The sequence below is a fragment of the Phragmites australis genome, chromosome 19 (assembly GCF_958298935.1).
Source record: "Phragmites australis chromosome 19, lpPhrAust1.1, whole genome shotgun sequence".
Taxonomy (NCBI): Eukaryota; Viridiplantae; Streptophyta; class Magnoliopsida; order Poales; family Poaceae; genus Phragmites; species Phragmites australis.
The window spans coordinates 11,806,137-11,878,225 of record NC_084939.1 but is presented as its reverse complement, the minus strand read 5'-3'; the positions used below and the strand labels follow the sequence as shown (position 1 = coordinate 11,878,225).

Here is a 72,089-nt window from a genome sequence, read left to right as displayed (position 1 = left end):
AGAAAGATCTGTCAGAAGAGGAACGTCGGTCATCCTTTGCCTGCAAAGAAGTGATCGGCATTAAATACCTAGGCTAGTGGGTGTCGTCCTGACACCCTAGTACAATGGAGGTTATCCTAACACCCCTGACAGCGCGACGCCAGGCTACAATTGGCTACTGGCTCACCCCTCTGGATACAGGCACTACAATAGTTACCATGGTAGATATTTATCATCTATGCAGGGTAAAAAATAGTTATCCAAGATAAGTCCATGTAACTCGGCCAAATCCTAGATATTTTGCACATAGCAGTAACTTGTATGCTAAGCTACGCACAACTCTATAAATAAGGGGTCATGGTCATCTAAGAAAAGAGGGCACGCTCAACACAACATGGAGGAGCACAATCACAAAGTATTCCTGTGATACTTCCCCTAGCTCGGTCCCTATTTTTACTATCAATATATTTGTTGTGTTCCTTCCTCTCAAACTTCATCTCCAAGCTTGAGTCTCCTCCTTAGAAGAAACTCTCGCCGTACTTGCTGGGGCAAGACGATCTCTTGCTCCAACAATGGTCATCTGTTGATTAGGTACATCACTTTAGCCCAGAATGTAGGCGACATCGAGGCATGGAAGAGGAGAGAGCGCACGATGTCGTTAAGAGTACACAAGATGCACTCGGACTTCCTATTTTGAGGTGAAATATACGGACAAGACAAATGAAGAGCAGTGTCGTGAGAAGAAAGGATCGAAATACATGATTATCAAACTCTCTACCATTGTCTGTTTGAAAACTAAGAACATGGCATTGGAATTGAGTATGAACATATGGGACAAAGGATACCAATGTAGGAAGGACCTCAGATTTAAAGCGTAATGGAGAAGTCCACACATAGTGAGAGTAGTCATCTAGAATCACCAAATAATATTGAAATCCATAATTGCTTACAACCGCAGAGGTCCAAACATTGGAATGCAAAAGTTGAAGGGAAAGTAACTAACTGATAGTGAATCAGAAAAAGGTAATCTAACATGCTTTCCTAATTGATATGCACTGCAAATATGAGGGGAACTTTTATTGCATGAGAAATAAAAATATTCCAAAGTGTGTGCAAGAGAATCTCGCCACGGGTGCCTTAGCTTTTGATGCCACAAGTCGATGGAGACAGTGCTGGCATGAAGATAGTGTGGTGACGGAATTCGCAGGGGTTAGAGTTTGTCGGTGCTATCACATTGGAGGATCACTGCCCTGGTTCAAAAATCCTTTATTTGGAAGCCAAAAGGATCAAATTCGACGAACACCAAATTATCACAGGTTAGGGCACGAACTGAAACAAGATTTTTTTTATGATAGATGAAGAAAGCAAGAAATTATTTAAATGGAGAGAACAAGAGGATGTAGTAGGAATGGATGCACTACTAGTATGAGTAATTGGAAGAGAAGTTCCATTGCCAACAATTATTTTAGAAGAGAGAGGATAGGGATGGATAGAATGTAATGTACCAGGCACTGAGTTCATGTGGGATGACACAACAGTGTTGAAGTACCAATCTAAGGTGCCATCGGAGCTTATCGTGGCGGAGTTGAGGGCGAAGATCAAGGAACTTTGATCCCAGGCGTTTAGCACGCCCTACTATTGTGACACGTAGACAGCAGCGGGATTTCAACCCGCCGCTTGGGGCGTTAGTGCCTGCTGGGCGGGAAGCCTAGGCCAAGGCCCAAGAAGTCCCTGTCTTGAGGCCTAGAACAGCATGGGCCATGCCTGGACCATGCCGGTCCACAGGTTGTAGCCCGCGGTCCAGGTGCCCTGCGGTGTAGGAGGGAGAGGTTGAGAACCGGAGGCACCACTCCCGTTGCAGCTGCCACTAGTAGCAGAGGAAGTCGTCGAGGCTCTCTTGCTCTTCTTCTTCTTGGACTTGGGGTGAGGATTGGAGGAGGAAGACCCACCGTCGGGTGCAACGAAGGAGGATGACGAGCGACTAGCATAGAAGGCCTCCACGATGTGCATCTTGGTCACCTGCTCCAGTTGCAGTTCCTCGAGGAGAAGGTGGGAACGAATCTCCATGAAGGTGGACAATGGTTTCTTGCTAGTGATGGAGGTGATGCAATGCTAGAATTTGGGGTTAAGCCCACAGAGAAGGTTGATCACCTAATTTTCTTCGTGGACAGGTTGGCCGACGTCATATCACCTTGACAGAGATTCTGGAACTCAGCCTCCATGTACACAATGTGTGTGAGGCGATTGTCATGGAAGACACCCTCAATGGCGCACCAGACATCGTAGGCTTTATCCTTCGGATCCATGACGATGTCGAGCATCCCCTTGGATATGGTGGTGTAGAGCCAGTTGCATATGGCTTCATTGTTCATCGCCCACTCGAAGTCATCGGGGTCATCGGCCGGCGCAGTTTTGATGTGAGTGTGCAGGCCAAATTTCCCAAAGACGGTGTCGAAGAACCACCGTCATTGAGTGTAGTTGGACTCAGCCATGTCAAGGACGATGGGAACATGAGAACGAATATTGACCATCTAAATTTGAGACACAGGGGCGGTGGTGGGAGACTTGGTGGCATGGTGAAGCATTTTAGAGAGTGCAACGCTAGAGGAAGAAGAAGCATACGGAGATGAGGCCTGGGAAGCAGTGGAGCTGGCATCCATTACAGCGGAAGGAGGAGAGGATCGGCTTGCGAACAAGTTGATGAAATGAAATCACCCTGGTCGGTCATTGATACCATGAATGAGGGGAGAATGAGAGAGATAGAGCTCGTAGGAGAATTGTGAGAGCCAACTCGGATTCATTCTGTATTGTAGTGGTGATCTTATACATGTACATCACGTGAGAATGTGGGATAACAGAAAAGAGCAAACAATCACCTATACTATGGGATCAGGCCAAAGGAATCGTTGGTCATGACCATTGTGATTGTGGACATGGTCAGATAGGTGTTATCGCCAACAACATGGATCGCATGTTACTCCTTCAAAGGCGAGATAAGGTAGGACGCTGTCGGAGGGTGAACTCCTATCGCAGGAATCCTGAGGGACCCCTTTTTGAGATTCGGTCGGGGGGATGATTCTGAATATGTTTGCGGGAGAAATAAATGGGTGTAAGTGCGATGGCAGGTGGGGTGGAATGATCTAATGCAAAAAGAAGTAAATGCACTGGAATGATCTAATGCAGAAAGATGTTCTTTAGCCTCTGAGAATGTGTATCTGAGTTCACTAAAAGTTTGAGAGTTGTCCCCGAGTCATTTTTGTCTGTGCCTGCCGGCTCTCTTAAATACTCGCCGGCGGTAGCGTGCCCCGAAAGGGAGGGCACGAGTTCCAAGACGCCATAAATTGAAAGGCAGTCATCATGGGCTCGCCAGCGCGAAGTGACGGGGGGTTGAAAACACGCCCCCCGCCCTGTCTTCGGTCGTCATGATGGCGCTGGCAACGGGCGCCGTGGAGAGAGCCCATCGGGCAGTCGCAGAGCAGCCCGGCGTGCCCGCCCGGTCTCGTTCGTCTGACATAGCAGGGCGGCAGGAGGGGCGCCTCGGGCCTTGTGATGCTATCCCGAGGCGCACCGGATGACGCGGGATGGGACCCGTGCATTAAATGTCCCCACGCCCTTCTGCCAGAATGTGGCAGGGACTGACACCGAGCGTGGCAGGAGCAGTTGGAGGTGATAGGCCACGTGCCCTCTTAAATGCCGCATCGGGCCTTTCACAGGCTGACACCTCACCGCTGGACCCCTGTGGGGGCCACCGACGAAGGACTTCTGGGGTCGTCAGGGAACCGGATGCTTAGGGGTCACTGTTCACCTCCCCGAGCACTCTCTCCCGGAAACGCCCTCTCTTGGTCCTCGAGGAACCGAATGCTCGGGGGCCACTGTTCACGGCCCCAAGCACTCTCTCCCGGAATCGACTGTTTGGATCCTCAGGGAACCGAGTGCTCAGGAGCCACTGTTTGCAGCCCCGAGAACACCCTTCCCGGTACTCGGCTTCTCTGGTCGTCGGGGAACTTGGGTGCTCGGGGACCACTGTTCATGACCCCGAGCACTCTCTTCCTGGTCACTTGGTCTTCGCAGATCATCGGGGAACCCGGGTGCTCGGGACCGCTGTGATAACGAGGCGGGCGACGTGTGATAACGAGGCGAGCGGCACGTGATTACGAGGCGGGCGGCGCGTGATAACGAGGCAGGCGGCGCGCGTGGCAACCGCGCAGATCGAGGGTAGTGTGCCTGACGACTGCTTTTATTCTTGGTTGTTGATCTGTAACTTAAGAAAATAGGAAAAGATTCTTTGTTTGGTGCACTCTGTTAGTGCGGTACTCACTATAGATTGCTCTCATTTTCGACTCGAGACCTCTCGAATACCCAGACCGGCGAAGTATGCAGACAGAGGCATAACCCAGAGGTCCTATGGCTTGGTGGCGCCCGGGAAGGACTGACCAGGCCGAGCACCGACAGCCCGCCCCTGGGGTCTAGGCTCCCGACCACTCTTTGCTCGAGTGGTAGGATTATCCAAGAACCCTAGAGGCTTGGTGATGCTCGGGGTACTGCCATGACACCGAACGCCACAACCTACCACAACAGACTTAGGTCAGGCGGCAACTGCCTACGCGCATACCGACCGGGATTCTTTTATCAATGGGGAAAATGAGAGAGCAAGTTTTTCTCGCACAGTCGAGCACCTCACCAGACAGATTGAATATATGGATTCCAGGAAAAATAAAATTTGAAATAAGAACTGGAGAATGGTAATATATATATTGACAATTTTGTATAAGAATGGGTGACTTACATGGTTAGTGGTAGCCCCCGGCCAACTTGGGCGGGGGGGGGGGGGGGAGCCCCCGGCCTGGTTGACCCGAGCACATACATGCCACCTACGGATAGAACTTGCGCAGATGCTTGATGTTCCACGCATTGGGGGGCGGCTGCCCGTCCTCTATAGCCAGCCGAAAGAGCCTTCTCGCGGGACGCCGATCATGATAAAGGGGCCTTCCCACATAGGGGACAGTTTATTCCTTCCTTCGCGCGATTGGACGCGTCGAAGAACTAGATCTCCCACCTCGAGAGAGCAGGCCCGGATGTGACGCTGATGATAGCGCCGCAGGCTTTGCTGGTAGCGGGCTGCTCGGACGGCGGCACGCCGCTGGCGCTCTTCCAAGTAGTTGACGTCGTCGCGCCTTCGCTGTTCCCGTTCTCCTTCGGAGTAGGCATGCACCCGAGGGGAGCCAAGAGTGAGCTCGGAGGGGAGGACCACCTCAGCGGCGTACACAAGGAAGAAAGGAGTCTCCCCGGTGGCGCGACTTGGCGTGGTTCGATTGGCCCATAGCACAGCAGGCAGCTCGTCGATCCACCCTTTCCCGTGCTTTGCGAGCACGTCGTAGGTCCAGGTTTTGAGCCCCTTCAGTATCTCAGCATTGGCGCACTCGACCTACCCATTGCTCCGAGGATGAGTGACAGAGGCGAAGCAGAGCTTGATGCCGAGGTCCTTGCAGTAGTCCCCGAACAGGGGACTTGTGAACTGAGTGCCATTATCGATGATGATCATGTTCGGGACGCCGAAGCGACTTGTGATACCGCGGATGAACTGAAGCACCGTGTTCTTGGTAACCTTGACAACTGGAACCACCTCCGGCCACTTGGTAAACTTGTCGATGGCGACGTAGAGGTACTCAAAGCCCTCGATTGCTCGAGGGAATGGACCCAGGATGTCCAGCCCCCAGACTGCGAAGGGCCACGACATGGGGATGGTATGGAGAGCCTGAGCTGGCTGGTGAATCTGCTTTGCGTGGAACTGGCACGCCCTATAGCGCCGAACCAACTCAAAAGCATCCTGGAGAGCTGTAGGCCAGTAGAAACCTTGCCGGAAGGCCTTCCCGACCAGCGTGCGGAACGATGCATGGCCACCGCACTCGCCCTCGTTGATCTCAGCGAGAAGCTCGCCGCCTTCTGCCCGGGTGATGCATTTTAGGAGGACACCATCCGTGCCACACCGGTAGAGACCCCCGTCTACTATGGCATAGTGTTTGGACTGCCACGCAATTCTTTCGGCAGAGGTATCATCCCCGGGGAGGAACTTTTCTTTCAAGTACCCTCGGATCTCGTCCATCCACGAGGCATCTTGAGAACTACTAGCAAGCGCAGCGCACTCGCCGGGCGGCGGCACCCTGACGGGGCTTCCCACTGAGGGCACCGCCGGGTTCCCCTTCGTCTTGGTCGGTAGGCAAGACAGAAGGCCATGTGAGCCTTTCTTCAAAGACTCCGGTAGGGACACACGCACGGGAAGAGGCCAGGCGAGAAAGGTCATCGGCCAAAGCGTTGTCGCGGCAAGATATATACTGCAGCTCTAGGCCGTCGAAGTGCCTCTCCAGCTTCCTGACTTCCGCCACGTACGCCGCCATTTGAGGATCCGTGCACTGGTATTCTTTCGACACCTGGTTGACCACCAGCTGGGAGTCTCCCTTGACTAGGAGGCGACGAATCCCGAGGCCCACTGCGGCCCGGAGGCCAGCGATGAGGTCCTCATATTCCGCCATGTTGTTGGTTGCTCAGAACTGCAGCTGCACGACATACCGGAGTTCTTCACCCGTTGGGGAGGTGAGAACCACTCCAGCCCCCGCGCCTTTCCGCGTGAGGGAACCGTCAAAGTGCATAATCCAGTACCCGGGTGCATCGTGCCCGGGATAGGCGGAAATTTCTTCTTGGTCGATCTCGGGGACGGGCGTCCACTCTGCCACAAAGTCAGAGAATGCCTGGCTTTTGATCGCCTGGCGGCTGACAAAGTGCATATCGAACTCCGCCAGCTCCACCGCCCACTTGACGATGCGCCCAGTGCCCTCTCGGTTCTGGAGGATGGGCCCCAGTGGATACGTGGTAACCACCGAGACCTTGTAAGCCTGGAAGTAATGGCGCAGCTTCTGGGAAGCAACGAGCACGGCATAGAGCAGCTTCTGGGCTTGGGAGTACCTTGTCTTGGCGTCTCGGAGGACTTCACTGACGAAGTACACCGGTCATTGTACACGGCGGGCCCGGACAGCCGCTTCACCCGAGGGCCTGTCACAACCCCCAAGCTCGGTGGCGTGGTCGGGGCTGACCGAGTGCTCAAGTTTGACTCCCTGGTCGGGAGGAGCCAAGTGCTCAGGCTCGACCCACTACTCGGGGAGAGCCGCAAGGACTGGGGAGTGCTCGGGGGCAGCTGAGAGTTGGGACCCAACACCCAGCCCCGAGCACTCATCACGCTCCACCACCAGTACTATGCTCACGACCTGAGGAGTGGCCGAGACGTAGAGCAGTAGTGGCTCGCCCTCGGAGGGGGTCGCCAGTACGGGCGGTGAGGTGAGATATTTCTTCAAGTCACGGAAGGCCTGCTCAGCCTCCGACGTCCAGTCGAAGTGACCGGTCTTCTTCAGTAGTTTGAAGAGGGGGAGTCCTCGCTCCCCGAGCTGGAGATGAAGCGCCCGAGGGCCGCCATGCAGCCGGTGAGGCGCTGAACTTCCTTGAGTCGAGCCGGGGGTCGCATCTGCTTGATGGCCCGGATCTTCTCTGGGTTGGCCTCGATTCCTCGGCTAGAGACCAAGAAACCGAGGAGCTTGCCCGCGGGCACCCCGAAAACACACTTCTCGGGGTTGAGCTTCAAGCGGGTAGTGCGGAGACTGTTGAAAGTCTCGGCTAGATCTTCAAGCAGGGTGGCGCAGTCTCGGGATTTGACCACGAGATCGTCGATGTAAGCCTCAACGTTGCGGCCGACTTGCGAATCAAGGGTACTGCGCACAGCGCGCTGGAAGGATGACCCAGCGTTGCGCAAACCAAATAGCATCGATACATAGCAATAAGTCCCCACCGGAGTGGTAAAAGAAGTTTTTTCTTCATCCTCTATGGCCATGCGAATTTGGTGATAACCAGAGTTTGCATTAAAAAACATAAAAGATCGCACCCCGCGGTTGCATCTACAATCTGATCTATGCAGGGTAAAGGAAAAGGATCTTTTGGGCAAGCCTTGTTTAGGTCGGTGTAGTCGACGCACATGCGGAGCTTGCCGTTGGCCTTCGGGACGATGACGGGTTCGCCAGCCACTCGGGGTGGAGGACCTCTCGGATGAAGCCGGCATCAAGGAGCTTACTTACTTGCTCCCGGATGAACTCCTAGCGCTTGGGCGCCTGCCGCCGGACATCTGCTTCACCGGCCATGCATCCGGGCGCACAGCCAGGTGGTGCTCGATCACCTCCCTAGGGATCCTGGGCATATCGAACGGCTGCCATGCAAACACGTCGATGTTAGCCCGGAGGAAGGCGACGAGCGCACTTTCCTATTTGCCATCCAGGTCACCGCCGATTCGGACGACCTGGGAAGCGTCTTCGCCCACCACGACCTCCTTCATAGGAACCAAGGCGTCGGCAGCGAGTCGGGGTTTGGATGGAGAGGGTCCCGGGCCCCCTGGACGACCTTCGACCTTGGCTCGAGCTAAGACCAAGGCCAAGTATAACTGCTCAGCGCAGGAGACGGCGCTGTCGATCTCGGCGGACATGGAGATGGGGCCCGTTGGGCCCGGCATCTTGACCGTGAGGTACGCGTAGTGGGTGACCACCATGAACCGAGCGAGCGTCGGGCACCCGAGGATGGCGTTGTAGGGGAGGGGGAGCTCCACGACGTCAAAGATGACGTTCTCCATCCGGAAGTTATCCCGGCTACCGAATCTCACGGGCAGCTCGACCTGCCCGAGGGGTAGGGAGTGCCCGGGTGTCACCCCGTAAAAGGGGAGCGACGGCTTTAGGTGCCTGAAGGGCACCTGCAGCTTCTCGAATGCCTCCTGAGAAAGGAGGTTCAGACCTGCGCCCCCGTCGATCAGCACCCTGCTGACCTTTATGTTGCAGATGGTGGGGGACACTACCAGGGGTAGTCGCCCCACGCGTGCAGTACTGGCGGGGTGGTCAGCCAGGCTGAACATGATCGGGGTGTCCGACCACTTCAGGGGCCTTGCGGCCTCTTCGCTCGGGGTCTCCAAGCACACCTCGCGCCGCATGGTCTTGACGCTGCGGCGGGAGGAGGGCGTGTACGCGCCTCTGTCGATGAAGGCGATGGTGTGCTCGGGCTCCTGGAAGCCGAGCTCTTGGTTGTCAGGGGCGGCTCTGTCATCGCCGCCCCTGCGGGGCTCCTCGCGGTCCCTCTGGCGCTGCTCGATGAGACCTTTAACCGTGCGGCACTCCGTGAGATCATGCCACTTGGTCTGGTGGATTTGGCACCACTTCCCCGGCTCGGGCCGCGCGAGAGCGGGGGCCCTTGCAGGAGCCGGAGCCCTAGGAGGGGTTTGGGCTCGAGCCCTTGTGGGCGCGGGCCTTCTGTCGGCGGCCGCCCAGCGAGCTGGCCGGCGGTCGGGTTCCTGGGCCGGTCCATTGGCAGGGCCCTGGGCCAGCTCGACGGGGACAGCCTCGTGCCTCCTTCTCTTTTTCTTTTCCCGCCTGTCGGAGTGGGAAGGACCTGGTTGATCGGCGGCGGGATGCTCAGGGCGCGGAACATGCCATGCTCGAACCTCCGCTGCCTTGGCGCACTTGTCGGCTAGCACGAAGAGTTCCGCGGTGGTTTCGACTTTGTGCGTGCCCAGCTTCTTGAGCATCCGCTCATCGTGGACACCCTGCCGGAACGCGACAATGATAGTGTGGGGGGTTATCCGCGGGATGGTGTTGCGGACCTAGTTGAAGCGCTGTATGAAGCACCGCAGGGTCTCCCCTTCCTGTTGTTTGACGGTGTGGAGGTTACACTCCAGGCTGAGGCGCGTTAACGTGCCCTGAAAGTTTGCCACAAACTGGTGGCAGAGGTCGTCCCAGGAGCCGATGGATCTTGGGGGTAAGTTCATAAGCCAAGAGCGGGCAGAGCCCCTCAAGGCAACATGAAAATAGTTGGCTATCACCTTTTCACTACCGCCAGCCGCTTGGACAGCAATTATGTAGATTTGGAGGAACTCGACGGGGTCGATGGACCCGTCGTACTTCTCCGGCAGTTCTGGCCGAAACTTGGTGGGCCATTTGACCAGGCAGAGCTCGCTGGTGAAGGCACGGCAGCCTGTGCCGTACCCTGCGGTGCGGGCAGCGCCCTTGGGCGGTGAACGCCGACGAGCTGGGGAGCCCTAGCGGTCATGGGCCGGCAAGGAGGAGGCCTGGTCCTCGGCTTCGACCTCATGCCGGGTCTCCCGTTGGTGCTCGAGGGTAACGCGTGCGTCTTCGACGGGCCTCCGCTCGTTGAGGTGCAAGCGGAGGTCTTGAACTCCGGTAGTGGCCAGGGGGGCGGCACTCCGCTTGGAGGTCCCCCGACCGGTTCGACCGCCACCTGACGATGGGCCGGTCTTAGCTGCGTCGCGGTGGGAGGTAGCGCGAGAACTCTCGGCCAGCACCTGAAGGTGAGCCGTGCCGACCAAGGCGGCCACCTCCTGAAGCCAGTGGCCTTCTGGGGTTTCCCCCGCCGCCTGGACAGGCGGATGCCTGAGGAGAGCTTGCGCCGCAAGCAGCGCACTCCCAGGACTGGCCTCGCCAAAGGCGAGCCTATGCCGCAACGGCGCCCGGCGCTGTCCAGACGTGGATCTGGCGGTAGGAGTTTCTGCCACCTGCTGAGGGTTGGGCGGTGCGCTAGCGACGGCGGCAACGGCCCTGCTGGGCCCAGCGCCATGGTCCCCCTGAGAGGGGAGCGCCGTGCATGTGGACCGTGGCTGCTGCTGAGGAGCAGCAGCGACTGGTGCCTCCTGCGCGAGGGGCTCCATTTCCTCACTGGAGCTGGAGCCGGTGCGCCGGAGACGATGGCCACCTGCCTTTTTTCTGCAGGGAAAAACAAACAAACAAATTCAGGGATGCAACCCCCCTACCTGATGCGCCAGCTGTCAGAGGGTGAACTCCTATCGCAGGGATCTTGAGGGATCCCTTTTTGAGATTCGGCCAGGGGGATGATTTTGAATATGTTTGCGAGAGAAATAAATGGGTGTAAATGCGATGCCAGGTGGGGTGGAATGATCTAATGCAGAAAAAAGTAAATGCACTGGAGGGATTTTTAGACAGGTTCGGGCCGCACTGAGCGTAATACTCTACTCATGTGTGGATGCTATAAATACCCTGACAATGTCTCTCAGGAATGTTGCTGGTTACAAGAATATTTGTCTATCCTAGAGCTTCGGGTTCCTTGTTCTTCGGTGGTCTCAGCTTCTGTGCTTGTACAAAGATGTTCTTCAGCCTCTGAGAATGTGTATCCGAGTTCACTAAAAGTTTGAGAGTTGTCCCCGAGTCGTTTTTGTCCGTGCCCGTCGGCTCTCTTAAATACTCGCCGGCGGGTAGCGTGCCCTGAAAGGGAGGGCACGAGTTCCAAGACACCATAAATGAAAAGGCAGTCATCATGGGCTCGCCAGCGCGAAGTGATGGGGGGTTGAAAACGCGCCCCCGCCCTGTCTTCGGTCGTCATGATGGCACTGGCAATGGGCGCTGTGGAGAGGGCCCACCGGGCAGTCGCAGAGCAGCCCGGCGTGCCCGCCAGGTCTTGTTCGTCTGACACAGCAGGGCGGCAAGCGGGGCACCTCGGGCCTTGCGATGCTATCCCGAGGAGCACAGGATGACGCGGCATGGGACCCGTGCATTAAATATCCCCACACCCTTCTGCCAGAATGTGACAGGGACTGACACCGAGCGTGGCAGGAGCAGTTGGAGGTGACAGGCCACGCACCCTCTTAAATGCAGCATCGGGCCTTTCACAGGCTGACATCTCACCGCTGGACCCCTGTGGGGGCCACCGACGAAGGACTTCTGGGGCCGTCGGGGAACCGGCTGCTTGGGAGGTCACTGTTCACCTCCCTAAGTACTCTCTCCCGGAAACGCCATCTCTTGGTCCCTAGGGAACCGAGTGCTCGGGGGCCACTGTTCACGGCCCCGAGCACTCTCTCCCGGAATCAACTGTTCGGATCCTCGGGGAACCGAGTGCTCAGGGGCCGCTGTTCGCAGCTCCGAGCACACCCTTCCCGGTACTCGGCTTCTCTGGTCGTCGGGGGACTTGGGTGCTCGGGGGCCACTGTTCATGACCCCGAGCACTCTCTTCCCGGTCACTTGGTCTTCGCAGATCATCAGGGAACCCGGGTGCTCGGGGACCGCTGTTCGTGGCTCCGAGCGCCCTCTCCCGGGACTTAGTCTTTTCGTACCTCGCGGAGATGATCCCCACGGGAGGGCGCCATGTGGCGGATTGCTGGCCTGGCCTCGGGATTCGGAGACCCCTAGTTCCTGATTCACCGACAGACGCCCCTGTCGAGAACGTGACGAACCACTCACCTAGATGTGAGGAGCAAAAAAAAAGGACCAAACCGATTGGATCAAAACAGAAGTCAACGCTACCATCCCATTGATTGAACCCGCAAAAAACCAAACACAAATAACAATTTTATTGCAACAACTACATACAAAAAATCAATTCTTTCGCTTTAGTGCTTCTCTCCCCTACCTTCGGTCGAGCACCACTGGCTGTGGCGTGTAGTAGTGCACGTCGGTGCTGCCACGTGTACTCATCCCTAGGGCGCACATGGGCCTAGATCCCCGAGCGGATGGATCCTTCATCATGCGTGTGTGCAAGAGAGAACGGGGAAGGATCGAGGAAGAGGGGAAGAAGGGTGACAGCATGGGGTGAAGAAGGAGTAGGGAAGGGCGTCTTCGAGAAAGTAGATGGAGCGGCGCTATGTGATGAAGGTGGTTGTGCAAGAGAGGCAGGCATAGGCGAAGGCGATGCACTCAGCAGGAGGTAATTGGCAACAAGACTGGGTACGTTTCGAAGAGATAGTTGGCAGCGAGATGGCAGGGGTCTTGATCGTGGTTGATGGCAAGATGGGGTCTTAGGTACGAAATCCATTGACACAGGGCTCTGCAACATGATGGTGAGGGGGCGTCGAATGATGGGAGATGGGGTGGGCTAGTGGAATTAGCAAGGGTGGAATCTTTGTTTCCGTAATAAGCACGGTTGAAATTAAATGTAATTTGGGAAAGAAAGAGAAAGACTTAGATTAGACTAGACAAACAATTAAATAAACATGCGGCGTTGAATGGTATTTTTGTGAACTACAATATCAAACGTATTCATTCGCTTGTTGAATGGTATTTTCGTGGGATACGACATCAAACGTATTGATTCGTTTATAGCTTAGATTCAGATCGACTGCCCTCCGAACGCAGACTATTTAATCTGAACATGCAATCGAGCCCTTCATTTATCATCTATTCCAAACACAGCTCTCCACTGTAACTGCCTGCCTGAAGCACAGAACCCAGCCCCAGCACTCAATCGTTGATTCCCTTCCTCGTTAGGGCCCCACCGCATCCTCCTTCCCTTTGCCGTCTGGGCAACGCAAATAAGCCCCATTCGACTCGACGCGGCGACGCCGGACGCCCCCTCCCACCATGGCGACCATTCGCCGCGCGCGCCTCCCGATCGCCGCCGCCCTCCTCGTCGTGGCGCTCCTCGCTGGGGGCGCCGCGGCGGACGATGCCTCCAGCGACGACGACGCCGGAGCCCCAAGCTCTCCCGGCTGCTCCAACAAGTTCCAGCTGGTAACGACTCGCCACCACCCGTGCTTGCTCGATTCGCCCATCCTAATTAGGTCGGTATTCTTTGGTTAGTTGTGGGGTGCTTGAGTTGCTGAAGGTGCGTGAGTGGTGGTAGCTTGGTGGGATGAGGTACTGAGATCTTGCTGATGGTTTGGTTGTGTGGAGCGGATTTGTGGATCCCCCTACGTAAGTGCTGGCTAGTAGTTACCTGAGGATTTAGTGGACTAGATTGAATTGAACTGTGCTCAGATGGATGGTGTCGCAGCGTAAAATTGCGATGGTAGGATGTAGGAATTCAGTGGAGAAAAGTGAAATGGACCATGTTGGATGGTTAACGCAGTGACTATTTGGTTAATTCTCGTGGCTTAAACTGGAACGAATGCTTAACTCCATTGGTACTTTTCCCCTCATTTTTCTGCCATGTTTCGGCTGTTCATATTTCATAATGAGAAGCTTAGTTATATAACATAGGAGGATCTTTGGTTTTGACATATACAATACAATTATACCCTTTTGGTTCACTTTAAGACCATCAAAAGTTCGCCCCGCTCTCAAATCTACCATTAGGTCCATCAATGTCTTTTTTGGTGATAATACCTCTGATCTTTTTCTCAAATACTCAAATACCCATAGTTTCTTCCACAATGCCACACCGATTGCCATAGTCTCCATGGCCTTCCCTACGACATCCATCCACATGGACAGCTCTGTCTGGTTCACCTACTCTCCCTCCACCATCTGCATCCTATCCTTCTTGCTACCCAGCCCAGGTGGCTGCCTGCCTCCTACGCGTGCAACCAGGGCGGCGAATATAGATCCAGTTATGTTATGCTCTCCAGCAACGACCGTGGTGGCTGCATCATTGCCATGTTCCTTGTTTGATTGTGGCTGCCCATGTCACGGGCGACCCTCGTTTCCATTCAAAGTCTTTATGGAGGAGCTTGCGAGCATGAACTTGTGTGTGCTTGGTGACAGAGTGTTATGTGTAGGAATTACTGTTCACACAAAACGCGTGTACAGTAACCGCACACGAGCCAGATCTCTGTACAGTGCTCTTCCTCCACCATCAGTCAGATCTCAGTACCTCATCCCACCAAGCGGGTGTACAGTAACCTCCTCACTGTAGCATGAGATCAGATTGGTTAGAGATAAGATTAGTTAGATTAGTTTGCTAGTTTGAACCAGATTCAATTAGAGATAAGATTAGAGATATGTTAGTTTAAATCAGATAAGAATTAGAGATAAGTTAGAGTTGGATTTGAATTAGGACTTCGTAGGCCGGCTAGGTTATCTCCTGGCTAGCTATATGTACACGGCGCCAGCCGTGATTAAGGAATCAATGAAACAAAAGAAATCAATCTAGTTTTCAGTCCCCTTTTCCTATGTCTTCCCTATAGTTCTAAGCCTTCTTAATCTATAGTCCAATTCCTCCTCTAGAAGCCGACGCCCCCCGGATATCCTTCCGGCTGGTGTTTACGCTAACACATAGCCTCCCACCCGAACTCTGAAATCTCACTCTCCAATCCTACATCACCATGCCATCCACCATCGTTTCCCATCTTTAGCTATGCCCTTACCAGAGATGCAATGGGGTGTGTGTGTGGAAAGGGTCGGCTCCATCTTAAAGTGGTGCACGTTGTAGACAATGTGTACATCAGTGTGAGAAGAAAGAGGAACCGATGTTAATGGCAGCAGCGTTTGTGATGGACAGAGTGCTACATTTGAGAGCTCTTTGAGATTTTCGTGTTATTAAAGTGAACTCACATGTCTGGTGCTAAATTGCAAAACTTGTGATCATCTGGTGCTAGATACCAATTTTTCAACAAACATGGTGTGGATTATATTGACCTATAGCTCAATCTGCAGGGGAAATAAGATCATAATGGTTAGCCAGTCCTTGACTACTTATTATTTGGTTGCTCATCTTCTGGAATTCTATATGGGCTGCTAATCCTGCTAAGAATATTTTTTGCTTGAGCCTTTAACAGTCTAATTAAATTAGTTATGTGAGTTGTGTCCTGAGCTTAAGTATTCGTACCTAGACTCAGATAAGGTTGCTACAGAGCTCAAAGAGGCATAGAATCAAGATTGGTGAAGATATACTTGCCCTTGCCTTTGCTTAAAGGAGATTCATTGCCTTCCTTTAGTTGTATCATCTATGTGTAAAGACAACTTTAATGTAACATTCGTCCTGTGCATTTCTGTTTGTTTTCTGTGGATTTGCTTTCCATTATTTTTCAATAATGCTGAATAGTAATGCACTTCTTACTATTTTCTTGAAATATGAATTTATCAATAAGACGTGGAATTATATTTTAGGTTGCCATTTGAGAAGTCTGGGTCAATTTGGCCCTCCTATATTAGTTGCCCCTCTGACCTGATTGCATAGCTCCTTACTGCGGTGCTATGCTTGAAATACTATCTGGGCTTATCGTGAACATTTTCATGCTTTTGCTTAAGTGCGTAAATGGGGATCTCATGATAGTACGTCTGCCCTTTGTGTGTGTTTGATGCCTATAAATGGCTTCTGCATTTGGAGGAACAGTACAAAGTTTATATTTTGCAAATTATGTTTTTGAAATCAAGGTTAAGTTTGCATCTTTGTCCTTCATTATGTTTTTATTCAAATCCAATGCATTTGAGTTCATTGATTTTTCAAAATTGGATATTTAGGTTACTACTACCCTATTTATTCAAGCAATATGTTGGTCATTTGTTTCTTTTAAAAGAAGGAAATAAGATCTTTATTCTGCATGTTAACCTGTTGGTGCCCAACAAAAGCAAGATATCGATCCTGTATTGATTGGCCACAATTTCCATGGCACCCTATTCTCTTTCTGATGCTCCATCTATTCTCCAGGTTAAGGTGAAGAATTGGGTGAATGGTACTGAAGGTACAACTGTTGTTGGACTAAGTGCAAGATTTGGAGCCTCCTTGCCTAGAGATATTCATGAAGCTCAAAAAACATTTGCTGTCCTCGCAAATCCATTTGATTGTTGTTCCAATTTGACATCAAAGGTTTTATTTTGACACAATCAGTGATAAGCTTTTTAACGAAGTTATTTTCTTTTCAATGGACATGCTTACAGCATAATCCTAAAGCAGTTATTTTCTATTAGTATGTTCTAAATTGATCCTTGTCGCCGCAGTTAGCAAATTCTGTTGTTTTAGCAACACGTGGGGAATGTGCTTTCACTGCTAAAGCAAAGATTGCTCAGGCTGGTGGTGCAACCGGTTTACTAGTTATCAATGACAATGAAGGTATAAAAAAAAGGCAACATGTCATGTATTATCTTTGTTCTGTTCATATAGTTCAATATTCCAGATATCCATGTCAGATTCTTCTGCAGAATGTAATCCATTTTGTCTTTTTAGAGCTCTACAAGATGGTTTGTAGTGAGAATGACACTTCCATTAATGTGACAATACCTGTCGTCATGATACCACAGTCATCTGGAAAGAAGCTGAAGGCCTTTTTGGATCATGGAGCAAGTGGTAAGTTATTCTTAAATTATCCTTCTTCTGTTGTAAAGTATGGCATGATTCATTATTCATTTTACATTGCTCTAGTGGTAGAGTTTAGTTACTTCATATGTAAACATCTCTTATATGTTATTTCTACTTATTGCCGGTTAAAACTGCCTTTTGTATCAGATATATATTGTTAACTGACGAAAACATTATTGATGTTTTATGAATTCATTGTGTTCAAACTTCAAACTTCATTGTATATGATATCCAATGTGCAGAACAAACCTGAGATATCATTAATGAATCATGTTATAAGGAAGTGTACTTGATAATGCAGCGACTTAAAAGCACTTAATGCTCAACATTCATGCTACCGCAGGAATTTTCTACTCTTACCTTTACATAAGACAGTTGTCTGCAGTTGTATACTGTTATAATATTTCTTGACTCATGAGTGTATGTTTTCCTTCCGCACTCCCCTTTTAAAAAGTCGATGTTTTTAAAAAAGCTAGGTGCTAAGTGGGCAGTGGGGGTGGCACCTAGCTCCAAAGTGCTGATTGGACAGCGGTAGATGTAAATTATGATACATCAGAGAATGCATGCTAATAAGGGAAGTTTTCTTTTTCTGCAGTGGAAGTACAGCTATATTCACCAAATCGACCAGTTTTGGACCTTTCAGCATTTTTCTTGTGGATAATGGCCGTAGGAACCATAGTCTGTTCTTCACTCTGGACTGAATTTGTTGCCTGCGAGCAGGTTGATGAACGTTATAATCAGATGACCTGGAAGGTTTTGACTTTTATTCCTTACCTATGCCTACCTAAAGTGAATGGCATTTCATGTTATATTTTCAATTTTCATATACATACTCAAATGCATTCATATTTTTCATACCCATATACTCCAGTGCTCTCAACATTTATACGCTTACAATCAGGGACAGAGTTTAACTATTGAGTGATGTGGCTGGAACTCGGTACCTTGCATAAGTAGGTTGTATGCAAGGCACACATCTGGGCCACTAGCCAATGGATCAAGTATAGGAAGAGGAATGAATCACTTATAAGACATGTAATTTAGAACTGAGCTTCATGGTTAATTCTCGTGCTATCTTCTGATAAATTTGCCCTGAAAAATGACATTATAGTTACATATGACTTTTTTTTTACTTTTGGATTTTGATGTGAACTGCTTTACAAATTCTATATGGACACATCTGTTTCCAACCCTGTTCTTGTCAATCATTATATGTTCTCTTTCATTAGCCCCTGCACTTTTGCTGGTGAACATACAAAAACATATGTTGTTGTGAACCACATGGCTTTGCTACTTTTGAATGCTTCTTCTAATAGCTGTTTAATCAAGTTTGTTTCAAGCGTTGTAGCTAACAAGTAGTAATTTGTCTAGGCCATCACTGGATATGCTTTCTGCTGACAAATTTAACCCTTTCATATTGAACAGGATGGACCTAATTCTGGAACAAACTACAGAGAAGATAAAGAGGTCTTCGAGATCAGCGCCAAGGGTGCTATTGTTTTTATTATAGTAGCTTCAGTTTTCCTCCTCCTCCTGTTCTACCTCATGTCATCTTGGTTTGTCTGGGTGCTAATTGTATTATTCTGCATTGGTGGTATTGAGGTATTCTCTCCTTTGGGGCATACAAGTACCTCTCCTTTTTTTAGTGGATGTTATGGTTGGTTTTTCTTTCGTTGAGGATTTCAGCTATGAGCTTAATGGTGGATTGTTTCTTGCCAGGGAATGCATGTTTGCTTGGTCACTGTTCTCTCTAGGTACTAAATAAAATAATTTATATAAAGCAATTCGATCATTGCTCCGTGCTTTATTTATTTTTATATTTTCATCCTTATGCTTCATCTTACAGGATTTTCAAGGACTGTGGACAAAAGACTGTACAACTCCCCTTTTTGGGAGAGGTCTTGATCTTATCTGTTGGAATTGTACCATTTTGTGTCGTGTTTGCGATTCTCTGGGCTGTGTATCGGCATGCTTCATTTGCCTGGATAGGCCAAGATGTTCTTGTAAGATATACTTATCATCATTCTTGTGTTCACTTCTTCTGTTGTGTTTTCTTCTCCTGGCCTTGTATGATGTACTTCTGAAGTGTAGATGTAGTTTTCCATACTTCTCTTCAGTAGTATGTGATAGGACTGTAAGGTACCATCAAGCGAGTTCAGATTCACATGATAGAATGATATGGAATAACTATTTCTCAAACACTAGAGGTCGGAAGTAAGTAATTAACATATTATCAGTTCGAAAGCCGAAGCTGATCCAGTTCTTGTATTGCCAGTTTGGTCAGCTATATTCAATGTATAGTTTGCATAGTGCAACGAGTTGAATCCTTTCAAAATATTTGTTGTTTGAAGAAATTTATCATAAAATATGTAAGAACAGTTGCCATCATTTTACAAAATCATGTGACCCCAAAATGTCAAATTACCCTGTAGTTCAAGATCCATCACTATATGAAATTACCATATGCAAAAAGTTTAAGCATGATGTTACAGTTCTAATGTGAATTCATATGAATCAGTTCGATATTGCCATTATGGTTGCTTAGGTTTGGCATGTTGCTCGTCAAGTGTGTATAGAGTTTATTTGGCCCATGTGGCCGATTGTTGATGTATACATATACCTCTTTGCAGTGGAGTACAATTCATGTGTTGAGTCTCAAACGTTGAATTAGAGCTGAATACAAAACCCTCTCCAACTCTCCAAGTTTGGTGCTTCCAACCACCTCTGATAGCTCTACCATCCTCTGCAACTAAGAAACCCAATATCATTTGTAGATTAGAGATGGAGATGTAAACCAAAATGTTTACAATAGCATCTTTATTTCACACTTTCTTGCATTAGTTTGATTTAGGATGAGATACCATAGTTCCAACTTCAAAAGCTGGATATTGTATTGAAGAGGCATGCATGTGTGAGAGCTCAAAAAGGATGTTATTTGATTTCATTTTGAACTGTTGGATAGTTTGTCTAAAGAAGAGGATACCATTTGTGTTTACCCTCATGGTTGAACCTTTTTAATAGTTTTCTACTTGGTATCTTAAATTTCCTTCCATTTACTATTTGCAATCATGCTACTTTGACCTTTGCAAATCAAACTGCATATTATTGACCATGTGTTCTATTTATTTATCCCAGGGTATCTGCTTGATGATTACTGTGCTTCAGATGGCACGTTTACCAAATATCAGGGTATTGGCATGTCTGTTTGAGCAGTTTGCTGATTGTTATCAAGTAATAATTTTACTGATCTTACATGCACGAGAAATATCTAACACTGTATTTTGGCAGGTTGCATCAGCTCTTCTTAGTGCTGCATTTGTGTATGACATATTTTGGGTCTTCATTTCACCACTTATATTCCATGAAAGCGTCATGATTGCAGTAAGTGTATTGTTGAGTTCTTTTAACAATCAAGCTTGTTATCAGTAACTCTTTACAACTTCGGGTTGATATGTAACATTATTTTTCTAGTAAATTGATCAAATTGTCTTGGGACCAGATGAGAAAGGCTTGTTCTTTACAATCTCTGCTCCAAAATAGATGTCCTACAATGAGTGTATTCCCACATTTTAAATTCTATGTGAAACTTTTTTTAGATTTCTCACATGAAAATGCTCTTCGTAGACTTGTCTTTGAGGGCACTTCCAAATCATTATAACTTTACAATTTGTACTAACACATAATTAGAAAATGTATTTGTTATACCCATGGATCCATTAAAGGGATTTGGGGGAGAATTAGGGCACGAGGGAGAGGAGGTGCAGCCTGGCCGTCGAATGGCAGCTAGATTGGATCCAACCCTTACAATTTGGAATAATCTGGAAACTCCCTAATCTACTTAATGGGCAAGTGACCATGTGGATCCGGCCAGCACTACGATACGTGTGGTCCTGTGGGTACTGTTCATCAACAGTACCCTGGGCCGGCTGGGCCAGATTCTGGTCCATTTCAGTATTGTCAAAGGGGTGATTTGGACATTTTTACGATGTCCAAAATGTAACTTGTTGATGATTTGGGAATCAATATTATGAAATAGGGTGAGGCGAAGCTGCCCTGCAGCTAAAACAAGCAAATGACACACTTTAGACAGGTTTGGTTCTCCTGCGATGAGGATAATAGGCCTACTCTTGTGGTTTTGTAATGAGAATGAGGATTGCAGTGGTTGGTCCTCTGATCGGGGGATCAGGGTAGGCCTAAGCTATACTTGGGTGAACGTCAAATGGAGATGGTCTTTTGGGTTCCCCTTTCACAGTGTCTTTATGCTTTTTCTTGGGTCGCAGAGCAGTCTCGTTCACACCCTATTTTGTTAGAACAACTCCCAAATCATTGACGAAATCTATTTCGCAATGGAGGTAGTAATTGAGTGCTAGCTGCCTTTAGTTCATACCATGTAGTATTACGAGATACTAATAGCTAACCATGGAGATATATTTTTGTTCCGATCTAATTTCAAGCTATATATACACATGAATCTAGAAAATTATATGTTCTGATGATTGTTACAAAATTATATGTTATGGTGTCAAATGTGCACACTTCCAATTCCAACTACATGTGTGGAATACGCTGTTGCATGGTTTATCACTTAACCGTTCATTAGATTATCTACCTAATATCTATCTTTAGTGAATCAGTCGTATGTGCTATGTCTTCTATCTATTGTGTCTTGTGATTATTATCTATATAATTAGGGTTGCTTTAAAAATTACTCAGGTTGCTCGTGGTGATAACTCAGGGGAATCAATTCCGATGCTTCTAAGGATACCTCGCTTCTTTGATCCATGGGGTGGCTACGACATGATAGGCTTTGGTGACATTATTTTCCCTGGATTGCTTGTTGCATTCAGCTATAGGTACTCTATGTGATGTTGCCATATATGTTATAGCTTTGCTTGTGATCCATCAGTTCCACAAGGAGTGCATATATAGAACAATATAGTTGAGTTCTTGTAATCTGGCACAACCAGACTCTGATTTTCTTGCTAAATGTAATGGTGATCTTAGGACGCATACACTGTTGAGCCAAACATAGTTGACCAATCAAATTAATTTACTTGTTAAACCACCCTTTATTTTTGTTAGGGGACATAGCTAATTTATTTTCAGAATTAATGGATGACATAGCGTTTGTGATTTATTCATAACCAAATTAGTTTTGATTACTAGTAAAATGAACCCTGCAAAATCTCATGATAAACTCTATTGTTTTTTGAAGAAACAATAAAAAAAAACATGACATTTGTAAACTTGTCTTTCTCTCTCTCTCAGATGCAACTCAGTTTGATAATGGTATTCTTACTGGGATTAGTTCTCTGTAGAGGCGTCCTCTAATAATGATATAGGCAATGATTTTATACTGCTGATTACTTTGTCCTTAAATTCGAGTTCTAAAAATGAAGTATGCCCTAAATTTCTAACAATTCAAGATTCTAGAATTTGGAAATGCATTATGCTGGAATTAGATTTTGGTCTGTCTCCCTGCTGTTGTTCTGCCTTCCTTTATTTATTTTCCTTGCATAGATTTTCCTCTTATGGTTTTAGCATAGAAAATGCAGGGAATACTAGTATAATAGATTAGACCGTGACTCTTGTAATGTGGAGTCAGTGGGTTTTGAGGTTTAGTTAGTAATTAGTTACCAAATGTGTAACCGTGTACTCATATTTTTTGCATTCCTAGTTATTCTCATCATTTATAACTCATTTATTACTTCAATATATACTAAGCAGATTTGACAGAGCAAGCAAAAAAGGTATCGTGAATGGATATTTTCTGTGGCTGACTGTGGGATATGCTGTTGGTATGTGCTTGATTATTTTTCTTCTCTTTTTTATATGAGTTAATTAGTTGAATGTTCTATGTTATTTGTGTCTACTGTGGTATTGCTTGTGTTCATTATTCAACTATGCAATTTTCTTGAACAACAAAGCCTTTCAGTCCCAAACAATTTTCATCAACAGTTATTTTTTCATTATGATCAACATAATGGTGTATTACATTCAGGCCCCAACAAAAGAATGAAGTTTAATTAATGGCCACGGTTTCCATAAACCATTTTAGGACCAGTTGAGTTCATATTATTTGTAGCCTTTTTCATTGTCTTTGGTATGGAACAAACTATGCCCTCCAGCTCTAACAGAATACCATTTAGGTTCAGTTAAGGCAATATTATTGGTAGCCCTGATTTAATGGTAACTGGTAAGGAGTCTGAACTATACCCTAAGCTCAGTCTCTAAGTGAAACCCAGGCAATAAAATGAGCTTTCCCAAGTTTTGCAGCATGTGGGCGACTTATGAGGGAGTCCTCAATGTTTTGGAGAACATTATATCTAGACCCACTTGGTGCTGAGTCACTGTGTATTGGTTGTTTCCTTTCCTAAATTTTTGGTATTTTGTATGTAAGCTCAAATGTCCTTTGGTTCAAGATAGTCTTTTTCTTCCTTTTTCTATAGCAGAATAAATAATTGTTTATGACTTTTTTCCTTAGGCTGCAATGTGATCAGAAGTATGTTATTGAATAGACTATAGAGAAGTCATTATTTTGTTTGAAAGAACAAATGTTGTTGAGAACTGAGATATAGTATCATTTATGGTAAATGTTTTCCCCCATGTAGGACTTTTCCTTACCTATCTTGCGCTTTTCTTGATGGACGGGCATGGTCAACCTGCGTTGTTGTACCTGGTTCCATGCACATTAGGTAAGTATGGACACTGTTGCCAGGGTGCACTATCCTAATCTCATTCTTACTCTCTACTGTGGTTATTTATGCTGTATCATTTTTTTTATGCCAGGGGCTATTGTTATACTTGGTTGGTTAAGAGGTGAACTGCATGATTTATGGAACTATGGAAAAGGTCAAACGGAAAATTTAATCGATGAACCTTGAAAGTAATATCCTGACAACTGGATTTAGTGCTGGTGAGTGGTGACACCCATTGGGCTAATTAATCCATGGATCTTCTGGGCCAATCTCAAAGGTGTACACGATTACCTTGGCCGAAAAGTTTATGTATTTTTTCTTTTTCTGTAGTATATAATTTTAGTAATGTATTATTCAGAGACGGGGTGCACTGGAAAGTGTTCGGTGTTCATGACATAAATTAAAATTGATGAGATTCAATATATCTTTGCCTTACAGCATAAGTGACATTTTAAACATGGACACAGTTCTTCCTAAAACATACTTCGACCACTAGAGTCGATTTGACACAAAATTATAATGTTATTAAATTACTATTCAAGATGAATCTACTTGTATAATTTTCAAATATATAAAGTGGTACTGGCACCCCTTTACGTGTGTATGCACATTGTAGCCTATTAACAATATATTTGCTTATTGATGAATCTTTATCCCATAGCACATGTGTTTCTTCCTCACCAGATATGCTTTCTCTTGTAAACACTTGGACATTTTTTCTATTTTTAACCTGTTATAAACTCCTACCATCTAAATTATTAAAATTACCTTTCTAGTCATGCTGAAGCGGTGATGTGGCAAAACAACGCTGTCATGCTACACTTAAAAGTTTATAAATTCTAGGTCCTTCCTGCACCATGACGTTGATGATACGACACACATTTTTGGTGGAGAATATACTCACCAATGTAGCTCTATATGTGAGGTTTCTTGATCCTCCATTGCTTTTGAGTTGGTTGATGTATTATCTAAAGTTATGAAAATAATTCTATTTTCTATTTTAAATTCTTTAACAACCTTTAGCACACGTGCGGCAATGGCTTATCTAGTACGTGACTCATCGATGTGTCTAAACTCTATTACTCTTTTATTTAGATTATAGTTGTTGTTTACATAATATACGACAACGCTAAGATATGATGTTCTTTGGTGTGATAAAGTCCAAATACCATATATTAATGCAAATGAGTAAGTCACGTTATGAAAGTTTTGCTTCAAAGCATCTAATCAAAAAATATGAAACAATGTTAAAATGTCATTCTTAGAAGTTTTTCTAGAGACATGTTGATATGGTGGACAAAAACCATATTGTATCATTCTTTCAAAACTAAAGCTTTCACCCATTCTAAGAAACTATATATTTAGCAAATTCTTGACGAGTTATCTTTAGGATCAAATATCTATATCCTTACCGAACCATCAGGTGCGAAGGTAAGTTGTGCCTGTATAGGTTGCTCGGCTATCCATACAACTACGGCAACCTTCTTCCGACACTGTTTTCAATGTCAATTTAAATGTCTGATACCTATTGTTGTAGACACAGATAATTCAGCATTATAATAATTACAAATTGCTAGACATACCTTCCCACCACCCCGTATTTTCTCAACCAACTTCATGTGTTTCCACGCTTCTAACCACCATCCGGTCAAGTGGACATGTTACTAATAGAGGTTTGATTCACATCCTTAGGCTCCATCGGATTTGTGTCGGCATAGTCGCCACCGTAACCCTCGAGACGGTCCATGTGATAATCGTCCATGCTGTAATCTCCTATGCTAGGGGACAACTGGCGAGGGTCGAGAGCTGGAGGCCAACAAAGCATTGGGCGAATTTGGCGCGGTTGCTCCGAACAGCACATGACTTTAAACAAGGTGATTTGATGTGGTGGAAAAATATAGATCAAACTGGAGGATTAAATAGGAACAGAGAAGTAACTGTTTACTCATCGTGCTTGCATGTTGCCTTTTTTCATTGTTTGTCACTCGATGAGTCATAGTATAAAACTAAAGTTGATAGAAATACAACATAGTTGAGTCACACCTATGTATCTTAAAATTATTCGCTTGATACGATGATCACTGCCTAAAGACAAACGCCGCGCAGAGCCTTCTCACTCCCATCCTACAGTGCCTCTTATACGCTGTCCTTATTCTCATCCATTTCTCAGCACCCTGTACTCCACCCGCCCCTGCCCATCCCCTACCTCAACCTCCCCCCCTGCCCACCAACCTGCCACATCCGCTCCGTACCATGCCATAAACGCAAATCACATCACCTTGCTTTCTATTACAAATAGAAAATTAACATGTGATCAATTAGCACATTAACTGCTTTTCAGTTAATAAACCAAAGGGCAACCATTCACTATTGAATGGACATGTTCATGCCCTTTGAACATGTATATATATGTGTAAAACAGCAAAACCAATCAATAGATACTACTCACTCTCAAACTCTCTCAAATCACTCTCAACACGTCATCAGCACTTAGAATCAACCACAAGAGCATTTTGGCCATTGCACGGAAGCAAGAAGAAGAAGAAAAAGGGCCAACTGGCCTCACCAACAGAGAAGGAACAAAGGCCTCTCCCAGAACAAGGTACAAGACAGAAGATAGCTTCACCTTCATCCACCACTGGAGACGTTCTTCGCTGTTTGATGGACTTGGAGGCGACAGTTCTATGGCACATCTCACCGTTTGGCCAATAGCGTGCCCGTCACCGTCGCCGCACATGTGGTCCTCGCCGTCATGGCCACCGCCACGACCCTCTAAGGGCTCAAGCAGCCTCTGCCCCCGTCGGCCCTCCACCGACCATGGCAGCACGTAGCGGGGTTGCACCTCTCTTCAACACCACACTAGAGATGGCATCTGAGGAGGAGGAGGAAGATCCGGAGGAGCGCGTGTTGTACTCTCTGGAATACACTCCGCTGTCTTCCTCCATTCCAGTGCCACCCACTGGCACCTCCACGGACATGGCCGACGTGGCTACTCCTACTGCGGTGCCAGAACAAACCACGGATAGCCACCGCCGCAACTGGATTTTCCGTGTACGGTGCGGCAGAAGCCTCCCGGGAACAATGGCGGACTACAGTCCAGCCTCTCCTTCCCAGGGCATCGATTTGAATACACCAGCCTTCATCGACTCCAGCATTGAAGTTGTGGAAGTCCTCTCGGAGGACCCATCCACCACGGTCTCGATGGCCGCTGCCCGTTCATCCAAATCACCGACTCCTCTTCATCAACTACCGGCTCCACAGTGGCTACACCCACTGCCCCGCTCGGTCGTACCCTTCGTCGCTTCGCCACCACAGCAGCCAACCGCCGTCCGGGCCTCTGACTGGGGTCATGGGCCCTTGTGGCCTCTGACCTCCCCTCCGGGGGATTCACTACTACAAAAATTATTTTTAGAGGCGGGTGATAACTCGTTTTTACAGGCGTTTAGTGTATCTACCTGTGATCGAAGGCCTGTAGAAATAAATGATTTTCACAGGCGCAAAAGTGACCGCCTGTGGAAATCTATTATCACAGGCGGTTCACTTAAGGAACCGCCTGTGAAAGTAGGTTTCCACAGGCGGTTCCTTAAGCGGACCGCATGTGGAAATTGATTTCCACAGGCGGTTCCTTAAGCAGATCGCCTATGATAGTCGGTCACTCAATCGATATTTTTTGAACCGAAAAAAAGCAAAAAAAAAAAAATTGACCGACCAGGAACCCCACGCAGTCGCGACGTCGCAAGTCACTAGTCACGCGTTTTTTCGCGCGAAATACGTGCGCTACGCGGTTTTTGGCACTTGAACTCGAAACCTGTCGGGTCACGCGATCCCTCCCCACCATCACACCAGAGAACGATAACTAAACATTGAGCATATGTAATTCTTTTGATATCTGCAATCCGAAACTTTAAATGATTATTTGGGCATCTAAATGACCTCAAATGAAAAACTTTTCAACTACAAAGTTGTAGATCTCGTCGAGGGCTACAATTTTCATATAAACTTTATCCTCATCCGACTTTGTATGAAAACATTATGAATTTTTGAAGATAAGCTGTCACACATTTTCACAGGCGGTTCCTTAAACAGACCGCCTGTAAAAATGTGGTCATTTTTACAGGCAGTTCACATAAGGAACCGCCTGTAAAAATGTGTGACAGCTTATCTTCAAAAATTCATAACTTTTTCATGCGAGGTCGGATGAGGTTAAAGTTTATATGAAAATTGTAGCCCTTGATGAGATCTACAACTTTGTAGTTGAAAGTTTTTCATTTGAAGTCATTTAGATGCCCAAATAATTATTTGAAACTTCAAACGATTATTTAGATATCTAAATGACTTCAAATAAAAAAAACTTTCAACTACAAAGTTGTAGATCTCATCGAGAGCCACAATTTTCATATAGATTTTTTCCTCATCCGATTTCATGTACAAAAGTTATGATTTTTTTAATGGATGGTCATTTCCAGAGGCGGTTCACATAAGGAACCGCCTGTGGAAATGACCATTTTTACAGGTGGTTCACATAAGAAACCGCCTGTAAAAATATATTTCCACATGCGGTCCGTAACTGCAGGAGGCCCTCGTCAATTATTCAGGCAGTTTTTTAAATAAACCGCCTGTAAAAAATTATCCTAAGTGTCTGAAAAATAGTTTTTGTAGTAGTGATTCTAAACGCGCCCAGGCGCGTGTGCGTGCAAGGGGGAAAGGGGTGGAGCACCCCTCGGCCGATAATCCCCCCCTCTGCATGATGGACGGCCGACGAGCCAGCCTTCTAGCTCCTCTACACAGCTACACCACACCGAGCCGACTACTCGATCGACTGCCCAACTCCGGCAGCACAGCCGACCAGCACCTCGACCGATAGCCGACTTACGGTGGCTCGGTCGACTGACCCCACGGCCGACGACCCGACCTCAGCGGCTCGGTTGACCGGCGGCTCAGCCGACAAGCTTCCTGGGCCAACGGCCCGACCCCAGCGCTCTCGGCCGACCATCTCGGCGGCTCGGTTCGACCAGCACCACGGTCGACGGCCGACTCTCGACGGCTCGCCCGACTCCCGGCGAGGCGACACGGCCGACAGACCGAACTCCGGTGGCTCGACCGCCCACTCCGTTCGGCTACTCGGCCGGCGCGCCCCACCGCAACTTCGCCACCGTTGCCGGCGCCCGCCACCTCTTCCCCAGCCAGCGGCCCAAACCCCGGCAGCTCGGCCGCCCGCTCTGCCTGGCGGCACGGCCGCCCACTCTGTCCAGCTACTCGGCCTGCGCGCCCCACCGCTGCTCCGCCGCCGTTGTCGACCGCTGCCGGCGCTCGCCACCTTTTCCTCGGCTGGCGGCCCCCCACGTGATAGCAGGCCCGGCTCCCAAGACACATGGCGGCGGCGGCGGCTCCCAAGGCCGGTTAGGGTTTGGAAAACCCTAACCGGCCACTATATATACCGCATCAAGGGGTGGGGGGGACGCCTACGAGCTGGGCTGAAAGGCCAAAAGGGCCACAGCCCAAGTTTTCTCAGCCCATCAGTCAAAAATATTGAAAAATGGCTTTTTCACAAAAAAAAACCCCTTAGGTTTTCAGCATTTCATAGCCAATTTCAGTATTTAATTTTACAGTTATGTAAAATCACGTTATAGCCCCTGTCTTTTATTATAATTGTATTTCGTTCTGTTTATATTGTAAATATATATGTTCCAGTCCTTGTTTTCTCTGGAAATCTTATATGTTACATGCATTTTACCATAATGCATTCAAATTACATATATATATATATATGTGTGTGTGTGTGTGTGTGTGTGTGTGTGTTTACAACTTAGTTTTTGCAATAGCAATTATTTTCATACAAAATTCATATTATTGCAAAATATGTGATTACCTCTTCACTTGATATAACACTATACACCTTTTAAGGTGATTACCTTAATTCATACCTCATATTGGCCATACACAAGGTAGTATCTATATATTACTGAGGGATCTACACTATATTTACATATAGTGACTATCATCAACGTGCGTATCCAATGTGTATATGAATTAAAGAAGATCTACACTAATTTTGGTGATTACCTACATAGTGTTAACACAAGATTTGAATAACACAAATTAGTGGAATTTATGGCATCTACTGAATAATTACAAATTATGCCCCCACTACTCAAAGGTTTTCATCATCTTGATGACTACCTTCAAAGTGTTACCAATATAATTTGAGGTCTACACTATCTAACTCAAGTATTAACTTAACTTTACAATTTTACACTATTACAACATTACCATGATTCTTTAATTTACCCAAAATGTAAATTCATTCAATCATTGGTCAACTTGTAGGACAAAATGTCCAATATTGAGTTCGAAAGACTCGAATTAGATGGCAAAAACTATCTAACATGGGCAATGGACATGAAGATAAGTCTATCATCACGCAGACTTATGACGGCAATAAATCCTCCTCAAGAAGGAGATCCGCCACTTCAAGATCAAATCAAGTATGAAGCTTTATACTACATAAGGCACCATTTACATCCAGATTTAAAATCTGAATACTTGATGGATGAAAATCCACATGATCTATAGAGTTCACTCAAAGAGCGATATGAACAGCAAAAGGCAGTAATACTACCTGATGCACAACGCGAATGGACCAACATTCGCCTCCAGGACTTTAAGTCAATTGGAGAATACAATCATGCTGTTCACAAAATCTGCTCAAGATTGCTTTTTTGTGACAAAGCTCCCACTGATGCGGAGAAAATAGAAAAAACTTTGTCTACAATGCTTCCTGCCCATAGGGTATTACAACAACAATACCGTGCTAGAAACTATCAGCACTATTCTGAATTAATTCATACTTTACTTCAGGCTGAAAAGCATGATGAACTTCTTTTAAAGAATCATCACCAACGCCCTACTGGCACTGCACCTTTACCTGAAGTAAATTCAAATATTCAGAATACACAGAGGTTCGACAGCAGCAAACGCCGTCCAAAGAACTTCAAAGGCAGGCACAACCACATAAAGAAGCAGAAATTCCATAGAAATAACAAGGGGAAGAGCATTTTCAACAACAAAGACAAATTTGATATTTATCGTAAATGTGGTTGCTATAGCCATACAACTAAGAAATGCCACACCCCAAAACACTTGGTTGATCTTTACCTAAAGTCTGTTGGACAAAGCCGACCAACTCAAGGCAAAAGATTTGAAGCTCATTTCAATCTTCAACATGACACCACCAGGACAACAAGTTGTTCCCAAAATGTTCATCCAGAACTGAACAACGACATCACTCTTCAAGAGCAAGAGGATCTTGAGAGTATGGACAATATGCTAGTGGAATTTGCTTCCAATGACTTATTTGGAGACTTCGATTAGGCTCTTAATTAATTAGATATTATTAATATCTATGTCCTACGTAGTGTTGTAATAGGTGTTGTCATCTTATACTATTGTATCAACACATTGATACTCAATAAAGTTGTATGTATTCTTATATATATCTATGAAGAATTTCATATTCTCTATTTTATATATATAGATGATTATAGGAGACAATCCAATTGAAGAGGAGATGTGCTCAGTGGATAGTTGTACCACTAACTCTATACTAAGGGAAACTAAATATTTCCAAACTCTGAAAAAGAGTCAAGGAAATGTTTTGACGATCGCAAGACGCGATGCTATAGTTGTTGGCTCTAGTCGGGCCATAATCACTCTCCATATGGGTACTCAAATTACAATCGACGATGCACTCTTGTATCCCGATTCAACACGTACCCTACTGAGTTATAAAGATATCCGTCAAAATGGTTTCCTTATCGAAACCCATGATGACAACAAAGAGGAATATCTCCTCATTACCAAAAATAACGGATATGCAAAACAAATACTAGAGAAAATTCCCTCTTTATCCTCAGGATTGTACTATACATACATCAAGCCCGTACCATATGTTGCGTATAAGGTAATTTTTCAGAATGTTGACACATTCCAAATATGGCATGATCGCCTAGGTCATCCCGGTGTTGGAATGATGCGAAAAATTATCTGCAATTCAATTGGTCATGGCATAAATACTGCCAAATTCCCACACCCATCGGATTTTGTGTGCACCGCATGTGCCACAGGGAAATTAATTTTAAGACCCTCTTATCTTAAAATTAGAGCTGAACCACTCAAATTCCTTGAATGCATTCAAGGTGATATATATGGTCCTATCCAATCATTAACTGGACCATTCAGGTACTTCATGGTTCTCATTGACGCATCTACACGATGGTCACATGTGTGTCTATTGTCCACACGAAACCATGCTTTTTTCCAAAATTATTGCTCAAATTATTAAATTACGAACACATTATCCTGAACATAGGATACAATCCATTCGAATGGACAATGCAGCTGAATTTACCTCACATGCCTTCAATGATTATTGTATGGCCATAGGAATTCAAGTTCAGCATTCAGTACCTTACGTCCATACTCAAAATGGTTTGGTCGAATCTCTTATCAAGAGAATCAAGCTCATTGCAAGACCACTATTACATAATTGCAACCTTCCAACTTCATGTTGGGGTCACGTAGTTTTACACGCTGCTGACTTAATTCAATTGCGACCAACTGCATATCACACTGCTTCCCCACTGCAGTTAGTGCATGGAAATCCTCCAAGCATTTCCCATCTGCGAAAGTTCGGTTGCGCTGTATACGTACCGATCTCACCACCACAACGTATATCAATGGGCCCACATAGGAAATTGGGGATCTATATAGGGTATAACTCTCCGTCGATCATAAAATACCTAGAGCCCCTAACAGGGGACCTTCTTACAGCCCGTTACGCTAATTTTATATTTGATGAGGAACATTTTCCGGCATTAGGGGGAGATTTCAAGTACCAGAAAGAATGCCAGAAAATCAATTGGAATGCCACAAACATTTCCTCCACAGATCCACGTACTCAAGAATTTGAACTCCAAGTTTAGAGAATTATAAATTTGCAAAATATTGCAAATACACTGCCAGATGCATTTACTGACAATAAATGTGTCACTAAATCCTATATTCCTGCTAGAAATATGCCGGAAAGAGTGGAGGTACCAAATAGAACCACTCAACTCCCAAATCAAAATAAGAGGGGGAGAAGTACAGACACAAAAGATAAAGCTTCTTGCAAGCTACCGCGGAAACAGAGGAATCCTTCCTCCAAATCAGTAAATGCAAATCAACATCAAGTTGAAAGACACCAAAAACCCAAGGATACTAAACATCCAGTGGATGCTCAACATCCACATCCCAGCTCAACGGTGCACACAAATACTGATGCTGGGAAATCGGAACACCCAGACTCAATCACAATGGGAAATCACAATGAGTCGGAAAGAGTAGATAAAATTTTCATCAACTATATTGATTCTGGAGAATCATTTGACAGAAAGACTACAATTGTCGACACATACTCTTCTCAAAGATTGCAAACGATCTTCTCAATGATCCAGATCCAAAGACCATAGCAGAGTGCCGCAAGCGCTCGGACTGGACACAATGGAAGAATGCAATCCAGGAAGAATTACACTCGCTCTCCAAAAGAGAGGTATTCACATCAGTGACACCTACTCATTGTAACATTTTTTCTGTGGGATACAAGTGGGTTTTCGTCTGCAAACGGAATGAAAACAACGAGGTGGTGAGATATAAAGCGAGGCTTGTAGCACAAGGGTTCACGCAGAGGCCCGGTATTGATTTCAATGAGATTTATTCTCCACTAATGAATGGAATTACGTTCCGATATTTAATTTCATTGGCAGTTTAAAATAATCTATCTACGCACTTGATGGATGTAGTGACCGCATACCTTTATGGGTCACTTGATTCGAATATATATATGAAAGTCCCAGAAGGACTTAACATTCCGAATCCAAACACAAACCGCAACATGTACTGTGTAAAACTTAAAAAATCATTATATGGTTTAAAACAGTCAGGAAGAATGTGGTACAACCGACTAAAAGAATTCCTTTTACAAAAGGGGTATTCCAACAATGATGATTGCCTATGTGTCTTCATAAAAAAATCCTCAACAGGATTTTGTATTATCTCTGTATATGTTGATGATCTAAATATCATTGAAAATACAGAAGATATAGATGAAGCACGCAATCATCTAAAGACGGAATTTGAAATGAAGGATTTAGGTAAAACCAAATTTTGCTTGGGAATACAACTCGAGCATTATCCTTCAAGTATTTTACTACACCAAGCCGCATATACCCAGAAAATATTGGAGAAATTCAATATGGAAAAGTCATATCCTTCAAAGACTCCTATGGTTGTTCGATCTCTTGATATGAAAAAAGATCCATTTAGACAAGGGTGGAAGGAGAAGAGATACTGGGACCCGAAGTTCCTTATCTCAGTGTCATTGGAGCGTTTATATATCTTGCAAATTGCACCAGACTTGATATCGCATTTGTAATGAACTTACTAGCTAAGTATAGCACTACTCCTACTAAACGTCATTGGACAGACAGGAGTCAAGAATATCTTACGATATCTCTAAGACACTGTAGATCTTGATCTTTTCTTTAAAAGAAATCAAGATATGAATATGATTGGATACACTGACGCTGGTTACTTATCAGATCCCCATAATACCAAGTCACAAACAGGCTTTATGTTCTTAAATGGTGGAACAACCATTTCATGGAAGTCTTCAAAACAAACTCTAGTGGCTACATCCACTAATCATTCTGAAATAATCGCATTATATGCAGCATCACGTGAATGCGTATGGCTTCGCAGAATGATTAATCACATATAACAATCATATGGTATTGGATCTATTCAATCACCAATAACTATCTATGAAGATAATTCTGCATGCATTGCTCAAATGCAAACATGTACATAAAGAGCAATATAACTAAACATATTGCTCCTAAAATGTTCTATCCTCATGAATTACAAAATAATGGGGAAATAGAAATCTTGCAAGTCAAATCATGTGATAACCTCGCTGATTTGTTCACCAAGTCCTTACCGACTTCTACATTCCAAAAATATGTTAATGGAATTGGTATGCGATGACTACGGGATTTGCAAGATTCAGGGGAAAATTGATCCCTGAATAGATAACTTGTTCTATTGCACTCTTTTCCTTTATGAGGTTTTTCCTTTACGGTTTCTCATATAAGATTTTTAATGAGGCAATATCTATTTTGTTCCTCCCATTTTCCTAAACAATTTTTGGAGATTTTAAATATAGTCTAAAGATCATAATTATTGCTCTCTAAGCTCATCAATGAGTTTTCTCATTTGAGCATACAATGAGGCAATAACTGATATACACCATATCATTTTCTCCTTATATTTTCCCATTAGGTTTAAAGGAGTTTTAACGGTATATCAACATATAATATATTATTTCTCCTCATATTTTTTTCACAGGGTTTTTAGAGGAGTTTTCAATAAAAAATTTACACACAAGATAATTGATCAAGGAGGAGTGTTACAAATAGACAATTAACATGTGATCAATTAGCACATTAACTATTTTTCAGTTAATAAAACAAAGGGCAACCATTTACTATTGAATGAACATGTTCATACCCTTTGAACATATATATATATATATATAACAGAAACAAATCAATAGATAGTACTCACCCTCAAACTCTCTCACTCTCAACACTTTCGGCCGGTCACTGTTTCACCTCATGCGCAGGCGCTAATCGCCACCTAGACGACCGTTCCAGAGGCCGCAAGGCCGGCAGCCAGCTTCACTAGCCCCGTGCCCCCCACCTCGATCCTTCGAGCCGACGGTTTGTCACCTTGCTGCAATTCCGCGACCAAACCCACCCGGATTCTCGTCGGACGCTAGATTCGAGCTGGACTCTGAAAAAGGCCGTCTGTTTCTTTATCTGGGTTTGTTATAGCCTGCGTCACGTAATCCAGCCATCCCCATCTCTTATCTGGAACGAGTCAAGTCGGGGTATGTAGCTTGCGCACCTGCGCAACTGCGCTTGCCTTGCTTGCGGCGAGAATGGATAAGGCAAAGGCAAAATTCAGCACAGTAGATACCAAAACCACTGGAACTGGGAGCACTTGTTTACTGTCATAAAGTATCGGGCTGCATAGCTGACAGCATGTTAAACGATTACAAACTGTGGCAAAACTTCAATCCATACAACGGCTAACCCTCTTTAAGACAGCCAGAAAAGGAAAGGTACTTCAAACTTCTTCGGGAACAGAGGTCTGACGATTCACCGCCAAGCCAACTTCACAAATAAACTGGGTAGAAGTACATAGATATATATAAAGCATTCTTCACCCAAAACTTCGCTTTTCCTACTTTACATGAGATGTTTAACGGTTGGCCTTTGCAACACGCTCAATCTCATCCTTCTTCTTGATGGCGTAGCTGTAAGCAAGGAACAAAAAGAAAAAAGGAAGGCAAATCATTAAGATGCGACATCGACAACATTTGCAACAAGCTGGGCCTACTCAAACAGAATGGCAGTCATATGCAACAATGACAACAGGAAAGATGAGGATCCCAATAAGGGCACTAAGCAACATTGTCAGGTAACAAGCACAGACCAAGGCGCATTATCTTCAAGGTGAAAAAAATTGGTGATCCAATACCTCTGAAAGGTTTCACTGATACCTACTTGGCAAAAAGGCATACATGCAATGACAATATTTGCAGAACTAGGCCAAACATGCCCCCTGATAGGGAACAGACCCTTTTTTTTTTTGCCAATTCGTGGTCAGGTGTTCTAAATTATTCTTGATCATATATGTAAGAATACTAATATGAGAATAAACATACCTATTAGAAGAGCCTTTAGCTGCGTTGATAAGCTCATCCGCAAGACACTCTGCGATGGTCTTGATATTCCTGAAAGCACTTTCCCTAGCACCAGTGGTAAGAAGGTAGATTGCCTGGTTCACACGCCTCAAAGGAGATATATCAACTGCCTGCCTTCTAACAACACCAGCAGACCCAATACGAGTCGCATCTTCTCTTGGCCCACTAAATGAGACATACAGTGTTGCCCATTAGAGATAATAGAAGCACAAAATACAAATGCTATGCATATTATCGAATCAAAGTATCAACCAGGACGTACAATTGTACATTGTAATTTATCAATTGGGGCAGGTGATTAAGAGAAGTGCACCATTTGTAGGATTTCATAGCAAGTTAAATGATATGTTAGCTACATCTGCTGTAAGGAAAACGACAGGAGGATCACAAAGTAGTCATAGACAATGATTCTGATTTTTCAAATTAGTGCAGTATCATGAACATGTCATATAACCATTGAAAGACTACACTATGCTCATTAATACAGTAGTTTTTATTTTTCTAAAAGGTCATTTATCATCCAGTAGCAACAAACTATGTAGAGTCCATCATGTCAAGTTTCTAACTGGTTACCAGTGCAAGAAAATTTACATACTGGATCTGATGATATTACAATAATCAACAACATAATTTACAGTTACACAGAAGAACAACATGGCGAGTAATGCATACTAAATGCTTAGAATGTCAAACATGAATATAAACTAAAACCAAGTTCAAAGAGTCAATTGTACCAGGTATCAGGAATAGCTGACATAAATGAGGGCACTTCAGTCATGTTGGTAACTACCTGTTTATGATGGCATCAACGATAATTTGGATAGGATTCGCATCAGTCAGCAGGTGAATAATCTCCATAGCATGCTTCACAATGCGAACAGCCATGATCTTCTTGCCATTGTTGCGTCCGTGCATCATCAAAGAGTTTGTCAGCCTCTCAACAATTGGGCACTGAGCCTTGCGGAACCTCTTAGCAGAATACCTTCCAGCAGTGTGGGGAAGGTATATGGCGTGCTTTGTAGGATTGACAGCAAGGTAATCAGCCAGAGAGATGTCATTGACCTGCACGTTAAATTTTGAAAAGAGCTGCTTAAGAGATCATAAACCAACAGTCTTAAGTACATAGCAAAGACAAAGACTTTATTCAGAGGATGGTGTTCTGGTGGCATGCACAGTTGCTAAAAGGAGAATTGGGTATAAACTTGAGATTATTCACTGAGCTTGTCCAGTAACACCGGTACCAACGGGTATGTTAGCTACTTCTCCCGTCCCCTAAGAATGTAGCTTGATCGAAACTAGTACTTTAGCAGTAAAGTAATAGTTCTGAATGTGACCAAACAAAATGTATTGGGCTATCAATACACCAGCCTTTTTTTAATTTCCTAATTCCTAAGTTTTCGAAAGCTTTACTAACATTAAGTACACAATACTAATTAGCCACAGAATTCTATAAAGTGTAAGCTCATTGACAACAAGTGCAATAGAGAGTTACTTAGGATTAGGATACAGGAATACACAGTTGAACCAAGATTAGACTACATGCAGTCCGGTGACCACCCACGGGTAAGATTAGACCACACATGCAGTCCCGTGACCACCCACGATTAAACCCTGATTTTCTTCCTGAATCATATACTAGTTTAACTAGCGCAAATTGTACCAGCTTTTGCATTGGGGCGTGCTCGCCCGCCACCCACCACAAAGTCCACGATCCCCAGCTTATACCTTTCAGTCTAACTTAGAGAATATCAACATAACAACAGAAATATCTGCACATACAATACACAAATCTAACTAGGTGCCTAAAACATCGAGCCTTAACTTCCTGAATCCTTACAAGAAGAACACTTACTTCAAGAATGCAGGAAAAACTAAACACGGTGGTAAAAAAATCAAATCTAATAGTAACACCACTCGTCAAGCGACGTAGGCCCAAGCGAAAAAACTATAAATCTGAGCCGAATCACAACATTCCACCACCGAAATCCTCAAATCCGCGTCTCCTCTGAGACACGTACACACGATGGAACCCCACCACATACCATCTGACGCATCAAGTCATCTTGTCAACTACAGCCACAAAGAACATACAGAACCTTAGCAAATCATCATCCCAACCACACCAGATCTAGCAAATGAACGCAGTTCGAGGCCGAACGTCAAGAACGACAGTATCTCAGTACCGCGTTCAACAACGCAAGCAAGCGCTACAGATGAGATGAGAGTGGGGGAGCGACGGGAAGCGAAGGGGGGAGAGGGGAGACCTGGACGTCCTCGAAGTCCCAGCAGCCGAAGAGCTTAACTTGCTGCGTCTGCGCCTCCACCTCTGCCATTTCCACCGCCGGCGAGATCGAGAGATAGAGGGATGAAGGGAAGCGGACGGAGCGCGAGGAGAGCACGAAAGAAGAAGATAGGAGGCGCGAGCGACGGCGGCGGGGAGGAGTAAACCCTAGGCAGGCACACAGGGTTTATCTAAGGGCTCGGGGGAGCTTTGAGATTCGGGGAAATGTTGAGAGAGCTTGCTAATGAGGTACACGATGCTCCATGATTTTGCAAACAGGTACACGAATTGCCTGCAGGCTGCTACAGCACCGAACTTCGCCATGGTTGGCTTCCGTTAGGATGGCGGCGGGCACCGGTAGTACTCCTCGTATTCATGCTAGTCAACTTTTTTTCATCTACCGACATACTTGTGAGCACCCAAAGATAAAAAATTAAGAATAGACATATCACCTATAGGTATATCTAGGCGTGTCATAAAGTTTTAAGATACTAATATTTTGTTTCAACTTATCTCAGATTGTCACAATTGGTTAGCCAAATCTGGCAGCTATTGCCCCTAGATTTTTCTATAGTGGCAAAGGATGTCACACCTTTTGGTGAGGGATAATGATACGACTCGAAAGTAGTTGAACGATAGACGAAACACTCGGATGCTCGCTCCACGCTTGTTTGTCCACCCACTATTAGAAAATATCTCATAGCACTAGTTGTTCTAATCTCCACGTGAGCTCTCTTTCCCACCACTCATTTTCATCCGGTCCCATTTCTTTACATCTCCACTTACCTCGAGGGTAGGAATGAGCCGAGCTGATGGCTTAGTTAAGGGAATCAAGTTGAAAAATTGGCTCGGCTCGGGCTTGTTGCCGGCTCAGTGAGCCTATGCTTCTTCCTCCCAGCACAAGCTACAACAACCAAACACACAAGCTCACATTTGGTTGTTATGGAGCTTGGATGCTTGGTCTTCAGGAGTGTCAGTGCAGCAGTATTTGTTGTTGTTGTGAATCGCAGCAGGAAGACGAGGTCAGTCACCATGGCATCCAAATTGCTAATGGTATGATGATTTTACAAACATAGATCAGCTGCTTGACTATACTATATATAAAGCTGGTTGGTTCTGCTAGAGATTGCAAGATGCTGGCGCTGCCCTTTTTTATGTGCTCTTGAGTAAAAATGGAACATTACGTAGGTGATGCAGATAATTAAGGGGACATGGTTTGATTTCATGATTGAATGCAAACTTGCTAATTATCTAGTGAAACAGAAGAAAAAAAGACAAGATAAGAGGACAATAATGACAAACATAATGAAGAATTGAAGGTCTGCCAATATAATAGGCCAATTTGTATGTAGATTCTCTTCTGAATTCTATAGGAAATCAAACATCAACATCATGAACCAAACAAAATCCCTTTCCCTTTCCTACTAAATTCTTCCAATTATGTTGCCTCAAGGCATGGAAGGAAGGCCTGGCCTAAACAGACACAAACTGACCTTCTCCATTTGTGCTCTGCTCTCTTTCATGTTTTCGGCACAAAGTCAACTGCCAAGCTTATCAACAGCCTGTGTGTTTCACCTTTTCTTTCATCTCTCCCTCTGTTCAATCCTAACAGTGAGGTAGGACGCGACAGGGATGATGCCGTGGGGGCACAAGGCCTATGTCACGGTGGAGTCCTTGAACCAAAAGAGTCAGCCCTGCTTGAGCTCGAACCATTGCCACCGCCACACCTTGATGTACTCGACCTGCTTGTTGAGCCACCTCGAGCACTCTACCCCATGTCAGAACTCGACGACACCTGCCATGTCACCCCTCTCCCTCCCCACCCCCCTAGCAACCGCTCGACACCGAGGAGGAGGAGTCCGTGCTCATCCAACGCGTGCCACAGGCTAGCCGCCATCATGTCAAGGGATTTGGGGATCGAGATAGGGATTGCGACGGGGTGGCGAGTCAAAGTGTGTTCCACTAGGGCAGTATGTTCCATGCTGGATTCAGCTAGAAGCCTATATATGATGGGTGGCTGGGTGATAGGGTGAGGAGGATTGGAGGAACCCTAAACCCCGAGGCCGGAGGTGAGAAAGTTTGTGCTAGGCTCATGGGATAGGCTACCCACCAAGCTACTGGGTCACTCGCGAGCCAGCTAGAGCTTGGCTCGTTTAGCCATTGAGCTGGGAAGGCAGCTCGGGCTCAGCTCGTTTGACCACTGATCCGATCCGAACCAAGTCGAGCCTAGTCGAGGCCAAGCTAGCTCATGAGTCTCAAGCTTTATTTCCAACTCTACTTGCCTGCTAGACTAGTCCATTGCCTCCCTTCCTCCTAATAGCAGGAACATTTGTCTCTCCCCTCTTTCTCCACCATTGCCACCCCATGCTCATCCTATCTCCCAATCCCCCACCCCACCCAAAAGCCTCATGCAACACGTCGTTCCTATGCTTGGGGCTAGCCATGGGAGGAGCCACGTGAAGCCACTCACCCACAACACGAACGACTCTCCATAGCACACATCAATAGTTACCTCACCCCTTGTCTACCCCTAGAAGAAGCATTGGACAATAGTGTACTGCTTCCTCTTCTCTATCCCAAGCCCTAGCCTAGTAACCCAACCTTGATGATATGGCATGAGCTAGAAGACACCAATGTGTGTCAGTGGTAGAGATTAATTGTAGTAGGTTTGCATACTTGTTGCATTGGATCTTTTGATTTCTTGTGCTAATTGTTGCAATTTGTTGCAGAAGGTTCTCCTGCTTGTTACATGGTCTTTTTTATTTGTTTCGGTAGATCTTTCGATTTGTTGCAGTAAATCTCTCGAATAGTTGCGGTATTTCTGGACCTACCTTTGATTGTTGCATGTTTATTTTTGAAATGTTGCAATCCTTATTTCCAAATGTTGTGATCTTTGTCTCTAAATGTTTCAATGTTGTCGCCCAACATCATGCTTTTTGCAGTAAGAGTGCATTTTTGGTTGCGTTGGTTGCAACTCATGTATCCCAGTTCTTCATCTTTAAATTGCACTTGTTGCATACATTAATTTTTTTGTTGCAATTGTTGATGGCTAATGTTGGGCAGATCTGTAGAAGAAATTCTGGATCTGATGATTTTGGGCAACAACTGAGGGAGAGGATGCACAAAATGGATGAATTTTTTGTGGTGAAACTAGATTTTGTGCTTCCATTTTTTTTCTCTATTGCAATGCCCTAGCATCGAGCTCTTCTTTGATGGACAAGGCAAGGTTGTTGCGGTGGATTTTTTGCCACCGCCTACTACTAGTTTTACAATAAAATCTGTCATGTTAAAAATGAACGATGATGACATGTCCAGGCACTAGGAGCTCCCTTTGGCGAGTCAACGCCAAATATTCCCCGTGTTAAAGTTACTCTATGCTAGTAACCAAGGAAGGTGTAGTAAAGCACCCACATTCCCGAGCTCGAACCTAGACAAGTGGACATCCACCTCCTTCGTTTGTAAAAGCTAGAGTTTCTACATAATTTTTGAAAAGAAAGGTTACCATTGGTTTCTTTACCTAGTCAATTATGCCTACAAGGCCAATAATATGATTCTTCAAGGAATCAATATATAATTGCAACAATGCATACAAGGCCAATAATATGATTCTTCAAGGAATCACATATTCTCCGTAACTACAAGTTATAGTTTGACGTAGAAAATAGCATGACGATATTGCTTTATAAAGTCACAATGGCATATTGTGAAGTACATGTTTTAGTAATCTTCTAGTTACATAATATTTCTTCTATAAACAATTGATGTAAGGCATAGAGTTTTTTAAAATAATATAATTTTATTGGAAAATTGCAAAAAATAGCTAAATTAAAAAATTGAAAGAATAGATACCTATCGGCATGCAGAATATTGACAAGGTACTTGTCGATACTTCGAATGCTGACAGCTTACGTGGCGCTGGGCCCATATGTGAGGAATGATGACGTTCTTTCTAATAGGGGGGTGAATTAAGACATTTAGAAACTATTCAACTCCAAAAACCAAGGGTCTCTATGTCCCTGTACACGTGTCTTGTCGTCGCTCCACACCAAATCAGATGGTAACAAGCTTAAGCCACCAAGACCTAATATGTCGGTGAGTCACCAAGACTGCAAAGCGCCAACTTACCACTTGGTACAAGTTAGGATAATTCCTTGATCGCTTCTTTAAGCTGCAGCATCTAACTAGAACTCACTCTAGGTATAAGCACTAAACACTCTCTAAAATTGTGTTTAATTGCCTTAGATGATCAATTTAAGCACTTTGGTGGCTTGAATGTCTTCTCAATTATGTATGAGCTTCCGCTAGACTCCAGTAGCATGCCACACCTTCAAATGACTGAGTGAAAGGGTATTTATAGCCTCAAATCCGCTAACTAGCTATTTTTCCCAATGGCTCAGAAAAGCTGTTAACATCGGATGATCTAGTGAGAACAGTAGTATTAACACCGGATCATCCGGTGAGTATAAACTAAAAAACTAGCCATTAAAACTCCACTCAAAGCCTCTATAGACAACGAACATTCTGATGTGCCTTCAAATCCATCACTAGACATTTCGGCGAGTTATCTTGAGCCAGACCGAGCCACTTTTTCTCTGTGTAAAATGCTTCAGTGCATTCATCTTTGTGATCACCGGACTATCTGGTGAGTTGATCTTTATTCTTCAGCATTTTCAGTCGTTTCTGCAAGAAATGCTCTGGTGCTATACTCTGGTGTGCACAAACCAAGCACCAGATTTTCTGGTGGGTTGATCTTCAGTCTTTGCATTTGCATTCTTCTCCGTAAGAAATGCTCTAGTGCTATCTAATGCAGATCACCGGACTATCCGGTGAGGTTCTCAGCCTTCTCCCATTTGTCAGAAATGCTCTGGTGAGTTCAACACACAGAGCACCGGACTATCCGGTGATACTATCAGTCTATGTGCACAATGCTCCAGTGAGTGTAAACTCTACTGCACTGGACTTTCTGGTGGGGTCAATTCTCCTAGAATTTCTTCAATTCAATCAAAGTTTGCCCGACTATGGTGACTTCTTGATGTATTGCATCCATGAGACCTACTTACATATATTTTTGAGAAACATGTTAGTCCTAATGAATATGTTGTCATTAATCACTAAAATCTCAATCATAGCCTAATAGGGTCATTTTTGCTATAATCTCCTCCTTTTGACGATTGATAACAACACAACCAAAGTAAGTGGCAAATAAAAAATAATACCAATCGTAAAGAGCACAAAGCCTTACCACATTATTTGGATGCATGTTCTTATCATTTAGTCTCCTTTTGTTGTGGCTTCCCCTTTCTCCATTGTCATTATCTCCCTTGACCGACTAATGCAAGAGCTTTTCCCTCTTTGTCAACCTAGGTGTCTCATGTTGCTTCTTGTATCTTCTTCTTATACCCTTTGTCAACTTCGGCAATCCTAAATTTCTTGTATCTTACTTTTTGCTTTGGTCATGAAATTTCTCCTCCTTTGTCAATAATCTCAAAAAGGGCTATAAACATATGTTGAACTCGAGGAAGAGCGTTAGAGCACATGGGAGAGAGCTTCATAAATCATGACCCAAAGAAATGATATAATTTAAAATATATACCAATTGTAAGGACATAATTCATGATACCAATTTGAGGATAAGAGATATTGATATCAATTAAAAAAAGAATGAATAAGGATCATAATTCATGAAACACATATGATATAATCTAAACACCCCTTTATGTGTGCATACATATAATGAGACCCACTTGTGAATACCACTTGTAGAAATGTAGCAATATATACACATCTAGACAATAAGTAGAGGTAGGAAGTTTAAGTCGTATCATGTATGGAGGTAACTTAAAAGTAGAAATGAATTGACAATGATACCAAATTGAAACATTTTAGTATTACATACCTTTATGGACATGTTGATTTCTCTATGAGACTATAAAAGATACATTTAGCAACACATGTTAGTCTCAAAATCACAATCTATAAGATATACTCCTCCTAAATATGTGTAAACAAGTTTTGAATATTTGCGAGACATGTGCACTCGTTATTAATAATAATATTGAGGGTACACTATGGATTGATTAATGGCACATAAAAGATATCAATTATGAAACTAATGCCATGAAAGGGGTCTACAACTAATAAACCATGTAGGTTTTGCTTATAGGTTAGAGATAAGCACAAGCAATCTACCATATAAAACCGTACACTAGGCATTGCAATAAATTGAAATATGCATATGCAATCCTAGACAAAGCAAATGTGCTAGATGTAAAAAGAAATGAACTAAAGTCTAGCTACTATTTACCTCTTTTACCTTTGGATGAAGATTTGGGTATATGATAATCATGGTCTTCATCAAAGCACCTAATCTTATGTACTTGGCTTCGATTGAACCTTCACTTTATCTTATGAGCCAAGTCTCCAAATCCCTGAGTCAACTTGTGCTTCAAGTCTTCTTTGAAACCCAAACCGATTGGGACCCCTTCATATTGGTGATGACTTTCTTAGGTATCCAAATGGGTTGGTTCCACCCCTGTCCTTTCTCCTAACCATTTGTGCAACCACATTGTCATTTTCCTTTTTTTTGAGCTTATAGTGGTTGCTCTTGATATTTTTCTTGTAGTTGGGCTTAGTGTAGATGTTAGAGGTCTTGTTGGAGAGGTTCATTGCTTTCTTCTTCTCGTTGATCTCCTTCTTGACTTGCTTGCATTGGAAGGACTTAGGGCCTTCTTGATAACATTTGAAGCATGTCATGGTGGACCCCTCCACAAGATTCTTCACTATGGTTGTACAGTTATTATGAGGAGGTTGGACATGATTCTTGCCCTTTAATTTTTCCAAGTCCTTCTTGAGCTTTTCCACTTCTTGCATGAGCTTATCATTTTCTTGTACAATGAGTTTATTAGATGGTTCTACAAGAACATTTTCAACACATGTCTCATTGTAAGGGGGTGAGCAAGATAAATCAATTAAATCAATGCAAGTAGTAGAAGTATCTACCTTAGGATTGAAATTAAATAAAGAGGTAGATTGCTCCAAAGGGGGCCTTAGATTGAGATTCATTGCACTCAAATTTAGCCTTAAGCTCATCATGCTCCTTGTTTAACAAATTGAATTTGCTCAATAATTGTTTATAATTAGGAACAAAGGTAGCATGAATGTCATTAAGTGCATTGGATTTCTTAAGCTCTTTTGATTGTTTCTTGAGGGCCCTTTGTTGCTCATTGATCAAATGGAGTTTATCATTGGAGAGAGAATCCTCATCGGATTCATCACCACTTATATCATTTTTCATACCTTTGGCCATAAAGCACTTGTGTGATGACTTGCGCGACGATGACTTGCATGATGATGACCTTGAAGAAGAGCTTTTCTTCGAGGAGTGGGTGGCAAAACTCTCATCACTTGAGCTTGAATCTTCATCTTCACTCACCCATGTTTCCATGATTGCAAATGCTTGGCTCTTTCCCTTGTCCCCTCTTGCTCTTGGTCTTCTTCTCCTTGATGTGATCAATAGTTTTGACCAAATCTTTCATGGAGATTCGATGATCATTCTTGGCATTGATTTTCTTGATGTTCTTCTCCACTTGAAAGATGAACTTGGCGACTTCGGGATCCATTTCTTCATCACTTGATATACTTTTCTCATCATCTTCATTGCTCTCTTCATCTTCATCTTCATCTCCATCTCCATTATCTTTGCTTGAGCTTAAATCTTGCTCTTGCCTTATCATCTTTGCCTTCAGGTGCGGACATGGTGCTTGCTTGCTTGTGAGAGCAAAGTTCTTGCATCGGATGAGGAAGAAGCTTCAACCCTCATGTTCATGGTCATCTCATAGGCGGTGATTTTGCCGAGCACTTGACTTGGAGTCATCTGGGTTTTGTTGTTGTTGTAGATGATCGAGACTATCAACTTGTACTTTGGAAGAAGAGCATGACGTATTCTTCTCACCACTTGATCATTGTCAATTAGTGTCAAACCTATCCCATTGATCTAATTAACAAGAATATTCAAATATGAATACATTCCATTAGCACTTTCATAGGCAAATTGTTTGATGCTATTGAGCTTAGTAACAAGCATATGATATTTCTCATTGCACACATCCTTTGTGTCTTCATGTATTTTAATGAGACTATTCCAAATATTATGCGTATTGGTGAGAGAATAAACACAATTAAATACATCAATGTTTAAACATGATAAAAGGATACTCTTCAACAATGCAATTAATTGCCTCTCCTTGTTGGTGATATGAGCTCATATCCCTTCCTCGGTGACTCTCCAAATATCTAGACCTTTGGCTTAAAAAAAACAAGACTTTCAAATTTTCCAATGGAGGAAGTTTGTGCCATCGAAAAGTAGAGTGCTATGGGTATCCATCCCAACCCCGGACGTCACAACTCTAGGATGTTAAGCCTATCAAGAGCACGAGGCTCTGATACTAATTATGAGGAATAGCGACGTCCTAAGAAGGGGGTGAATCAGGACACTTAGACTATTCGGCTCAAAAAAACTTTAAAAGATAAACCTATCTCAAATTCTATATGGATGTGCTCTAGGTTTATCTAGTGTATCTACTCTAGCGCTTAAGAGGATTGCAACCTACTCTAGCAAGATAAATTGCAAGTAAGTAAATGCGGAAACGTAAATAAGGTAGAGAGACAAACTCGGCACAAGAGATTTTTATCTCATGGTATCGATGGCATGAATGCCATCTCTAGTTTATGTTGGAGATCCACAAAGGATATGCTTCCGGTCGGCAGTCGGTCACGACTATTGAGCCACCAAGTCACAAAGACAAAGTCTCAACTCGGATGAGACACCAAGGCAAGGTCTCACCACCAGTCTCTCTTCTGGTCATTTGATGTTGTGATCACTTCGGAGCTTTAGCCACCAAGGCAAGGGTCTCCGTGTCCCCATACACGTGTCTTGCCGCCACTTCATATCAAGTCGGAGGGTCAACAAGCTTGAGCCACTAAGGCCCAAGATGCTGGTGAGTCACTAAGACTCTAAGGTGCCAACGTACCACTTGATACAAGTTAGGATCACTCCTTGATCCCTTCTTCAAGCCGCAGCACCTAGCTACAACTCACTCTAGACCTATAAGCACTACACTATCTAATCTTGTGCTTAATCACCTTGGATAATCACTTTAAGCACTTTAGTGGCTTGAATGTTTTCTCAAGTGTGTATGAGCTTACTCTAGACTCTAGCAGCATGCCACACCTTCAAATGACTGAGTGGAGGGGTATTTATATCCTCAAATCCACAACCTAGCCGTTTTTCCAATGGCTCAGAAAAGCTGTTAACACCGGATGATCCGATGAGAATAGTAATACTAACACTGGATCATCCCGTGAGTACAAACTCATAAACTAATCGTTGGAACTCCACTCAAAGCCTCTATGGACACCGGTTATTCCGATGTGCCTTCAAATCCATCATGGACCCCTTCTAGTGAGTTATCTTGAGCCTGATTGTGCCACTTCTTCTCTGTGTAAAGTGCTCCGATGCATTCATCTCTGTGATCATCATACTATCCAGTGAGTTGATCTTCATTTTTCAGCACTTGCAGTTGTCTCTGCAAGAAATGATCCGGTGCTATACTCCGGTGTGCACAAACCAAGCATCGGACCTTCCGATGGGTTGATCTTCAGTCTTTGCACTTACATTCTTCCCTGCAAGGAATGCTCTAGTGCTATCCAGTGCTGATCATCAGACTATCCGGTGAGGACCTCAGCCTTCTCCCTTTTGTCAGAAACGATCCGGTGAGTTCAACACATAGAACACCGGACTATCCGGTGAGGCTATCAGCCTCTATGCATAATGCTCTGGTGAGTGCAAACTCTACTGCATCGGACTATCCGGTAAAGTCAATTCTTCTAAGACTTCTTTAATTCAATTAAACTTTGTCCCGACTGTGGTGGCATCTTGATGTATTGCATCCATGAGACCTACTAACATATATTCTTGAAAAGACATGTTCTACTAACATATATTATTGAAAAACATGTTAGTCTCAATGACTATATTGTCATTAACCACTAAAATCATAATCATAGTCTAATAGGGTCATTTTTGCTACACCAGGGACCTGTTAGCATGCAGAATACTGACAGGTCGTGAGTCCGGCTAAACGGGGGTGCCACGTAGGCTTTGCGTGGAGCATAGTTGCTTGTCGGCATTCCAAATGCCGACATGTGACGTGTTATAGCTTATCGGAATGCCGATAGGTGATGCATTATGGCTTGTCGACACACAGAATGCCGACAGGTGCCACGTTAGGCATGCCGGTATTCCGCGTGCTGACAGGCCTTTATATATTCCATGACCGCTGATTTCTCTCCCATGCACGATCGTACACAGCGAGTGGCGATGAGCGACGATGGCGAGCGTCAATGATGAGCGGGCGATGCTGGGAGGCGGGAAGCGCGGGGCGGCATGTGGTGGGCGGCTTCGGGTGACGAGCTGAGCAACGTCATTATGTTTTTTCTTTTTTTAAATAGTTAGAATTAGTAAGAAATTTAGAGTAGTTAGGAAGTAGACGCTGTTAGAAAAAATTAGGAGTTGTTAGAAAATTAGAAAAAATTAGGAGTAGGTAGAAAAACTGTAGGTGATTTAGGAAAAATAGTAGAAAATAGTTAGAAATTAGGAATAGTTAGAAAAATAGTAGAAAATTAGTTAGAAAAATTAGGAATACTTACGAAAACCGTAGGAAAATAGGTAGAGAGTATTAGAGAAATGTCGAGTAGAGTAGATAATTTAGAAAAATAAGGATATGAAATATAGAATAGAGTAGGTATGGTTCGGAAATTAGTTAAAGGTAGAAAATATATTATAGTTAGTTAGGAAATATAGAGTAGTTTGAAAACTTCAAATATTTCGATAATGTAGAGTTATAATAGGTTGTTTAAAATGATTTGGAAATTGGATATTATGAGACGTACACATTTTTCGTCGATGTAGGAATTTTATATTTGAATTGTTGTGAATTTTCGTAGAATTATATTTAGGAAAATGTGATTCATTTAAAATTTAGAGCAGAAAAATTTAGATACATGTAGAATAGATAATGTAGCATAGGGCATACATAGTTACAAATTTTGCAATAGTTAGACCATCTAGACTAGTTTTAAGTTGAATTGTTATGAATATGTAGTACAAATATTTCATAGCTGTAGGATATTTAGAATAGAAATGGAGTAATTTTTTGATAGCAATACATTTATAATGGTATAGTGTGAACTGAAAGAGTATGTTAGCGGTGATGTTTGATGGTTATGTAGAATACAAGTGATGAGGTTGAATAGATTTTGTCGTCATAGCTGTTGTATGTTGATTACAATTATTTTACCTGACGGAGTATATTATGGTTGTTGAATCAAGTATGTCGACCATAGTGGGGTTCAGGGTTTTTTACGGTTCTGGATATATCATGCATTGTGATAGTGGGTTGGATCTCATTAACTTCCAGTATGTGGACATAGAATAGCATAGTCAGGAGAGATTCAATGGTCCCAAGTGTTATGTTGGTTGTATAATCTGCTACAACTTAGTCCGGCACATCAACAGTTGACGAAGAAGGTTTTGTTTCCTAAACGTCGAGAAATCGACTGGTAGTGGGAGCTCTTGGAGGTTACATGTTTGAAGCAATGGCAAGAATTTGTGTCATTGGGGTTGAGACGGGGTTTTTCCCACTATATCCTTGTAGAAGTGAGCGATGTTGGGTCCATAGAAGTCGGACCTAACACCATAGAAGTTGTTGGTGAAAATAATGTCCATGAGGAGGTGCTGGAGAGTGTGGTTCCAGAGGTACCCCTGCAGACTAGTACACCCGTTGAGCTACAGACTACAAGAGAAGAACGTAACGATGGGGAAGAAAATCAGGTCGCGATGCGTGCTGATTAGGGAGAGTGGGACAAGGCACTAATGGACCAGATGAAGGCAGATAACGATGGGTTCCATACATTTGTGGACTCAGGTGTAGGTATCCCGGAAGAATAGACAAATTTTGCTTTGGAGAAGTTGATGGTAAATGATGGACACGAGTTGGCATGGGAGTATGATTCCATCATGGTGACCAAAGGCCAGATGTTTTATGACAAGGTTCATCTGCAGTATGTAGTGAAGAGAAGTTGTTTCTGAGAGGCAAGGGAGTTCAAGGTGGTAATATCTAATCCTCGGACATACAGCGTAAAATATTTAGCTGAAGGTTGCACTTGGTAAGTTCATGGATTCTTGCCGAGGTGTGACACAATATCATTAGTGTCTACTATTGAGCCACATACCTGCAACTTAAGCTGACCTCTGTGCACGCATAGGAACATGAGCGCTGATTATGTTGCAAATGTGATGTACCCAGAGATTGTGAAAAAGATTAGTGATGCGCGTTTGCCTGATCTTCCGAAGGTAATATGATAAGTCGATTAGTGGAGTTTAGACGTTGATGGTCCAAAGGCTCCGATTAGAACAGATCAAGAACCCTCGCAACCACTATACCACTACTTCATGGTTATCAACCGTGCCAAGATGCTGTTGATCTCGCCAAGAAGGCTTTTCCTGCAAGAGAATCGAGAACATAAGAAAGAACAGTTAGATGCAATCTGGATATTGCTAAGTACCAATGAAGCACTCGAGTTTTGGGTTCAACAAACCGATAAATGGTGAAACTATATTAAACAGAATAATCTAAGCTAAACCCAAGCCTAAACTATGATGGCTACTGTCTATATATAGGGGGGAATGAGGAGGTCGATCTAGGGTTGTGTAACCGTGGAGAGAGGCGTGCACAACCTGGACTCCGACTCCGAAACGATTACAATACCTGGTAGGGTTCAAAACGATGAGACATCACATTATTCTTTTGACTCTGACAAAACTATAAGGAATATTTGGTCAAGCTTATATCCATTAGAAAGGGCTCGTCGTAAGCTTTCCAGAATGTCAAAGGTTGCCTAAAACTGACTTCGTATGAGAGAGTTATGCCTATTTTACTGATGTGCTGTCCTGGAACTCGACTTTGACCACGACCACGACTTCGACCACGACCACGACCACGACTAGAGCTTAGCCTTGAGTCCGAGTAGACTTGGCCTTCTAGGAGTGACTTTCGGGTAAATTTGTGGTGCTTCTCCTACGTTCCTATGCAATAAAACATCACAAGAATTTAGTAGTAATCCATCTAAGGAAATATGAATAGCAAGGAACGAGTTCACCTGGTAGTCTAATTGTTGTGCACGTGCTCTAATAATTGGACCTTTTTATGATTTAAGGATTATTGGTGGTATTGATCATATCCGAAGGAGCCATAGGCTCATCATCCTCCCCCTCTTGAATTGGAGTCATCCTCGACTCAAGCTCATCTTCTTTTCCCAATATGACTTCAAATCTGAAATGTTAAACGTGGGACTAACCCTAAAATATGTAGGTAGGTCCAATTTGTATGCATTGTCATTGATTTTCTCAAATATCTTAAATGGTCCATCAGCTCTAGATATCAACTTTGATTTTCTTAGTTCTGAAAATCTATCATTCCTCAAATGTAACCAAACTAAATCACCCGGTTCAAATTTTATTTCCTTCCTACCTTTACTTCCAATAATCTTATATTTTTCAGTCATGCTCTCTATATTCTTTTTAGTTATGTTTTGCAACTTAAGAATAAACTCAGCACGTTTCTTAGCATCTAAATTAAGTCTTTCAAAAATAGGCAAATATAGTAAATCAATAGGAACACGGGGATTAAATCTATACACTACCTGGAACAGACTTACCTTGATGGTAGAGTGTACCGACCTATTGTAACAAAATTTAATATGTGGTAAACACTCTTCCTACATCATCAAATTCTTCTTTAGAACTGCCCGTAACATGGTCAATAATGTACGGTTGATGACCTCTATTTGACCATCAGTTTGAGGATGACACATAGTAGAAAATAGCAGCTTTGTCCCTAATTTATTCCAAAGTGATCTCCAAAAATGACTCAAAAACTTTGTGTTACGGTCTGAGACGATAGTATTAGGCACTCCATGTAGTCGAACGATTTCCCTGAAAAACAAATCAGCTATGTTTGTAGCATCATCGCTCTTGTGACAAGGTATAAAATGTGCCATTTTAGAGAATCGATCCACAACTACAAATATGCTATCCCTCCTCCTCATTGTCTTAGGCAATCCTAAAACAACATCCATAGAAATATCCTCACATGGTATACTAGGAACAGAAAGAGGCATGTAAAGGCCATGTAGATTTAAGTGAGACTTAGCTTTATTGTAAGTGGTGCAACATTACACGTAGCGCTTGACGTCACATCTTATCTTTGGCCAAAAGAAATGAGCGGCCAGCTCATCTTCAGTCTTCTTTGCTCCAAAATGTGCCATCAACTTTTCTCCATGCGCCTCCTGCAACAACAAAAGATAAACGGAGCTAGCTGGAATGCATAGCTTGTTAGCACGATAGAGCAATCTGTCATTCAGCACATATTTATTCCATACTTTCCCTTTTGTACAATGTTCAAGCACTTTTTTAAAGTCTAAATCAGCAGCATATAAGTCCTTAATGGTCTCTAAATAAAAAAATCTTATGATCAAGTTGAGATAACATGGTATAACGTCTAGAAAGTGCATCAGCAATCACATTATCTTTTCCTTTCTTATGTTTTATGACATATGGAAACGACTCAATAAATTCTATTCATTTAGCATGTCGTTTATTCAGTTTAGCATGACTTCTAATATGTTTCAGCGATTCATGATCAGAATGTACATCAAACTCTTTAGGCCATATATAATATTGCCAAGTTTCAAGAACACGAACTAAAGCATACAACTCTTTATTATAAGTGGAATGATTTAGACTTGGCCCACTTAATTTCTCGCTAAAATAAGCAACAGGTTTACCTTCTTGAATTAGCACACCTTCAATTCCAATCCCACTAGCATCACATTCTAGTTCAAAAGTCTTACCAAAATCAGGAAGTTAGAGCAATGGAGCATGGGTAAGTTTCTCTTTCAACAACTTGAATGCTTTTTCTTGTGCAGGTCCTCATTTGAAAATTACTCCTTTCTTTGTCAACTCGTTTAATGGAGTAGCAATGATGCTGAAATCCCGCACAAATCGTCGATAGAAAACCCGCAAGACCATGAAAGCTTCTTACTTGAGTAACAGTCTCAGGGGGTCGGCCAGCTCTTTATGGCTTCGATTTTTGCTTTATCCACCTTTATTCCCTGTGGAGTATCAACATAGCCAAGAAAAGAAACTCGATTCGTGCAAAAGGTGCACTTTTTGAGATTACCGAACAAACGTGCATCTCCCAAAACATTAAAAACAACATGTAAATGATCAAAGTGTTGTTCTTGTGACTTACTGTAAATCAAGATATCATCAAAATAAACCACCACAAATCTTCCAATGAAAGTACGTAAAACTTCGTTCATCAATCGCATGAAAGTACTAGGTACATTAGTTAACCCAAAAGATGTTACTAACCATTCATACAAACCAAACTTAGTTTTAAATGCAGTCTTCCATAATCTCCAAGTTTCATTCTAATCTGGTGGTATCTGCTTCACAAATCAATTTTAGTGAAAATTATAGAACCGCTCAATTCATCAAGCATGTCATCTAACCTAGGAATAGGGTGACGATATCTGATAGTAATATTATTGATGGCTCTACAATCAACACACATACACCAACTATCATCTTTCTTAGGAACCAAAAGAACGGGAACAACACAAGGGCTAAGACTTTCTCGTACATACCCGCGGTCCAAAAGGTCTTGGACTTGTCGCTGAATTTCATTAGTCTCTTCCGGATTGGTCCTATATGTAGCACGGTTTGGCAAAGTTGCTCTCGGAATCAAATCAATTTGATGCTCAATCCCTCGAATAGATGGTAATCCCAGGGGTACCTCACTGGAAATACATCCACAAACTCTTGCAAAAGGTTAGCAACAACAGGAGGCAAAGAGGTAGATATATCCTTAAGTGAAACTAAAGCATCTTTGCATATCAAAGCATAGCATGGTAGCTCATTATCACAAATTTCAGCAAGATCAGATTTAGTGACACCCTTTCAGTTTATTCCCATCGGACTTAGAAGTTTTTGTTGCTTTCTCCTTTTTCGGTGGAAAAACTTTTTCCTCTACTTGCTGATTTTCAGATTCATTCTTAAGCTCTTTTCTCTTATTTTCAGGTATCTTTTGTTCACATTTCACAATTTCAGTAGGAGTTAAAGGTAGAAAAATTATTTTCTTTCCTTTATGTAGAAGAGTGTACTTATTACTTCTGCCATGATGTGTTGCATCAGTATCAAACTCTTATGGTCGTCCTAGCAAAAGAGAGCATGCTTGCGTGGGAATTACATTGAAATTAGCACAATCATGGTATTAACCAATAGAAAAATACACCCTAACTGTTTGCATTACCTTTACCTTACCGCTATTGTTGAACCACTGAATGTGGTATGAGGATGTGTTCTTCTTGGCAAGAAAAGTTTCTTGATCAAATCTGAACTTACCAAATTGTTGCATCTTCCTCCATCACTAATGACTTGAACACAAAAGTCCTTGACTATGAGGAATATCTAAAATAGATTATGGCGTTGTAACTGTTCCACTTGCTCCATTTGAGTACTTAACACTCGCTGCACAATAAGTGTCCTATAATTCTCCGTAGCAGCTGCACTCAGTTCTTCCTCATGGTTGATATCCGTCTCGTGTTCGTCCTCTTTACCTGCAAGGTTAGCTGCAAGAGCATATTCATCCCCAACATCAGTAGCACTTACATATCCAAAGTTCTCTGTTGCAATATATGCTCGCTGGCTTGGGCAATCCTTCATGACATGGCTCATTCTCTTGCATCGGTGGCATACAATCTTGGTCAATCGGTCTGCAGAGGAAACCGAAGAAGAGCTCTTGGCTGGACCCTACACACTTACGGATTTACTTACCTTTGGAGCATATGACGATGTTGAGGGTACTGCTAAACACGCCCTACTCGAGAAGAGGGCAGCAGACTGTGAAGCTGAATGTGGGGCTATTTTGTCTTGACCCGGCATTGATTTTGAAGAAGTTGAGCTTAAAAAATTGTTCCTTGGCCTCTGTTGTCGTCCCTGCAATTCTTTTTCTGCCATACACGCAAGTTGGAACAATCTAGGAATACTATTGTATTCTATGTAATCAACTATGTCCTGAATTTCACGCCTTAACTCTCCATAAATGCGTGCCATAGCAGCCTCTTCATCTTCAATAATATCACAACGCAACATACTAATTTGTAGCTCTTGATAATATTCTTCTACGGATCTATCACCTTGGTTTAAGCGCTGCAATTTCTTATGCAAATCACGTTTAAAAGAGGGTGGAACAAATCTGTTACGCATAGCAACCTTTAAAGCATTGCATGTCGTAGGCGCTAATCCATCGATGCAAACTCTATTCTACCAGATGATTGCAAAATCTTTAAATTTACTAGTGGCTTGCCTAACTCTATGCACTTCAGGAACCAAATGAGCATTAAACTTCTATTCGACCATCATCTCCCAATCTAAATATTTTTCAGCATCATAAGCACCCGCAAAAAATGGTATAGTAAACTTAACCTTAGCAAATGGATCATCATTAACACATGGGTTATGTTGCTAAAAATCATTACCTCTCATACCTTGATGCTTGGAGTTCAATCGATTCCATTGTCGTGCATCAAAGGCGTCACGTTCTTGCCTCAAAATTTCTTCATTCGCGACGGGCTCCTCTTGTTCATGAGCTGTAACATAAGGATCCAGTCGACCATTGTTCGATGACAGATTAACCAATCGATCAAAGCATGTATTGAGTATTGCAATTCTTTCATTGAGTCGTTGCAATGCGGTATTGGTTCCTGCAAGCTTCTTGTCAATGTCGTTACTAATAGTTTGCCGATGATCATCCAACAATATTGTGAGTTCTTCTCTCAAAACACACTCTTTCGCATCCGATATTTCACCTGCCATGGTTAGTGGTAGACAGAAGATAACAAAAGATATTATCCCTATCGACTACTAGGTGGTGGAGGTGGAGTCACACACTCTAAGCGTCTTAGCATGCTCTTGCAAGTGTTCTTACCATACACAACAGTTGGCACAACCGGTGGCTGGTTCGTGATACCTTGTCAGGTGCGAGTGAGATAGTTGCAAGGGGAGAAATTGTTCTGATCGAGAGAAGGTGTAGCTTGGACAGGCAATATTTAGTAGCAAGGAATAGCAATAATTGAAATCAGATTAGCAAAGCTGAATAAAAGTCCACAGTACTCGTCACAGTTGCTGGCCCGAACACGTTCCTAGAACTAGCTCAAGCAAGTCGAAAACTATAACAAAAACCAACACAATGGAACAAAATTCGCAATGCAAACTCATCCTTTTTTTAATTCTCTCTCTCTTTTTTGCACTCTTTGCTTCTTCTCTTTCTTTTCTTTGCTTCTTGCTTTCTTTTCTTTTCTTTTCTTTTTTGCGAATGTCATACAAACTCAAAACTCTTTTACTGCCTTTTCTAAGACCAGTGAGGTATGTGGGTCACAAACTTTTTTGGAGAGTAGGGGTATAAAGGTAATAAAAAGATACTCTCTCTCTCTCTCTAAACTCTGGCTACCTCTGTTTCGGCTATGGTGGTCAGATTCGAGAAGGTGGACGGAAGTGACTGGTCAGACAATGAGTGGATGGTTAGAGTAACTGGTCGGACCCCAAGTGGTTGGTCGGACCCCGAGTGGGTGGTCGGAGTGACTGGTGGGTGGTCAGAGTGACTGGTCGGGACCTCGAGTGAGTGGTCAGAGTGAATGGTCAGGACTCGAGGGGTGGTCGGAGTGACTGATCAGGACCCCGAGTGGGACACAAACTCGGCTATAGCAGACTAGGCAAGCCGAGTAACTCGATGACTAAATTAGCAAAGACTCGACGCTAGAAACTAGAACACGATGACTCGACCAACAGCAAGACACTGACGATGAACTCAAACTCAACAACACGAAAACTGAAAACAAAATTGCGAAAGGCACAAAGTGGTTTGGACAACGGAAAACTAAGATCTAAATCCTTTTTTTTTTGGGATAATTTTCTGGACTTTGGGTAAAGTAACTCGACGAAACAAAAGGGATAACTGAGATTACCTAACAGGCAACTGAGGCTCTGATATCACTTGATGCGCGTTTGCCCGATCTTTTGAAGGTAATATGATAAGTCGATTAGTGGAGTTTCGACGTTGATGATCCAAAGGCTCTGATAAGAACAGATCAAGAACCCTCGCAACCATTACACCACTACTCCGTGGTTATCAACCGTACCAAGAAGAGGTTAACCTTGCCAAGAAGGCTTTTCCTGCAAGCGAATCAAGAACACAAGCAAGAACAGGTAGATGCAATCTAAATATTGCAAATTACCAATGAAGCACTCAAATTTGGGTTTCAACAAACCGATAAATATCAAAACTGTATTAAATAGAATAATCTAAGCTAAATCCTAGCCTAAACTGTGACATCTATTGTGTATATATAGGGGCGTGAGGAGGTCAGCCTAGAGTTGTGCAACTGTGGAGAGAGGCATGCACAACCTGGACTCCGACTCCGACACGATTACAAAACCCAACAGGGTTCAAAACAGTGACGCAGCACCTTATTTCTTTGATTCTGACTAAAATATATGGAATATTTGGTCGGCTCATATCCATTGGAAATGGCTCGTCGTAAGCTTTCCAGAATGTTCAAGATTGCTTAAAACGGACTTCATATGAGAGAGTTATGCCTGTTTTACTAACGTGCTGTCCTGAAACTCGACTTCGACCACAACCACGACTTCGACTACTACTAGAGCTCAGCCTTGAGTCCGAGTAGACTTGGCATTCGAGGAGTGACGTCTGAGTAAGGTTGTGGTGCTTCTCTCACATTCCTATGCAATAAAACAGCACAAGAATTTAGTAGTAATCCATCCAAGGAAGCATGAACAGCAAGGAACGAGTTCACCTGGTGGTCTAATTATCGTGCACGTGCTCTTGTAATTGGACCTTGTATGATTTGAGGATTATTGGTGGTATTGATCATATCTGAAGGAGCCATGGGCTCATCAACTAGTATGTCTCTGTTTGGAGTTATGTATGCTATCAACACCAGATTTGGGTACAAGAATATGACATGGCATGGAGAGCAAAATAGAAGATGTTAGAGAAGAGGTTTGTTACATATAAGGACTCATATCACAACTTACCTTCATTGCTAGAGGTTATTCAGGGTAGGAACCTGGACACCTACATTGCTACTCATGATTTGCCAATCAAGATGGGGATTGGGTCCTTCAGTAGGCGTTCTGGTCATTCAGCTATATGATCGAGGCATTCTGATATTGCTGGCCAGTGATGTGCATGGACGGGACATTCCTCACAGGAAAATACAGGGGACAAATACTCACAGCTATCGGGGTTGATGGTGAGAACCAGGTTGTGTCTTTGGCTTTTGCATTCGTCGAATATGAGTCTACGGATAGTTGGTTATGGTTCTTGCAGTGGGTTAAGAGAGCTGTTGTTGGTAATAGGCCTAACGTGTGTGTACTCCACGATCGTCAAGCAGGCTTGTTGAACACTATCAACACATTATAGAGAGGTGCGGGCGGGGTATTGCCTTGGCCAGATTTGCATAGCCATTGGTGCATGCAACACCTCATAGCAAACTTCTACAAACAATTCAGAAGCAAGAGTTTCATGGTTCTATTTAAGAACCTATGCAAACAGAATCAAAGGAGGAAGTTTGATACACTGTGGGAAGGGCTGGATAAACTAACTGGTAAGTACATGGATAAAGTTTTGAAGAAGCCAGTTGTACCAAAGGAGGAGTCTGAGGGCCTTGAGCCTTTACCACTTGAGCCACAGAGTGTGACCAGGAGAAGGAAGGGTGGAAGGAGGGTTAAGTGTTTCTCCGACTGGATCAGACATGAACCACTGGAGAAATGGGCACTGCAGATACTAATGGTTCACATTATGGAATTATGATAACTAACATCACTGAGGTTTACAGTTGGGTAATGAAGGGGAATAGATCACTTTCATTAGTGGCAATTGTGGAGGGAGTCACTCGTGGAACGCAGCGATATCTCCGAGAGCGTTATAGTAAGGCAGCGACCACTACATATGGGCAATCCGCAAAGGGTGTACATGGATAAGATAACATCTTACATAGAAGAGAAGAGTGGAAAGGGCCAGTCACACAGAGTTCATATTGTTGGTAACCATCAGCATGTCTTCGAGGTGATGTTGTGTTACAAGGATGGATTGGGTATTAGAAGGCAGGAACTTACATTGACATATAGGTTGTGGCCAGCGGACAACAAGTGCGAGTGCACTTGCAACAAACCATCACTAATGCATTTGCTTTGCTCTCATGTGCTAGCTTGTTGCACGAAGGGTAGCATTGAGTTAGATTATTTCTTATCACCGTACTACCGCAAAAGAAGCCATAGAAAGTACTTGGTCTGGAGAGTTGCTTGGGTGATGGGCGGTGCAGGACTTCATGAAGCCGCCTGAAAATGGTCCATATTGGATTCCAGATCCAAACAGCAAGGTCAACACAAAGGGGCAACGTAAGGCTCGGCGTATCAGGAACGATATGGACGATGCTGAGGGAACACGTGCCCGCAAGGAGTGCCTGGTATGCGGAGGTCCGCATTCGAGGGGCAGTGCGAGCAGTATCTAGTGGACACTCTGGCATCAGGCAAGAATGTTAGACGTGTCCCGGTACACCAGCCGAAGAAGAAGAAAAATCCTTCAAACGAGACTATTATTTGAAGCAAGGCGTGACTGTTTCCATGATTTCTTACTAATTGGATGGTGCTCTATGTTTGTAATATTTGTCTGTCTATGTGTTGAAGCCTTGTAATATTAGCATATTGTTGTATTACGTAATATTCGAACAATGTGAGTACGTGTTGTAATATGTGGAGCATGTTGTACCATGTACTATTTGGAGTTACTAGAGAACCTAAGTATATGATGTTATATTTGGACCCTGTAATATTTGGACCATGTTGTATTACGTTTCATTCAGAGTACCTGATAACCTTTGTATTTGGTGTAATATTTAGACTATGTTGTAATATTTGGACTGTTTGGGTTATGTTATATTCGGACTACCTTACTCTTTGTTGTAATATTACCAACTTTTGTACGTACTCAAAACTCGGTGCACATAATGTGTTGTACTATATGGTGTTTTCAAAGAACCTGCTACATTTCTCATCATATTGTATTTCATTTATGTCTTATTCTTTATGTTTTATTTCTCTCGAGTTCAATTTTTATTTTGCATATTCTGCGTTGCATTACTATGTGCTTGTCGTACTCATTATATTAGTACAATCTTTTTTGCTTTTAGGTATGGAGCTCATCGATCATGTGATCGATGCGACGCATCGAATACACTTGGATGGCACCGAGCTGTACCCAGCCATGCGGTTACATACTCCGGACCACTTCTGGAGGCTTGACCGGTGTTAGATCCTGAGGTAATAACTTTTAGCATTATATGTTTGCTGCTGTAAATCACTCAATTTTTTACTCGCATTCTTTATTTTTCGTAGGTTGAGGGCATTAGGTCTCCTTCCTTTGGCGCATCTCCTCGACCGGACTAGGGACCGGGGCCCCCAGTTTCCCCTTGGCAGGGCACTGCTAATAGCACTGGTCAACCGCTGGTGGTCAGAGATATACACTTTTCACTTGCACATAGGTGAGGTGACTGTCAAGCTGCAGGATGTCTCAATGCTACTAGGATTGCCCTTGGCGGGGACTGCTATGTTCGGGCCTGACTTGCACACCAGGTGGAGGGATGAGCTCCTCGCTAGGTTCCACAAAGTCATCCCTGAGGGTCAACAGCCTGAGCAGGTGGGCTGACTCACCCCACGGTCCATCAAAGGCCTGGGTACAACAGTTCCGGGCATATCGCCTGATGCGAGAGTTAGAGGATTGGAGAGTGCGATGGCACCTGGAGACGTACCCTCCGTGCGACCCCTTGACGTACTCCACCGACCACAGACGTCACAGAGTAGCTGGCTAACAGAGGCTGGCGGGCATGCCCAGCAAGCGCGCCCGTGGCCATGGCGATGCCTTGACTGCATCGTTATATAGTACTTGTACATGTTCATATTATTTCTATTATGTGATTGCCATGTCATGTAGGATGTTTATATCGGTACTATGTTATCAGCTATGATTTTATTACCCGTGCTCTTCTTCCATCCTAAAACATAGCATCGTGCAATATTATCCGCTTTTGAATGTATCTGCGTGCCATCCTTTCATGCAATAAATCGTTGACTCGCAACTTTCAAAATCAAAACCATGCGCATTATGAACCCTACTACAATTACATGTGCAAACAAAATCCAACGTTACATGACATGGTACAAAATCCAATGTTACAAACAACACAGTACATTGAAATTGTACATAAGGCTAAGGTAGTACATCGGGATACATTGCTTATAATCATACTGACTAAGAAATGAACACATCCTTATTACTCCCAGTTGTTCCTCTGACCTGCAATGCAAGGTTAGATACAGCACCTTCTGACGTTGCTGGATCTCCCTTGGCACAATTTTTCCTGTAGTTCCTCGATAACGACATGGAGGTGATAGATGTATTCTTGAATGTGTGGTTCTATCCGTGATTCAATCTAGTACTAGAATCCACAATGATCCGTCTGGAAAAAAGTGATACATGAGGTAAGTAAATGGTGTTGACAAAATATGAAAGAAAGTTAGTATTATTATTTTTTACCCTGAAATGTGGACAATGGAAGAATCAATGGCATGCGTCACCGAAATGCTCATAAACTTGGACTACAACATCATCTCCATATCGACATGGCGGCCAAAACGAGCAAGGAAGATCATTGTGATTTTCGTAGAAATCTCTACCATAGACGTTTAAATGGGGGTGTGGAGGTGATGGATCGATTGGGCCATCGAGAGGATAAGGATATACCATTGTATCGATGCAATTTGAGGTCACGAGATGTGTGAATAATTCAAACTTGGGCCACATAATTTCTCGCTGAAATAAGCAACAGGTTTACCTTCTTGAATTAGCACACCTCCAATTCCAATCCCACTAGCATTACATTCCAGTTCAAAAGTCTTACCAAAATCAGGGAGTTAGAGCAATAGAGCATGGGTGAGATTCTCTTTTAACAACTTGAATGCTTGTTCTTGTGCAGGTCCCCATTTGAAAACTACTTCTTTCTTTGTCAACTCGTTTAATGGAGCAGCAATGATGCTGAAATCCCGCATAAATCACCGATAGAAACCTACAAGACCATGAAAGCTTATCACTTGTGTAACAGTCTTAGAAGTTGGCCAGCTCTTTATGGCTGCGATTTTTATTCCATCCACCTCTATTCTCTATTGAGTAATAACATAGCCAAGAAAAGAGACTTAATCCATGCAAAAGGTGCATTTTTTGAGGTTACCAAACAAACGTGCATCTCTCAAAGCGTTAAAAACAGCACGTAAGTGATCAAAGTGTAGTTCATATGACTTGTTGTAAATCAAGATGTCATCAAAGTAAACCACCACAAATCTCCCAATGAAAGTACGTAAAACTTCGTTCAATCGTATGAAAGTACTAGGTGCATTAGTTAATCTAAAAGGCATTACTAACTACTCATACAAACCAAACTAAGTTTTAAATGTAGTCTTCCATTCATCTCTAAGTTTCATTCTAATTTGGTGGTATCCACTTTGCAAGTCAATTTTAGTGAACAATATAGAACCACTCAACTCATCAAGCATATCATCTAACCTAGGGATAGGGTGACGATATCTTATAGTAATATTATTGATGGCTTTACAATCAACACACATACGCCAACTACCGTCTTTCTTATGAACTAAAAGAACAGGAACAACACAAGGGCTAAGGCTTTCTCGTACGCACCCGCGAACCAATAGATCTTGGACTTATCGCTGAATTTTCTTAGTCTTTTTCGGGTTGGTCCTATATGCAGCACGGTTTGGCAAAGTTGCTCCTAGAATCAAATCAATTTGATGCTCAATCCCTCGAATAGGTGGTAATCCCAGGGTACCTATGTTAGAAATACATCTACAAACCCCTGCAAAAAGTTAACAACAGCAGGAGGTAAAGAGCTAGATATATTCTCGAGTGAAACTAAGGCATCTTTGCATATCAAAGCATAGCATGGCAGCTCATTATCACAAATTTTAGCAAGGTCAGATTTAGTAGCAAGCATAACACACACTAGTCTAATTCCATCAGACTTAGAAGTTGTTGTTGCTTTCTGCTTTTTGGGTGGAAAAACTGTTTCCGCTACTTGCTGATTTTCAGATTTATTCTCAAACTCTTTTATCTTATTTTTAGCTATCTCTTGTTCACATTTCACAATTTCAGTAGGGGTTAAAGGCAGAAAAGCTATTTTCTTTTTTTATGCATAAGGGTGTACTTATTACTTCTACCATGATGTGTTGCATCAGTATCAAATTCCCATGGTCATGGCGTTGGCAATCCTTCATGGCGTGGCCCATTCCCTTGCATCGGTGGGTTGATCAGACTCTAGAAGCAACCGAAGAAGAACTCTTGGCTGGACACTGCACACTTACGGATTTTCTTACCTCAGGAGTGTGTGACGATGTTGAAGGTACAACTGAACACGCCCTACTCGAGAAGGGGACAGCAGACCGTGTAGCTGAACGTGGGGCTATTTTGACTTATCCTGGTGTTGATTTTGAAGTGATCTTGCTTCCAATCTAAATACTTTTCAGCATCATAAGCACCCGTAAAAGATGGTATGGTAAACTTTACCTTAGCAAATGTATCATCATTAACACGTAGGTTATGTTGCTGAAAATTATTACCTCTCATACCTTGACGGTTTAAGTTTAATCGGTCATATTGTCATACATCAAAGGTGTCTTGTTCTTGCCTCAAAATTTCATCATCTATGACGGACTCCTCTTGCTCATGGTCTACGCCACGAGGATCCACACGCCTGTGGTTTGGTGGCTGATTAACCACTCGATCAAAGTGTGTATTAAACATGACAATACTATCATTAAGTCGTTACAATGTAGTGTTTGTCTTCACAAGATTCTTATCGAAGTCATCAGTAATAGCTTATCGATGATCATTCAACACCATTGTGAATTCTTCCCTCAAAACATACTCTTGTGCATCCGATGCTTCTCCTGCCATGGTTAGCCGAAGATAGAAAACAACGAAAGATAAATCCCTATCGACTACTAGATGGTGGTGGTGGAGTCACAGATTCTCAAGCGTCTTACCACGCTCTTGCAAGTGTTCTTACCAATCACCGCATTAGGCACAACCGGTGGCTAGTTTGTCATACCTTATCGGTTGCGAGTGAGGTAGTTGCAAAGGGAGAAACTATTCTGATTGAGAGAAGGCGTAGCTTGGACAGGCAATATTTAGTAACAATAAATAGAAATAATTGAAATCAGATTAACAAAGCTGGATAAAAGTTCACAGTACTCGTCACAGTTGCTAGCCCGAACACGTTCCTAGAACTAGATCAAATAAGCTGAAAACAATAATAGACACAAGCACAATGGAATAAAATTCGTAATACAAACTGATTCTCTTTTTTTAATTCTCTCTCTCTCTCTCTCTCTCTCTCTTTTGCACTCTTTGCTTCTTCTTTTTTGCATTCTTTGCTTCTTGCTTGCTTTTCTTTTCTTCTTTTTTTTTTTTGCAAATGTGACACAAACTCAAAACTCTTCTACTGCCTTTACTAAGACCAGTGAGGTACGTGGGTCACAAAATTTTTCCAGAGAACAAAGGTATAAAGGTAATAAAAAGATACTCTCTCTGAACTTTGGCTACCACTGTTTGGGCTATCGAGTGATACTCAAACTTTGTCGAACAATGCTCGATATAATGAGTATGTAGGGTGTCTGAGAGCAGCCAAAAACAGATAGACTCCGACTAGGTTATGGAAGCAAAAACGAGTGGATAGTTGAATTCGACTAGGTGATCGAACCTGAAAGGATGGTCGAATCTAACTAGGTGGCCGAATCCAAGGAGATGGTTGAAACGACTAGTGATCAAACCTGAGTAGATGTTTGAAACAACTAGTGGTCGAACCCGAGTAAATGGTCGACTGACTAGTGATCGAGCTCAAGTAGATGGTTGAAATGACTAATGGTCGAACCCGAGTAGATGGTCAACTCGACTAGAGACACAATCTCGGCTATTGCAGACAAGGGCAGGCCGAGATACACAATGACTAAATAGCAAGACTCGACACTAGAAACTAGATCACGATGACTCGACCAGTAACAAAGACATCGACGATGGACTCAAACTCAACAACACGAATACTGAAAACAACATTGCAAAGGCACAATGTGGTTTGGACAGTGAAAAAACTAAGATCTAAATATTTTTGTGGGGTAATTTTCTAGACTCTAGGTAATGGAAAATAACGAAATAAATGGGGTAACTGAAATTACCTAACGGGCAACCGAGGCTCTGATACCACTTAATACACGTTTGATCAATCTTTCAAAGGTAATATGATAAGTTGATTGGTGGACTATCAACGTTGATGATTTAAAGGCTCCAACTAGAACAGATCGAGAACCCTTGCAACCACTATACCACTACTTTGTGGTTATCAACCGTGCCAAGACTTGGTTGACCCCACCAAGAAGACTTTTGCTGCAAGTGAATCGAGGACACAAATAAGAACAAGTAGATGTAATCTGAATATTGCTAATTACAAATGAAGTGCTCGAGTTGGGGTTCCACAAAATCCGAACAAGTGGCGAAACTGTATAAAACAGAATAAATAAGAAAAACACGAGCCTAAACTACGACGGCTACTATGTATATATAGGGGGGATGTGAGAATGTCGACCTAGGATTGTGCAGCTATGGAAAGAGGTGTACACAACCTAGACTCCAACCCCGACATGATTACAAGACCCAACTAGGTCCAAAATAATGGCGCAACACCTTATTTCTTTGACTTTGACTAAACTATAAGGAATATTTGGTCGAGCTCATTTCCATTGGAAAGGGCTCATCGTAACCTTTCCAGAATGTCCAAGATTGCCTAAAACATACTTCGTATGAGAGAGTTATGCCCATTTTACTGACGTGCTATCCTGCGACTCGACCATGACCACAACTTCGATCACGACCACAACTAGAGCTCAGCCTTGAATCCGAGTAGACTTGACCTTCGAGGGGTCACATCCGGGTAAGGTTGTGGTGTTTCTCCCATGTTCCTAAGCAATAAAACATCATAAGAGTTTAGTAGGAATCCATCCAAGGAATACCGCCAAGAACACTGACAATGGTTTGCTGATTTATTCACCGCCCTCAACGGCCCTTGGGATCCAAAGGAGGCGCCTAATCTTTTTCCCCCTTATCGTGTCGACCACTAGCCTCAGATGCCTGTACCAACAAAGATGATCTGCAGCATGGTAACTGCGCTGCCTCGATGGATGCTTTCTTCATTCTGCCGCCTACCACCACACTGTCTATCATCGATGCATCTTCAGCTGCTTCATCGCTAACAATCGTCATCATGCTAGATGCCATCGTCCTATCATCAGCAGCTTCATCGAAGGTCATGACCAACGCTTCTTGACGACCATCAGCAGCTGAACACTCCCGTAACATCGCTTACATGTCGAACATCAGTGTTCCCTCTACGCCGGTCTTCCACCCTATCTCGACGTCAAAAGTGGTGATGCCCATGTCTCCCTAGGTGTGCCCGATGATGACTCCCCTGCCGGCATCGATGCTTTCCTCCACGACTTTGCCAAGACCACCACCATGTTGCCTTCTGGGATGCTTCTTTCGGCCTCTTCTTCCACCTCGATGCAAGGCGGGTAGTTCGATGTGGATTATACTACACATGGTGTGAACAGTACCCATGATATTGTTCATCAGGAGTTAACCGACTTCCCCGACCTTCGTGCGTCGTCCGCCAATGACATCTTCTCTGACACGCACAGCGTCATCTCATTTGCTTCTCCATAATCTATGGAGGATGAGACCAGAGACTTCCTTTCCGTCGTACCATCTGCTCACTCCCATGGTCCAAATTTTTTTTCTTTGTAGATGATCAGATCGCGCACAATGCAAAACCTATTACTATGGCAACCCATAGTGTTCAGGAGGAACACACGGCCACTACACAGGATTTTGCGGTGTTCGTGGTCACGGAGTCCCTCACCAAGGCTTATGGCACTTCAATAGCTGCGGACTCTCGTTAGCCATCCACAACTGACCTAGAGTTCATGCTTTGGGTAGGAGGCCCCAGGACGTTTGATGCTACTGAACCACCGCTGATCTGCAAGTCCTTCGGGAGGACCTTCAAGTTTGTCACTAAAAAACCCTACAACAATGTTGATCCGATGACAGCTTCTGTACCAGTGGCGCGGACCAGTCACCTGATCCGACCTCCTCCACTCCAAGTGGCTTGGTAAATTCTTGGGCTGCTACCTACACCTCCTTGATAGCGACCACTAGCCTTCACTCATCGACCATCTCCCTCAACGACGAGTCCTCTATACCCTCAAGTTTGCCGTTCGCATCCTTCTACAAAGGCTACATGCGGTACCCCTCCCCGACTACCTTGCCTTCAATGGCAAGAGAAGGCTCCAAGGTCGCAACTATCTCCATGTTTCACGACACCGTTGCTTATACCTCAACAATGGCGGAGTGAGCAAGCACCACCACAAATGTGTCGGGTGTCCTCTAGGCATGCTTTTTCCCCGGCTAGGACAACACATGTCCTTTGTGTTGGGTTAATCGTCTGTCCTCTTCTACTGTAGTCAACTAAGATCAATAGCCGCGCCCATCCTGTTGTTGGCAACTTAATATTTGGGTGTTCTACACCGACTCCCCACACTCAACAAGGCCGCACACCCCAATCAACGCCAGCCATCAACATCTAGATGACATCCTCCATCAGTAGCTTCCTCACAATAGGTTTCGATGCTGCACTTGCTGTCCTTGATGTTTTGCCTAGGGAAGGAGGTCTTGTCACGATCGATGACAATGCTCAGAAAGAGAAGAGTGTAGCGGATCTTCAAGGGACAAATCCAAGTGGAGTTGCCAACAGCTTGATGTTCATGATAGGACTGTTTGCCACAACTACAGCTGACAAGTTAGCTGGCGTCCCTATTGGCAACCATGATGCAACAAGGACTAGAATTGTACGGATTTTACCTTCATCAGCGGCAACTCCAACGACAATGACTCCACATTGTGTGACCTGTCAGGTGACCACGAGGATCACCTTCATAGGGGGTGCAACATAAAATTCCAAGCCTCCATCGTCCAGATAGTCAGCAATGCACCATCCTTCATCTTTAGAATCTTCACCGCTCTTGGGATGGTGCTCATCGCCTACTTGCCTGCCTCGTTCCCATGGGAACCAGGAGGATCGTACGTTGCATGCACGATCTTCAATTCCCCTACTTAGCATGTGATGGACTACCAGTGCAAGACATATATCAACATCTAGAAGGAACAGATTACAGCCCGTACTGTAGTGGCAGCCAGGCCCATGCTATTTCTTGGCCGATAAGTATATTAGGGTTTTTTAGGACTTTCTAAATTATAATAGATTATTTAAAGACCAAGTTAGCCTCTCTATATAAAGAGAGACAAATCATCAATAAAGAGATAAGCAATAATTAGAAGGAAAACTCTTCTTCTTGCCGTCCAGATGTCTGGTGCCTGTCCAACCTTCGCCTTCTCTCTCTCATGCCGCCGCCTCCTTGCACCCAAACCCTAGCCGTTGCCCACCATAGCTGTCGACGACCTCCATGGTCGCCATTCTGGTCGTCATTCCCCTTCTCTCCTCCCTCCAATAAATAACCACCATTAAAATGAACTTGTGTTTTTGTAGTTGAGCACTCAAGGACAGAGGTTAATTTTGTGAGGGTACTTGACACAATGTGTTCTAAATAAATACCTAGGGAGGAAAATAGAATTGATTCTGACCAACTGAAATTACAGTTACCATGAGCTGCAGTTACTACTATATACTTATGAGTTTTCTTAACGATAGAACAATGTGAGAGAAGACGAAAGAAAACTGAAACAATTCTGATTTATAACCATTATTGAGAAAATAGTTTGCAGATAAGAACCAACATATCGTTTAATAGAGATGTCACAAAAATGATGTGTTAGCATTATTAGTTTTATTTTTAATGAAACTACAATAAATAATGAAATTTTGTCAGATAAGAAGCATTCCATAAAAGTAGGGATGCAAGTGGGTACCCAATGAGTAGTTCTGGACCATACTTGGTTTTTTTCCTTAATTTAATTAAGTGGGAGTAAATCTCTAGTTCATTTTTTTTGAGTTTTGAGTCAATCCAATTACCCCAAAAATACAAAACTTGCATCCCTACATAATAGATATATGCCAATGCCTATTATTTGATAACTGGTAGAAAAAGATAATTAAAAATGCAAATTTTAGCACTCAATTTATGAACAAGAAAATTTCATTCGAAAACAAATGCTAAAATTCCACTCTGAGCCTGGCATGACCAATAACTTAATCTGAAAGTGAAGAGATAAAGGCTACAGATCAGAACTTAAACAGCTAACCATTTCACTTCAACCCACCATTAGAATTCACCTTTAACAAAAGTATTTAACGTAACAATAGAGGAAAAAGGTATGTGTTCTCACCAGAAATTCTTTTACCATAAGTCATCTGGTTTTGGAAGCCTAATTTCAATTTCATAGCTATATAAGTAAGGGAAATTCCTGGGAATGAAATGATGATGTTATGCATACCACATCACTTTGAAAACACATGTCCTATCTGCACTGAAAGTGCTTGAGATTTGTTTGAAACAATTTTTAATAATTAATGGTCCCTTTCTTGAATAGTTGTCTTATTGGCCATGCGGCTTATTTTTTAAACAGAGGACCTTACACTTGTATGCTTCAAATTAGAAACCTTCAAGATGCAGTGGATCTCTCTCCAGTAGTTTGCAAGAGGCTATCTTTACTGTCAGTGTATTTCAAGTTTTCAATCGACTGTATCCAAAGCGAAGATTAGCATATGTTAGTGGAAGAGACCCCACTAAGCATTTTAGAAAGGCAGCTGAAGAGGCCACTGTTGTACAAAGTCAGAGACCATACCAACTATATTACCATGTACTAAAATTTTACCATTGAACTATTCAAGCAACAGACAAAGTCCTAGATAGAGTTAGTACTGCTTTGTAGCATGGATGAAATTATCATACATGACGTTTTGGCATTTTAATACAGCAAATATCTTTTAAAAAGTATAAATAATTTCTAAGCTGACATTCAAAGACCAATCAGCCTAAACAGACCATAGTTGAACCAAAATACACTTGCACACTTGACATGTGCATTATTAACTCTGCATGAGAAAAGGTAAACAAAATCAACAATCGGATTTCATCTAATACCACTATCCTCATGTCATTTTGCACAATGGTATTAACATACTAAATTTTTCATCAAGTTTTTCAATTAAAGTGTGTATCCCTGCAAATCTGCACAGATGTATTTCATTAAATAGCAAGTTAAAGTTGATAACCATATTAGCTTTTCAAAGAAACATCATTTACGAAGGTACTGGCATTGCACACATCTAGCTGTTACAGATTATGTGAACAGGGCCCTCTCCCCCGTGCAACCATGATCATGTCATCTTTACACGCTGCTGATAAGTACTAACTACACTGCACAATTATAAGCAGAGTGCCAAAAATCTTGAGTCCAAGCTACAAGGAACTTACATAAAAGTACAATAGATACGGTTTTTAGTGTAATCTTGTGCGATCTAGGTGGAGGCAGAGATGGAGAGCGGTCGAAAGCTTCATGTCCTCCACACTGACAATAACGGCGAATTCACGTCTATTGAATTCACACGCTACTGTACGAATTGTGGCGGCCAGCGATACTTCTCCACGCCGTACTACCCAGCGCAGAACGGCGTGGTGGAGAGGCGCAATCAGTTGATTGTCACGATAGCACGCGCACTCCTGAAACAGAGGGGCATGCCAGCAGAGTATAGGGGAGAGGCAGTGAGCACCGTCGTCTTCCTGCTCAATAGTGCACTAACAAAGAGCCTGGATGGCATAATGCTGTTCAAGGCGTGGCACGGCCAGAAGCCGGCGATGAACTTCTTGTGCACCTTC

The 72,089-nt window shown here is 43.6% G+C and overlaps 2 protein-coding genes across 3 annotated transcripts; one reads left to right on the top strand and one right to left on the bottom strand.

The window, feature by feature from the left end:
* Positions 1 to 13,221: 13,221 nt before the first annotated feature.
* LOC133900114 (signal peptide peptidase-like 2) lies at positions 13,222 to 24,175 on the top strand. 2 transcript variants are annotated; one of them, XM_062341244.1, is made up of 14 exons: positions 13,226 to 13,529; positions 16,387 to 16,545; positions 16,677 to 16,788; positions 16,903 to 17,022; positions 17,630 to 17,787; positions 18,460 to 18,636; positions 18,754 to 18,788; positions 18,881 to 19,037; positions 20,170 to 20,223; positions 20,323 to 20,415; positions 21,748 to 21,887; positions 22,762 to 22,832; positions 23,646 to 23,729; positions 23,824 to 24,175. In XM_062341244.1, exons 1-14 carry the CDS (start codon positions 13,380 to 13,382, stop codon positions 23,916 to 23,918), a joined length of 1,605 nt encoding a protein of 534 aa, XP_062197228.1. In that variant the 5' UTR covers positions 13,226 to 13,379; the 3' UTR covers positions 23,919 to 24,175. The 2 variants fall into 2 exon arrangements, with proteins under 2 accessions (XP_062197227.1, XP_062197228.1); XM_062341243.1 differs by having other exon boundaries at positions 13,222 to 13,529; positions 20,170 to 20,415.
* An 11,629-nt stretch (positions 24,176 to 35,804) lies between these two features.
* Positions 35,805 to 39,056, bottom strand: LOC133900577 (small ribosomal subunit protein uS7). Its single transcript, XM_062341764.1, has 4 exons — positions 38,862 to 39,056; positions 37,388 to 37,659; positions 36,559 to 36,762; positions 35,805 to 36,147 (listed from the first exon to the last, which is right to left on the bottom strand). Exons 1-4 carry the CDS (start codon positions 38,928 to 38,930, stop codon positions 36,093 to 36,095), a joined length of 600 nt encoding a protein of 199 aa, XP_062197748.1. The 5' UTR covers positions 38,931 to 39,056; the 3' UTR covers positions 35,805 to 36,092.
* Between the last annotated feature and the right edge of the window lie 33,033 nt (positions 39,057 to 72,089).

Coding starts and splice junctions, on each gene's coding strand:
- LOC133900114 (XM_062341243.1), top strand. CDS start 13,380: ATGGCGACCATTCGCCGCGCGCGCCTCCCGATCGCCGCCGCCCTCCTC. Junction 16,546..16,676: donor GTTCCAATTTGACATCAAAG/GTTTTATTTTGA, acceptor TTGTCGCCGCAG/TTAGCAAATTCTGTTGTTTT. Junction 18,789..18,880: donor TTGGTCACTGTTCTCTCTAG/GTACTAAATAAA, acceptor TTCATCTTACAG/GATTTTCAAGGACTGTGGAC.
- LOC133900577 (XM_062341764.1), bottom strand. CDS start 38,930: ATGGCAGAGGTGGAGGCGCAGACGCAGCAAGTTAAGCTCTTCGGCTGC. Junction 37,660..38,861: donor GGGACTTCGAGGACGTCCAG/GTCTCCCCTCTC, acceptor TTTAACGTGCAG/GTCAATGACATCTCTCTGGC. Junction 36,148..36,558: donor GCTAAAGGCTCTTCTAATAG/GTATGTTTATTC, acceptor CCTTGCTTACAG/CTACGCCATCAAGAAGAAGG.